This window comes from Chenopodium album, chromosome 8 (assembly GCF_948465745.1).
Source record: "Chenopodium album chromosome 8, dcCheAlbu1.1, whole genome shotgun sequence".
Taxonomy (NCBI): Eukaryota; Viridiplantae; Streptophyta; class Magnoliopsida; order Caryophyllales; family Amaranthaceae; genus Chenopodium; species Chenopodium album.
Genome location: NC_137841.1, coordinates 34,340,488 through 34,412,576, shown reverse-complemented (window position 1 = coordinate 34,412,576; position 72,089 = coordinate 34,340,488). Strand labels below are relative to the sequence as shown.

General features: G+C 39.0%; 3 protein-coding genes and 1 non-coding gene across 5 annotated transcripts; 3 read left to right on the top strand and 1 right to left on the bottom strand.

Annotated features, from left to right (window-relative positions):
• The first annotated feature begins 32,395 nt into the window (after positions 1 to 32,395).
• On the top strand, positions 32,396 to 32,501 carry LOC145556956 (small nucleolar RNA R71). The gene has a single exon (XR_014092045.1). It is a non-coding gene; the product is annotated as a small nucleolar RNA R71 (small nucleolar RNA).
• Positions 32,502 to 38,667: 6,166 nt separating this feature from the next.
• LOC145641815 (thiosulfate/3-mercaptopyruvate sulfurtransferase 1, mitochondrial-like) lies at positions 38,668 to 49,385 on the bottom strand. Of its 2 annotated transcripts, XM_081692783.1 has the most exons (12): positions 49,143 to 49,383; positions 47,290 to 47,484; positions 46,958 to 47,017; positions 46,724 to 46,786; positions 45,759 to 45,883; positions 45,463 to 45,625; positions 43,155 to 43,214; positions 41,924 to 41,982; positions 40,779 to 40,860; positions 40,550 to 40,613; positions 39,168 to 39,235; positions 38,668 to 38,968 (listed from the first exon to the last, which is right to left on the bottom strand). In XM_081692783.1, the coding sequence occupies exons 1-12, from the start codon at positions 49,245 to 49,247 to the stop codon at positions 38,870 to 38,872; spliced, it is 1,143 nt and encodes a 380-aa protein (XP_081548909.1). In that variant the 5' UTR covers positions 49,248 to 49,383; the 3' UTR covers positions 38,668 to 38,869. The 2 variants fall into 2 exon arrangements, with proteins under 2 accessions (XP_081548909.1, XP_081548910.1); XM_081692784.1 differs by lacking the exon at positions 47,290 to 47,484 and having other exon boundaries at positions 49,143 to 49,385.
• Positions 49,386 to 55,216: 5,831 nt separating this feature from the next.
• LOC145642922 (uncharacterized) lies at positions 55,217 to 57,391 on the top strand. The gene has a single exon (XM_081694077.1). It carries the CDS (start codon positions 55,217 to 55,219, stop codon positions 57,389 to 57,391), a length of 2,175 nt encoding a protein of 724 aa, XP_081550203.1.
• A 5,228-nt stretch (positions 57,392 to 62,619) lies between these two features.
• On the top strand, positions 62,620 to 64,987 carry LOC145556016 (uncharacterized). Its single transcript, XM_081617708.1, has 2 exons — positions 62,620 to 63,006; positions 64,866 to 64,987. Exons 1-2 carry the CDS (start codon positions 62,620 to 62,622, stop codon positions 64,896 to 64,898), a joined length of 420 nt encoding a protein of 139 aa, XP_081473834.1. The 3' UTR covers positions 64,899 to 64,987.
• Positions 64,988 to 72,089: the final 7,102 nt, after the last annotated feature.

The window sequence follows — 72,089 nt, the reverse complement described above, 5'->3', positions numbered from 1 at the left end:
CAAAAAGAGGTGGAGGTCTATGTCGATGATATGATCGTTAAGTCTAAAGATTGCCCAGGCCACATCATTGCACTTCGCAAGTTCTTTGAAAGACTCCGCAAGTACAACATGAGATTAAATCCAGCAAAGTGTGCATTCGGAGTCACGTCAGGAAAATTACTTGGATATGTGATCAGTTCTCGAGGGATTGAAATAGATCCCACAAAAGTAAAAGCGATCATGGCCATGCCACTGCTCAAGAATGAGAAGGAAATTTGAGGTTTCATTGGAAGGTTGCAATATATAACTAGGTTCATATCAAAACTTACGGCGATATGTGAACCTATATTTAAGAAGCTTTGGCCCTTGCGGCCTAACTTTAGTATCACTACTTTCACACACCGCACATATACATGACCAAATATACTTTCCCTTAGGAACCCTTTTGTCATGAAATCTTAACATAACACTGACGCATGCCTTGTCATACCAACATCACTCATAATCATCATTGCATATCAAAGTATAAAGTGCTTAGCCTCCGCGAGTTACCCAAATACTTTCATCATTGAGTCAGCCATTGAGATAGCGTAGGATGGATTAATCCTTGCACCTTGAGAGATAGTATAAAACAACATTTGACTAAGCTCATTCAACATGCACCATCAAAACTTCGATTCTTTTTCGTGTCTTTCTTTTTCGGGAGAAAGTCGGTACCCTCCACAAAAATGACGGAAAATTTTTGTTTTTTTGCTTTTTCGAGTCGCACAATCAACACTATGCACACACGGGTCATGAGTCACACGTGTCATTGCACTTCGAGTCGAGTCAACCTCGAGTCAATCACTGCGAGTCAAGTTTATACCTTGAGTCATGTCAAATCAATGAGTCAAGCGACGCTAAACCTTAGGTCAACCCTAAGATAATTAAAGAGATTAGCAAAGTTCTATAGTCAAAAATAAATACAGGTGGAGCAGAATAGGGAAGACCCTACTCTAGCGCCAGATGACAACATCTAGCGTATTGAAATAGATTTCAGCGCTTGGCGCTAGATCTTAGCGTCTGGAGGCAGAGTCAATTCTTGGCGCCAGAGATATTTCAGCAGCGACAGAGCTCGAAGCCTCTCAGAAGGATGTTTTCGACCTCATACAACAATTTCGAGTTCCTTGGTGCGCCAGTTAGCCCCTATGAGTAATTTGACATGATTAAGTAGTCAGTTTGATTACAATCGCAAAAACTGATCGACCTGATGAAAGATCGTCTCACTTAGCTTAAAGCGCCTAAGAATTTGCTCATCACGGAGACACCGACATACTGGTTTTAGCGAAAGCAAAGTTCAAGCGAGCTTTAGAGATCGGCAAGCGTTGGTCTTCGGAAATTTTTCTTCGGAATATTATCGCAACAAACATTCAAACATCGAAGCTCTTTTGTTCAGAGACGCGTGGACATGTATTTCAAGCTCTTTTGTTCAGAGACGCGTAGACACGTATTTGAAGCTCTTTTGTTCAGAGACAAGTGGACATATCATTCAAAGCTATTTTTTTCAGAGACGCGTGGACATATCATTCAAGCTCTTTTGTTCAGAGACGTGTGGACATTTCTTTCAAGCTCTTTTGTTCAGAGACGCGTGGACATTTCTTTCAAGCTCTTTTAATCAGAGACGCGTGGACATTTCTTTTAAGCTCTTTTGCTCCAGAGACGCGTGGGCATATTAATCAAGATCTTTTGTTCAGAGACGCGTGGACATATCATCAAAGCTCTTTGCTCCAGAGACGCGTGGACATATTAATCCAAGCTCTTTCGCTCAGAGACGCGTGGGCATCCTATTTTCAAGCTCTTTTGCTCTAGAGATGATCCGTGCCATTTATGGCACCTTTAGGCTATGTTTTCTTTATATTTCTATGCTCCTTTGTAGTCTTTTATGTCGTGTTTTTAGAGAATAATGCTCGATTCGCATGTTTTAATGTTAGTTTAGAGAAATGCATGCTTTTAATGGCTTTCTTATCATTTTATTCATTTCTCGGCTATTTCTCTTGCTTCTCCGTTTCTTTGTCTTGTTTTGTAGGTACGTCGCGGGCTATATGCATGGGAATTGAAAATAGCACCCACTATAATCAATATGCACTTTTCGGAATTGAATTTGAGTTTGAAACAAAGGAAAACGAAGGATTGCAAAGTATCAAATAGGACCTTTGTGCATTGTTTTAGTCATATCTCAAGTTCTACAGATCGGATTAGGGTGATTCAAGTTGGGTTGGAAATTAGACTTGAAGAGCTTTCCAATGATAGGTTGCACGCCTTCATACGATTCTTAGATCGGAAGTTACAGCCTTCTGAAGTTGGCCCTTAAAAACTGCCGCGGGCGCGGGGTTGCTGCAGCTCCAAAACTGCCGTATTTGGGCTGTAAGAACCCGCGGTTGTCCCGAGGGCTCCCCGAGGGCGCGGGCCTTGGCCCCGCGGACGCGGGCTTGGGCCGCGGGCGCGGCTATCGGGGTGTCCGTTCCCCTCCGCGGGCGCGGCCGATTTCTCCGCGGGCGCGGGTTTCTGGGTCTTTTACGATTTTAAGCTTCTTTTCTCCTTTTGTTTATATAGTTTTTGGTTTCCTTTATTCTTCATTCATGTAATTCTTTTATTTTAGAATAGTTTTATCTCTCTTAGGTTGAGAGCTTCTCTCTCTAGATTAGGAGTAGTTTTAGAGAGAGAAAGTGAGGAATTTCAATGGTGATTAAGAGATTGAAGATGCAAGTGTGACAATTGTGTTGGAGATCTTCTTAATTATCAATGAGCATTTCTAAACTCTATCTCATTCAATTGCTTTGTTTAATTTGATGTTTGTTTGGTTTGATGTTGATATTTGATGTTTGATTAGAGTAATTGTTCTTGATATTTTGTTGATTCTTGTTCTCTATAGTTGATAGTTGATTTGATGATGTTGTTTGAGTAGTTGTTGGCTAGGAATTGGGTGAAACTTGTATGATTGATTAATTGTGATTAATTTTTGAATTGTGTTGATTAATTGTTGAGATTAAAGTGATTAGTGAAGGTTTGCATGTGTGTAATTCAATTTGGCCTTGAGAATTATGCTAGATTGCATTGTAATTGCTAATGACATGAACAATTGATTTAGGAATTGCAATTATCGATTGGTTTTGATTGTGATTCTCTTAGTTTGTTATTCATAGTTAACCCTAGCTTAACAATTAGGAGATAGCTCTTTGATTCCTATTGATTGCTCTTATCACTTAGTCCTCACAACCTTTGATTGGCATGCTCTTCCCAAGTTGTTGCAATTGACATGATTACTTGTTGATCCCCGTTCCTAGTGTTTTATTTCCTTGGTTACTTGTTTTGTTAGTTGTTAGTATTCTCTCTTACCTTCGTCTTCGACCTAGCTTAGGCGCATAATTGAAAGTGCTTGAACATTACCGTTCCTTTGGGTTCGACCCTTGACTTGCCTCTATACTCGTATTTAGGTTTGTTAAGTGTTTATAAATTTAGTTTGACCGAGGGAAGATTAGATAACGACCTAGTTTTCCCCTCGTCAAAATGGCGCCGTTGCCGGGGAACGGTGTCTTTGTTTGAGTGTTTTTGATTGCTTGAGTCTAGGTCTTTTGTGTATATTTTTACTTTTATTTGATTTTTATTTGTTTTGTGAAAAAAAAATGGCATGTGTATCATTTCCTCAATATAGCAATGAGCCTTTTTGTGAATATTTCATTAGACTTGAGGAATTTTTGGACTATAATTGTTGTAATATTTGGGAGGCTTGTGAGATTTGTTATTTTGTTTTGAATGAGCAAACTAGGGATGAAGTTGAATGTATGCATAATGGTGAATTTAGAGCATTGTCAATTGATGATGTTTTGGATTTTTATGTTTGGTTTGCTAGGGATATTTATGATAGGGGTAATCATGAGTCTAATATTGATATGCGATGTCTTGATTCTTCTAATATTAGCATGAATTCCCATGATTTGTCACATGATCCCTTAAGTGAACCTAGAACACATGATTTCAACTTTATTTCTCCTTTTGTTCATGATAATGAAGTGCAAGCTCAAGTTGATGCTAATGGTGTGTTTCAATATTCTTCATTATTTACCATGCCTTCTTGTGATGTGCTTCATTCCCTTAATGATGAATCTCATGTTATAAATTGTGCCCCCACTCCCCAATGTGATGTATATGCTCATGATCTTAATGTTGATTCTTCCAATATTGGTTGTACTTCTTCTTCTCTTGTTGAGCCTCAACCTTCTACATCTTTTGAATCTCTTGTTGATACATTTGAGTCTCAAATTAGGCGCATTGAGCTTGATAATGAGTTTGGGCCTAGTAAGGAGATGATTCTTAATTCTATGAGAGGTCAATTAGAGATAATGAAAAAGAATGAGGAGCGTATTGAGGAGGAAAAGAGAAGAGGAGAAGAGTTAGAAAGCCAATTGTCATCCTTGATGCTTGTTTGTGATAAATCCCAATTTAATGTGTGTGTTGAGGATGATGATGATGATTTTGAGCAACCAAGAGAGTGTGAGGATCCCATTGGTGAGCATTTGAGTGATGGTGAAGGAGTTGAGAATGAAGAGAGTGTTGATATTGAAATTTCTAACCCTCTTTCCCATCTTGATGAGTCTCATGTGCATGTTTGTGACTCTTCTATCCATGAGTATTTCGACTCGATTGAGGTTATGACCAATGCATTCTTTGAGAGTCAAAAGAAAACCCATAGCCTTTTAAATGAGTTCATTGAGGATGCTTCATGGGAGAGAGATGAGTTTGAAATGAATTTGCATCCATTCATGCATGGTTTTGAGACCTAGGGCTTTAAAGTTGTTGAGGGAGTTGTTGTTCATAGTTGTTATGGAGGGGATTATGTTGTTCCTCTTGGAGGCTGGATGTTTGATGAAGATGGATATCATGAGTTGTTTAGGGTATTTTTACCCTAGACACGTGGACCAATGAGAGGTCACCACGTGTCGAGCTCAGGATGGCCCATGTGGCTCAACATCCTCTTGACACTTGGCGCCCTCAGATATGCCTCTGAAATGGCGGCCTTCAAGGGCCCAAATCCCTAGGAGCGCCGTAAAACGGCGCAGCTGACAGGGTAAAGTCGTATCCCCTAATCAAAAATAATTCCTAAGTCCTCTAACTAAAGTAGATAGGGAAGTAGGGTCGATCTCCACAGGGAAACAAGTCTTTTTACTCATAATTAATTATTATAATCTAAATTATCTAATTAACCAATATTTATAATTGAGTATGAAACTAAACTACAAACAATAGGAATATGGCGAATACAATATATAAAAGGATCTAGGGCATAGGTTCACTAATAAATAATACTCCAGGGTAAAACATAGTAATCAATCATTGACATTGCATAAATAACGTGATTAACAGGCTCTCGCGATTTATTAATCAACATAGATCTAACAGGCTGTCGCAATTTACTAGATCTAAGTTCTTATTGAAAATAGCCTTTAATATCAAATTAACATCTGCTCGATTCATCAATTTAATATTGCTATACTTTTACAAGCCGCAATTGTAAAACATTAAAACAATCCAATAAGAAATTATCATGCAATACTAATAATCAATAATATTCAATCATCAATGCATCAATTAACCAAATTGTAAAGGGCTCTCGCTACGTATTACAATCACACAATTAATTTACCGGTATTAAATCTCATCTCTCGAATCTCGACTTAACCATTTATAAATTAACCTGCCTATTGAAACTAGACCTAAACATCAATTCTCATCTCTCGAATCTTGAATCAATATTGTCTAACTCATGCATAAAAGATAGGCCTAATCTAGTCACAGAGCATTAAATCAATCAATAGGAAATTAATCTAGCATTGATAATTAACAACAATAAATTACCCCTTCATATTATTTATTAGATCCCCATAAACCCTAGAAATTAAACTACTCACACATATTAAAAACTAAACAAATCAAAGAAATAAAATAAGACATGATTAAAGGAATAAAATAAACAACTAAGATTAAGGGAAGAGAAATCGTTACCAAAATAAATCTGGAATTAAAGGAAGAATTAATAACAAAGGTTTAAGAGAAAAGAAATCTAAGAGAATAATTAAGAGAGTAAATAAAAGTGAAAAAGAGAAGAAGAAGAGACGAAGAAGAGATCCTAAAAACGTATTACGGAGGAGTATTTATACTCCGTACAAAATCCTAAACTAAAACAAATTAAAACTACGTTAATCGTCTACTAAGAAAACACGCGCCCGATCGGGCGAGGCACCGCCCGATCAGGCGCGCCTTTTTTTGTCTCTAATAGAAATCTCGCGCCCGGCCGGGCGCGTCACCGGGCGCCAGCCTTTGCTTCTCCCGCCCGGCCGGGCGCGCCTCCGGGCGCCAGCCTCTTTGGCCGGGCGGCTCATTTGGGCCACTATTTGGACTTCGATTGGGCTCCAATTCTTCGGGCCAATCTGGGTTTCCTCTTTGGGTCTTGAATACTCGGTCCAAATGCCCCGGTATCACCTATACCGAGCCCTTAATCACCGGTTCGATGGCTCTAACCGGCCCTGGGCTATTGAATCTGGTCGTGCTTCTCCAATGCTCGTGATTGCTCCAAAATATCTCGGGAAAATACTCCAAAAGTGTAAATCCCTGCAAAAGTCAACCAAATCTACGAAAACACTAGAAAACACCAATTAGTAATAAAAGTGGCTCTAAAGAGACAAAAACACTACTAATTATGACCAAGGGACGGGGGTAAAATACTATATAAAATAGACACATCAGCAGCCCACTAAAATCTAGGTCAAATGACCTAGATAGGGGCACATTCTCCAACGACCCTATAAATAGGGAGATATTTCCCCATTTTGGGGATACATTCAATCATTTATTACACCTTTATTCTCTTACATCAGAGAAAGACCTGAGCTTGGAATCTAAGCAGATACCCACCTAAATTTCGGTTCTCTTTATTCCGTTTCAAGTTACTAACTTGACCGTCGGAGGCGGAGCTCCAACCACCCGGAGTCTTCGTTATTTTGAATGTACAGCTCAGCCGGATCAGACTTCGTGACGTAACTCTCCCAAGGGACAAAAAGACCCAAAACATTTGGCGCCGTCTGTGGGTTTGATAATGGCCCTCAGTTTGAGACCCCCCAGCTCAAGATTTGGTTGGGAGATCAGGGTATCTCACATTGTTTTGCATCAGTCGGCCGACCCCAAGCAAACGGCCAAGTTGAAGCCTTCAACAAACTCATCTCAGACGGCATAAAAAAGAAAATTGAAAGAGCCGGTGGTTTATGGGCAGAGGAATTAATTCATGTCCTGTGGGCCATCCGGACTACTGCTAAAGGGGCAACCGGAGAAACCCCATTTCTTATGGTATACGGTGCTAAAGCCGTCTTGCCCATTGAGCATTATGAGCCGACTCTCAGAGTTATGCTCTATGATGAAGAGGCAAATTGGGAGGCCATGCGGCTGGCATTGGACTCCCTCCCGGAATGCAGGGGCAACGCTGCCCTGCGCCATGAGATATATCGTCTGAGAATGACCAGAGCTTATAACAAGAGAGTGCACAAGCGTCCCCTGAAAATGGACGACTTTGTGTTACGTAAAATGGTGGCAACCGGTAGGGCCAATGAGGCTGGGAAGCTAACCCCTAATTGGGAAGGCCCCTACCGGATTTATGAAGTAGTCAGGAACGGCACCTACCGTCTGGAAACTCCGGACGGTCGTCGCCTGCCTAGAACTTGGAATGTAGACAATCTAAAAAAGTACTACTTCTGAGAATGTATAATTTTTGTAAACAGTAAGTCAATTAATGAAAATTCAGGTTTTTTTGCAGAATTATTTTTGCTATTTTTATTGTTCGTCCGCCGGGGTAATACCCAGACGGACCCTGTGTTTAACTTACTAAATTTGATACTTAGTTTGGTTGAACATTATAACTGCATGTCCGCCTGGGTAAAACCCAGACGGACTCTTTATTTATTTAAATTACGTTTGATAGTGTAATTTAATAATTGTTGGACCGCCTGGGTAATACTCAGACAGACTATTCGTTCAATAAGCTAAGTTTGATATTTAGTGTAAATCCAATGTTGTAATTATGCTCGGCCAAAGATCTGGTTAAAAACTAAGCACAAAAACGCTTAGTGGCTATACAATCGGTCTCAAACAAGACCGAAGGCCAATACGGCCGGATGGTTGCTTACTTTATAAAACCGCCTGTCCCAATATGGACAAAGGCATCCGGTGACACCCCTCCAGGTACAATCGTCGCAGAGAACAGACTATTCGTCGGTTCTAGGTACAAATGCAGATGGCAAAAATTGAACGACCAAATTGGTCAACTCATAGTTGTCTGACCAGAATAATCTATGAAGAACAATTAAGTAACCAAGTACCGGATGCCCTAAGGCATCAGTCGGTCATCGGTTGAAATTCTTACTTGGGTTATTTATTCCAAAGTTGCACTCACTTCCCCTATTGGGGCAAAAGATTGTGTAATGGCTACGCGTTAAACCCAGACGGAATATAACCGCCTGGGTAAGAAGCTCAAAGCACCCGCTTTTATGGCCGGCTGTGCACTTGGTTTGCGGCAATCACCATTGTGATTGATTGGCCTAAAAACAATTCATACTTCTCCTAGTATAAAGTGTTTTCAAGCCAATCAATCAGCTTGAAATAAAACCAACCACACAGCCGCCCAGGGGCAAGAGCACCCGGATTGCAAATTGCCGCATGCTTTTTTAAGTTAGGCAAAATATTAAAGAATTGCAAACAGATGCAAAATTCAAAATTGAAAAACTCAAAACACAAGCATATATAAACACCGACTGAGTCGGAATACTTCATTAATATTCAAAATGGCACAAAGGCCAGAATAAGTGTTAACCGGACACATCCGGTGAGGAAAGAAAGAGATAAAATGTTAACCCAACTCCTTAGTTGGTAAAGATACAACAATACACGGCATACAAGTCGGTAAAGAAACAGAATGGCATATTGCCGCAGAAAGTGGGGAGGCCCGCCTAAGGCTGAGGTGGAGTCTTCTCCGGCTGAGTCTGGCTGGCTTGGCCTTCGTGATGATCATCCGCCGGCTCCTCATCATCAGAGACTTCATATCCCTGCTCAGCAGCCCAGTCTTTGAAGCGAGGCAGTGGGGCATCACCCAGTTGTTGGGCATCATACACCGCAGTGGCGTAATCATACCTCAGCTTATAGACCTCAAAGTCTATTTCTGGGTAAAGGAGGCCCTAGGTGATCTTCAGCCGGGCCAAGTTGTCCCGTTCATTCTCGTCAGTCAGCCGGGTCTGCTCCTGGGCCAGCTCATCTGAATGCTTGTTGCGCAGATTCATGAGCTCGACCTTCAGGCGGTCATTGTCTATCCGGAGTTGGGCATTTTCCTTGTCAGCATCTTCCAATGCCTTGAGATCTGATTTGGCATCTTTCAGCTTCTTGTCAAGGTCCTCAGCCCGGCTGTTAGCTTCATCGTTTGCAGCCGTCAAACTCCGGATCAGCTCCTCCTGTTTCAACTCTACTGCTTTAATCTTTAAATTACACATATAATCAGAATGTTCAGCAAAGTTGAGGTTTTCTAGGGCCCTCCGTTTGGCGTCATTTACCTCTTCTTGCTTCCGCCTAAAGGGGCCCCGGAGACTGTCCACTCTCACCATAGCCTGAGACAATAACAGCCGGTTTGTGAGTTACTTAGCCAAATTAAAGATAAAAGATATCAAGGTAAAGGGATTTTTACCTCAGACAGAGAACCCATTATCCGGTCGAAGTCCACGACCTGCAGATCAGGTATAGAGTTCTTCTCAGACCGGGTGAGGGTTCTCACCATCCGCTTTGAGAAGCTTGCTAGATCCGGCTGGTCAGAAGTCAGATCTGCATCAAAAATAGTGCTTTGTGATATAGAAGCAGCGTAGTCGGCATTCATCCGTTGCCGGCTGCTGACTGACCCCTTTGAAGGATCAACCTTGGTCTTGACTCTCATAAAATCAAGTGGCCAAGGTATTTCAGTTCGTTCCTTACCTTGAGCTCCCGGATGGGTCTCCGGCTTACTCTCCTCCCCAGTGGTTGCCGCACCGCCTGCAACCTCAGGTGGCTCGCCACCCTTCGATGCCGTAGAGACATCCGGCGCTTTCTGCTGTTTTGAGCTTTCGCTTAGTTTTTTCAGAACAGCAGGGGATTTTCCCCCAGTCGTTGGACGACCGGATTGGGCAGATGTTTGTTTCTGGGGGGGGGGGGGGATCCTTCCTGGCGGCTTTCGCAGCCGGAGTCTTTTCCAGATCATCCCTTTGCCTTTTGAGCATCTTGGAGAATGATCGTGGAATTCTCTTGACGGACTCCTGAGAGAGAAGCAAAATGTAAGTATACCCAACCGGTATATAAAAAAAATGCAAACACATTAAGTCAGGCGATCTTACCCCGCCTTTCTTCGAGTCCTTAGCCTCGACGGCTGCCTTTGTGGAGAGTGCCGCCTCCTTGCGCAGCAGCGTCGCAGACTTAGCCGGAGTTTTATCCTGGTCAACCATCCTCAAGGCTTCGTCTGCCAAAGCAAGAATTTAAAGTTAGAGAAAATTAAGGCAAGTACGCAATTAAAATAAAATAACAATCATTCCGGATGAAGAGAATTCTACCCCTTGGAAACATGGTACTTAGCCCGCAGGCGGACAAGAAGCACTCATCCTTGAAGAAGTCCGGATGGGGGATCCAGTTCTTGGGTACAATAATATGAGTCCCATCCCCCATGGGCTCAGTTGTTGTTTCAAAGAATCCCGGCTCCATGATTTGCTCCCGGGCCTTAGTAGATAGTGCCGGGAGAGGGCATTTACGTCCAAGGAGAGCCGGTTCAGTATTATACCGGCGCAGTGTCCGGTTGTGTCTTAGGGTGGGGGAGGAAATCAAATAAAACTTGTCCTTCCACCCGGACTATTTGGACACTTTGTCTAAAATCATTAAGTATTGGGGCAAGGTAGTCAGCGTATACCATGCTCCATGGCCGCCTGGAGCCTTGCTCAAATAGTGCATGTGAGCGAAGGCAGAGAAACTGGGGTTCAAATTCTGAAACTCGCAGGCGGCGATGTAACTTAATATATTCACCCGCGAGTTAGGGGTGAGCTTCCAAACCCCCAGATCATACCCCTTGAGGATTTTCCTAATCCCGGGGTGGAGGGGGAACCGGAGGCCGGCTTCGATAACCGCCTCGTAGCAGATGAAGTAATCATCTGCATGGTCAATGTCGTCACTCCAGGCCATTACAGCATCAGCTGGAGGGACAATAACCTCCCAACCCCTTCCAAAGGGATGTGTCTCTTTAAAGGCCCTGAACCCGCTATTAAGAAGGGCAATGTTACTCGGCAGCATCCGGGTCTTCTTGGGGTTGGGATTGTCAGCAACCTTGGGCGGCTGCTGATAGTCAGCCGCAAAATCACCCTGGTCGGAGCCGGAAGATTCGGCTCTTGATCCTTGGCCGGCCTCAGCACCGCCGGCTTCATTAGAGGAGGCGGCTCCCTCGCCGTCTACCTCTCTTATTACAGAGCTCCCGGAGGTAGAGGGAGCCTCTTCGTCAGATCCGCTCTCCTCCCAATCCCTCTGTTCCCCTTCCGGGAAAACCTCATCGGCTGGCACTCTCATAGTGCGCCGGCTTTTAGACCGCCTGGCCGTCTGTTTCGTTCTGGCCATTGTGTCCTGCACAGACACAGAGAGGGAGGAATTCGGAGATGATCATATTGGTTCCGACAGTCCAGAAGAGGCACCCCCTGTTTAGACTCAGCCGTTCCGGGGGATCGGCTTAGTGTCCTAGGCAGTGCCAAGTGGGTGGATTGGGAACTCATTTATATTCTCTTAAAAAAGCCGGGTATACAGGCGGAAAAAATGGTATACAAATTGAAAGGGAGAAAAGCTAAAATGGTACAGGCGGTTACCTTGCTTTTACTCTGGAAATCTGAAAACCGCTACAGCCGGTGAACCGGGTGATGTACTGCTAGCACTCGGAAACTTTAAACTTGCTGTGATGCAGGCGGGAGCAGAGAAATCTCTCTCTAGAATCTCTCTTTTTCTCTCTCTAAAAAGTCAATGTGAACGTAAGGTGTGAAAAGGAGGGGGGTAACTTTCTATTTATAGAAAGTAAAAGTGGGGGAAATATTTTGATTTGAAATTCAAAATTTTACCCGTTACTGTTCACCTATGAAAGGAGGACACGTGTCACAGGCCCCACGTGATATGCACGTGCGACCTGTGAGGGGAAAATGTTTAGGGTATTTTTACCCTAGACACGTGGACCAATGAGAGGTCGCCACGTGTCGAGCTCAGGATGGCCCATGTGGCTCAACATCCTCTTAACACTTGGCGCCCTCAGATATGCCTCTGAAATGGCGGCCTTCAAGGGCCCTAATCCCTAGGAGCGCCGTAAAACGGCGCTGCTCACTAAAATCTAGGTCAAATAACCTAGATAGGGGCACATTCTCCAACGACCCTATAAATAGGGAGATATTTCCCCATTTTGGGGACACATTCAATCATTTATTACACCTTTATTCTCTTACATCAGAGAAAGACCTGAGCTTGGAATCCGAGTAGATACCCACCTAAATTTCCGTTCTCTTTATTCCGTTTCAAGTTACTAACTTGACCGTCGGAGGCGGAGCTCCAACCACCCGGAGTCTTCGTTATTTTGCAGGTACAGCTCAGCCGGATCAGACTTCGTGACGTAACTCTCCCAAGGGACAAAAACACCCAAAACATGAGTGTTCTTCTTTTGAGGACTCTATGATTGATTTCCATGCTCTTATTGGTGATTTGAGGCATGGTGGTGAGAAAAAGTTCATTTGTGAGACTATAGCCCCTTTTCTCTTTTCTCATACCCCTTCTTCAAGAAGATTCAACCATATCCCTTACACTCCTATTTCCCTCCCTTCTTTTGTCAATGAGCCTATTGGGGATCCTCTTGTCTATGATGATTTGAATGAAGCTCATTCGTCCCAAATTGAGGAAAAGGGTGATGTTCCCACCCAAAAATATTTTGAGGAGAGTTTGCCTTCTTTTTCTTCTTGTTCTTCTTTTCCTTTTTCTTCATATTTTGTTGAATTTTCTTTTGATTCTTCCTCTTCCTTTTCTTGGCATCTCTCTCCTCATTTGCGTGCACTATCCTTGTTGCACGTACTCTTCGCGTCATTTGCCTACCTTCTCTCCTATGAAATGTGTAGTAGTGCATTTGACAAGCTCTTGCGCGCGTTGAATTATTATTTTCTAGAGCGGTCAAGCTTGGACCTTAAGCAAGCCTTTCTCGGGAAGTAACCCGTGTTTTATTGCTTTCATTTTCTTTTCTTTTTAGAATAGATTTTCTCTCATGGAAATTTTTGTGTGCCTTTTGCTAGGTACATGAGTTGATATACTTCAGTGCTTCGATTTGGATCAAGAATCGAGGAAGTTCGACTCCTATTTTTGCTAGCATATGGAAACAAGGTTTAATTCTTGAGAAATTAGCTTTGAAAGGTTAAATTGGGTCATTTGCGGGTATTTACACCCACCTAATATCCGGTAATATCCTTCCTTGCTCTTTCTCTAGTGGATGATGACTTGTTGGACATATGTTGGTTTGTTGGATTGATCTCCTTGTTTTCCCCTCCCATGGATTATATGATTTATGTTTGAGTGTAATGTCTCATTCAAGCTTGGGGGAGGGTATTCTATCATGTTTGGTGGGATGTTGATTCATGTATGCTATGCACCTTTGTATATGCTTTTCCATGTTCTTATATTTTGAAAAACTCCAAAAAGATTTTTGTTTCTATCAAGGCAAATTTGCAATGTGTTTTGTTTTGTTCTTGCTTTGGACATAATAACATTTGGACTTGTATAATTGAATGCTTTTCTTCCTAAATGGTAGTGGTGTGCATGGTTTGAGATACGTTTGATTGATTCTAGGATAAAGCATGCTAAGGTAGTTGTCTAGAACTAGGGGGATCATGAAGCCGGATTCTACTTGTTTGTGGCATGTTGGTAGTTGCTCCCTATCTTCGATTTGACAACCTTAGTGAGTTTTTGCTACAACCATGTGAGATTTATATTTGTTCAATCTTTCATCATATTCTTCCATGAGTGGCATGGGGTCCTTGACTTTGCAAGCCTAATCTATAAAGCTTGATGTATGATTCTTAAACCCGAGACCGAGCTATCTAGGGAGGACAAAGGCACCTTTTTCGGGGTGGTATTTTTCATTTTTAGGTTAGTTTGATTCATATTTGTTTTTGGGTTTCCATTTGCCTTCTTGCAACCATTTGAGCCTTATACCTTCTTTTCAAGCCACATCTTTAGTTCTTTGGCCTTTTGTTTCATTTTCTTTCTATTCTTGGTTTTTTGTGAAGCAAATTGATCACGTATGATGGAGTTTGTGGTGGATAAGTTGGAAATTTGGTTTTTATGAGTGCTAGTTTGTGATTAATTCTTCTTTGTGGAGAATGGCAAGTGTTTGAGTAAAAGCCGTCCTTAATCATAAAAGGCATGGACTAATAAATTGCATTATAGAAAAAGTCGTCCGAATTTAGCAAAAGGCGAGGACGTTGCAAGTTTAAGTAAAAAAAAAAAGAAAAAAAATTTGAAAAAAGTGAAAATTCAAAAATATTTTGATGTATTCTTTTCTCCTTCTAAGCATTGAGGACAAGGCTTCATTTAAGCTTGGGGGAGAAGCGTTTACGCTTTTTGTATATATTTCTTGTGAGTATAGCTTCAAATAAGCTTGGGGGTGTTGCTTTTGCTTGGTGATTTCTTGATCGTGTTGTTAAGGATTGATCACCCTTTTGCTTCACTTTTTAGGAAAACCTCCAAATTTTAAATTTTAGCCTACCTTCACCCTTTATGCCTTATGTTACAACCTTGGGGAAAGACCTTTCGACCTAGAAAGTTGAGTCACTATTCGGGGGAGGGAATCATGGGTCATTGCCTAAGGAAAGGGGATGCGAAGTCAAGATGTCGAGTAGACCAAAAATTTGATCTTTTTCTGGTTCCTTCGCGGAATCTATGAGATGCTCACTATGGGGAGATATGAGATTAGTAGGGGGAACGCGGTAAGACCGTTTGGGATGAAAGTGGAGTGTGATAACTAGTTCCTATGCTTAGCATTTTTATGTTTCAATCAACCTTAGGTATCTTATAGCGTGCACTCCCTTACTTGTTTAGAAAGATTTGCATTCATTGTGCTTGTACATTTGCAAAAGTCCTTTCATGAACATTTGTTTGCTTTTCTTGTATTTTGTTTTCTTTTTTATGCTTTGCCTTGTTTGTATTATTATGAGAGTTATGGGTAAACTCTTAGGATACCCTTAAGAGAGCATCACTCGTCCTCTAGGGCGATCTAGGGGTTTAAATGGCTTGTCTTTAGTTGCTAAAATTGACCGTGATTCCTACGAAAGTGAGTTAGTGTATATTCCCATCTTCTTTAGTTTTCTCGTTTCTTTCTTTGCTTGAATAATGTCATCATTTTTCCCTTGGGTTGGATTTTGTTTTGCTCGAGGACGAGCAAAAGTTTAGCTTGGGGGAATTTGATCCGTGCCATTTATGGCACCTTTAGGCTATGTTTTCTTTATATTTCTATGCTCCTTTGTAGTCGTTTATGTCGTGTTTTTAGAGAATAATGCTCGATTCGCGTGTTGTTGTGTTAGTTTAGAGAAATGCATGCTTTTAATGGCTTTCTTATCATTTTTTTCATTTCTCGGCTATTTCTCTTGCTTCTCCGTTTCTTTTTCTTGTTTTTTAGGTATGTCGCGGGCTATATGCATGGGAATTGAAAATAGCATCCACTAGGATCAATATGCACTTTTCGGAATTGAATTTGAGTTTGAAACAAAGGAAAACAAAGGATTGCAAAGTATCAAATAGGACCTTTGTGCATTGTTTTAGTCATATCTCAAGTTCTACAGATCGGATTAGGGTGATTAAAGTTGGGTTAAAAACTAGACTTGAAGAGCTTTCCAATAATAGGTCGCACGCCTTCATACGATTCTTAGATCGGAAGTTACAGCCTTCTGAAGTTGGCCCTTGAAAACTGCCGCGGGCGCGGGGTTGCTGCAGCTCCAAAACTGCCGTATTTGGGCAGTAAGCACCCGCGGTTGTCCCGAGGGCTCCCCGAGGGCGCGGGCTTGGCCCCGCGGGCGCGGGCTTGGGCCGCGGGCGCGGCTATCGGGGTGTCCGTTCCCCTCCGCGGGCGCGGCCGATTTCTCCGCGGGCGCGAGTTTCTGGGTCTTTTACGATTTTAAGCTTCTTTTCTCCTTTTGTTTATATAGTTTTTGTTTTCCTTTATTCTTCATTCATGTAATTCTTTAGTTTTAGAATAGTTTTCTCTCTCTTAGGTTGAGAGCTTCTTTCTCTAGATTAGGCTAGATTAGGAGTAGTTTTATATAGAAAAAGTGAGGAACTTCAATGGTGATTGAGAGATTGAAGATGCAAGTGTGACAATTGTGTTGGAGATCTTCTTAATTATCAATGAGCATTTCTAAACTCTATCTCATTCAATTGCTTTGTTTAATTTGATGTTTGTTTGGTTTGATTTTGATATTTGATGTTTGATTAGAGTAATTGTTCTTGATATTTTGTTGATTCTTGTTCTCTATAGTTGATAGTTGATTTGATGATGTTGTTTGAGTAGTTGTTGGCTAGGAATTGGGTGAAACTTGTATGATTGATTAATTGTGATTAATTTTGGAATTGTGTTGATTAATTGTTGAGATTAAAGTGATTAGTGAAGGTTTGCATGTGTGTAATTCAATTTGGCCTTGAGAATTATGCTAGATTGCATTGTAATTGCTAATGACATGAACAATTGATTTAGGAATTGCAATTATTGATTGGTTTTGATTGTGATTCTCTTAGTTTGTTATTCATAGTTAACCCTAGCTTAACAATTAGGAGATAGCTCTTTGATTCCTATTGATTGCTCTTATCACTTAGTCCTCACAACCTTTGATTGGCATGCTCTTCCCAAGTTGTTGCAATTGACATGATTACTTGTTGATCCCCGTTCCTAGTGTTTTATTTCCTTGGTTACTTGTTTTGTTAGTTGTTAGTATTCTCTCTTACCTTCGTCTTCGACCTAGCTTAGGCGCATAATTGAAAGGGCTTGAACATTACCGTTCCTTTGGGTTCGACCCTTGACTTGCCTCTATACTCGTATTTAGCTTTGTTAAGTGTTTATAAATTTAGTTTGATCGAGGGAAGATTAGATAACGACCTAGTTTTCCCCTCGACAAAATGGCGCCGTTGCCGCGGGCGCGGGTGTTGCCCAGATAGCCCGCGGAGGGTTCCGTACCCATTTCTTCGCGGCCGCGGATTCATCGGGAGAGGGCGCGGGATTTGCCGGTTTCTTCTTTACTTATAAATAGAATTGTAATTCCTTTTTGAACCGAACTTTTTGATAATTTTTCATTAGCTTAGTTTTAGAGAGAGAATTTAGAGAGAAGTTAGAGAGAAGTTCTTGGTTTTGGATTTGTAACTCAACATTTGATCAATCAAGTTTGGATTTCTTCATTTTCAATCATCAATATTAGTGAGAATTTCTTCCTTCTTTCATCTCTTACTTACTTGCTATTTGATTTATGCTTGTTGCTTGTTTTTCTTTGGATTTGAATTTGATATTGTTGAATATTTTGATTTCTCTTAAATTTTGATATAGAATGATGATCAATGCAATTTCTAGTTATTTGTTCTTGAATTTCACCATGATTAGTGAGTAGATTAGTTGCTAGGGAAAGGGGGAAGCATGTTTGATTAATGAAATTGCTAGTTGATGCTCTTTGATTGATTGATTTGTTGCAATTAAATTGGTTGACATAGTTTTGCATGTGATTGATTAGACTAGGAGTGATCAACCTATAAGATTAATCTAGACTGCATTGCAACTCTTAATGACATGAACAATTGATTTGAAAGTTGCTCTAATTGATTGGGTTTGCTTGTGATTCTTCTTGATTTGCCTTTCATAGTGACTCCTAGATTGGCCTATAGGAGATAGCATTTGAACTCTCTTGATTGCTACCATTGTTTGTCCATTGTAATACTTGAATTAATTGATTGAGCTCTAAAATAGCATTATCATTGAACTTGCATGTGGAACCCATATCCCTAGTGTTTAGACCTTTGATTTACTTGATTAGACTTGTTTTAGTTTACCATAGTGCCAACCATAATCTCAACTCCATCTTCGAGGTAGCTTGAATTAGACTCTAGTTTTCATCATTGCATTCCCTAGGGATCGACCCTTAACTTGCCCTATATTCGTATAAGGTTGGTTAGGTGTTTACAAATTTAGTTTGACTTGGGGGAAGGGTAGAATACGACGTACATTTTCCTCTTGTCAAGAGACGCGTGAACATTTCCTTCAAGCTCTTTTTCTCAGAGACGCGTTGGCATCCTATTATGAAGCTCTTTGTTCAGAGACACGTGGACATATTAAAAAAAAAAAAAACTCTTTGTTCAGAGGCGCGTGAACATATCCAAAAAAAGGGAAGCTCTTTGTTCAGAGACGAGTGAACATCGAAACAACAAGATGGCGTTCCCTATATTGTGGAAAGTTTTCAAAAAGCAATTGAAGGTAATTTCAAGCGAAGTTGTCTGCGATAGTGTTCCCTTAGATGTGGAATATTATCAAAGCGGAAGAGGATCGTTTCAAGCGAAGCAATCTTCTATATTGGAGGCAGTTACAAGCGTAGCAGTTTTCAAGCGGGATGGCATTCACTAGGCAGGAGGTCATCAAAACAACAGTAAAGCAGCAGCAAATTGGTTACCCTTCAGAGACGTGTGCTTGACGGTGCAAGATACGCGTTTCTTAACTCTTTTATCTGTTTAACTAACGCTAGTTTTGCAGGTATCGGTGTTACAAGAGTGGTTTAGGATCGCAGAACATTCTGAATCATTCTCCGTCCCTATCGATACTTTGACTTTTGTTTTTGAAACTCGCGTTTCTCCAAACTCAGTCAAAGTGGGGGCTTCTGTAGACACTCATTTGTGTCTCCCCAAAACCAAACCCAATGATGAGTACCTTTCGCATCGAATCATAATCGAATGAAGTGAAAGTGTGGAAAGTCTAGTGTTGCGGATAGTTTTAATTTCTTTTCTCTTCTCTCTGTTTTTGAAAACTTATTTTAAGAAAACAGCCAATCCAGTTTGGTTGGTCCATGATATGGGTCCAATAGTAGTGTAGTTGGATGGGGCTTGACAAGATCTTTCCAACGATATATTATAAGCCCAATTCCGATGAATATTGAGGAAGTTATGGCCAATTTACTAAACTGGGCCCGTTTTGAGCCTTATATGCGGCCCAATGACCTAGGGGAGGGCCTAATATAGATTTATCATTCCTAATGCAATTAGGAATGGTTTTAGTCTTCTAGATTCTTCTAGAAGGTTCTTTTCATTCATAATTCAATTAGCATTGATAAATTGACTTTTGTTTACTTTTTCAGAGTTTTAATTAAAATCAAAGAACATTTTTGAGGAAGATACGATTTTATCCTCCTGCACGGCAATTTCTATCTGATTTTAAGAAAACGCGTAAATTTCTGAATCAGCGCCAAACGCCAGTTGTAGCGCCTGGCGCCTAGCGCTAATGTTGGCGTCTGGCGCCAATAGCCAGCGTTAGCGCCAACATTGTTTTATGTGCGTGTAGGGAATAATTTCAAGCCTTTAAAAATCCACTAGCTTGAACCCCACTGTGATCATACACTAAAGTACGGTGGCGTCCAAAAGGGAAGAAGATAGAGCAAAAGAGTCGCCAACAAGTTTTTAAGGAACTTGTAAACCATCACGAGGTGAAGGTTACACCCCTTAACGATCCAAGAGATCGTCAACTCCATAAGGTCATGAACCAAAATAGGGTTCGGGGATGATGGTACAAATCCAACCTAAAAGAGATTGAACCTGCCCTAATAATAGGCCTCTACTTTATTCTGCTCGTATTCATGTGCGCTTTCTGATTAACATGCAATCAATAGGTTAACCCTAAACCTGTTTAATCTATGTTGGTTGAATATTAATGCACAAATAAACTATTATTGGCGATCACTTGAATTTATAATCACATTAACCCTAACAAGATTATCAATTATCTTATTAAGCGTGATTGCAAATACCAATTCCCTTTAAACATACAATAAAAGGTGATCAAGAAATAACAATATAAAATATATCAAGCAACATAAATAAATAAACAACATCATTAATAATAATATTAATCATAATAATCATGTTAAAGCATAACAAGATCCTAGGCATGATACTAAAAAGATTAATAAAAAAAACCCTAGCATGTCACTAAACAATAAAAATCAAATCTTTAGCCCTAACATGATACTAACAATCATATGTATTAGGAAGAATATAGGAAGCATCGTACTTTTAATCATACTTAATATTAAAGATACCCTAGACATGATACTAGGAATCAAAATAACAATCTAAGCATGATTTCTACATCATAATATCAATTAATCAATTAAAGCACTTACTTGGATGCCTCGTACCTCTTTCTAATTACAAAATACACACGTTAGTAACTTCAAGGAAAATAATAATCAAAGCAATCAAATTAAATAATCGAAATAGAGATTTGGGACCAAACCCTCAGAAATTAAAACCTTTCACGTCTAGGGCGAAGGCAACTTCGAATATGGCTAGGTGTTTCTAGATCTTGTGAATGCGGAATTTTGTATTAAAAAGCAAGAAAGAATTAAAAAGAAAGAAAAGAATGCCAATGAATGAATATTATTGAAAATTGATGAATGAATGAATGATTGATTTGATTGAAGATGAAGAGAATGAATTAACAGAATTGATGAATGATTGATGCTTCTTGATGAATGATGAAGATAGTTGGTGAATGCTAATTAAAACTAATTGTTGATGAGAATTCATGAATGAAGAGAGTTGATGATTGAAAACGGAGTTTTTGATACGATATTTATAGAGAAAATCATCCAAAAAAGATAATTTAACAAAACAGAGTCTGAAGATCGAAAAACAACCTTGGCGCCAGCCCTGGCTAGTTGGCGCCAGCACCAGTGGCTAGCGCCTGGCGCCAATCCTGGTTCCAGGCGCCAAGGCCTGGGGTTGGACGCCAAACTGATTTTTAACGCGTTTTCGAAAATCTGATAAATTTCCCGTACTGGAAGTTAAAATAATATAATTTCAGTCGAAAATGCTATTTGATCTTGATTAAAACTCTGAAGAGTCCTAATTGAATTAGGAATGAAAAGAACCTTCTAGAATGTTCTAGAAGACTAAAACCATTCCTAATTACATTAGGAATGATAAATTATATTAGGCCCTCCCCTAGATCATTAGGCCGTACTTAAAACTCAAACCGGGCCCAGTTTAGTAAATTGGCCATAACTTCCTCAATATTCATCGGAATTGGGCTTATAATATATCGTTGGAAAGGCCTTTGCAAGCCCCATCCAACTACACCACTATTGGACCCATATCATGGACCAACCAAACTGGATTGGTTATTTTCTTAAAATAAAGTTTTTAAAAACAGGGAGAAGAGAAAAGAAATAAAACTTTCCGCAACTCTAGACCTTTCCACACTTTCGTTTCATTCGATTATGATTCGACGTGAAAGGCACTCATCACCGGGTTTGGTTTTGGGGAGACACAAATGGGTGTCTACAGAAGCCCCCACTTTGACTGAGTTTGGAGAACGCAAGTTTCGAAAACAAAAGTCAAAGTATCGATAGGGACGAAGAATGACTCAGAACGTTCTGCGATCCTAAATCACTCTTATAACGCCGATACCTGCGAAACTAGCATTAGTTAAACAGATAAAAGAGTTAAGAAACGCGTATCTTGCACCGTCGAGCACACGTCTCTAAAAGTAACCGATTGCTGCTGCACTGTTGTTTTGATGACCTCCTGCAAGCCAGAGAATGCCATCCCGCTTGAAAACCACTACGCCTTGTAACTGCTTCCAAATTAGAAGATTTCTTCGCCTGAAACTATCCTCCCCGCTATGATAACATTCCACGTCCAAGGGAACATCATCGAAAATTACTTCTCTCGAAACAATTCTCATCCGCATTGATAATATTCCACGTCCAAGGGAATACTATCGAAAATTATTTCTCTTGAAATAATTCTCATCCGCATTATGATCATCTTCCATGCCTAAGGGAATATGATTGAAGACAACGTCGCCCGAAATTACCTTCAGTTGTTTGTGACAACTTTCCGCAATCTAGGGAACGCCACCTTGCTGTTTCGATGTTCACTCGTCTCTGAACAAAGAGCTTCTTTTTGATATGATCTTCTGAATTATGTGTCCACGCCTCTCTGAACGAAGAGCTTGATAATAGGATGCCCACGCGTCTCTGAGCAAAAGAGCTTGTAGGAAATAGGAAATGTCCACGCGTCTCTAAACAAAAGAGCTTGAAAAGGAAATGTCCACGCGTCTCTGAACAAAAGAGCTTGAATGAAATGTCCACGCGTCTCTGAACGAAGAGCTTGAAAATAGGAAATGTCCACGCGTCTCTGAACAATAGAGCTTCAGTACTTGAACGTTTGTTGCGGTAATGCCTTGAAGAAAAAATTTCCGAAGACCAACGTTTGTCGATCTCTAAAGCTCGCCTGAACTTTATTCCGCTAAAACCAGTATGTCGGTGTTTCCGTAATGAACCATATCTTAGGCGCTTTAAGCTAAGCGAGACGATCTTTCATCAGGACGATCACTTATTGCAATTGTAATCAAACTGACTACTTAATCATGTCAAATTGCTTATAGGGGCTAACTGGCGTACCAAGGAACCCAAAATTGCTGTATGAAGTCGAAATCACCTTTCTGAGAGGCTTCGAGCTCTGTCGTTGCTGAAATATCTCTGGCGCAAAGAATTGATTCTATCGCCGAACGCTGTGATAGGGTCTTCCCTGTTCTGCTGCACCTGTATTTATTTTTACTATAGAACTTTTCCAATCTCTTTAATTATCTTAGGGTTGACCTAAGGCTTAACATTGTTTGACTCATCGACTTGACACGACTCAAGGCATAAACTTGACTCGCTGTGATTGACTCGAGGTTGACTCGACTCAAAGTGAAATGACACGTGTGTTAGACTCAAATCAAAGTGATATGACATGACATGACTCAATGTGTACATGACTCGTGTGTGCATTGTAATGTGATCGTGCGACTCGAAAATGCAAAGCAAAAATAAAAAATTTCCGTCATTTTTGTGGAGGGTACCGACTTTCTCCCGAAAAAGAAAGACGCGAAAAAGAATCGAAAGTTTGAAGATGCATGTTGAATGAGCTTAGTCAAATGTCATTTGATTTCGTCTCTCAAGGTGCAAGGATTAATCTATCCTAGGCTATCTCAATGGTTGACTCCATGATGAAAGCATTTGGGTGACTTAGGCACGGAGGCTAAGCACTTCATACTTCGTGATGCAATGACAATTGTGATTGATAAGTGATTTTGATATGATAAGACATGCTTCAGCGTTGTGTTAAGATTTCATGACAAAGGGTTCCTAAGGGAAGTATATTTGGTCATGTATCTGTGCAGTGTGTGAAAGTGACACTAAAGCTAGGCCGCAAGAGCTAAGTGTGTGGGAAAATATTATTGTTAGAAGAGCCAAATAATGGTGACTCTTAGGCTAGGTAAGCTAATGATGTAGGGATCAAGCCCCCAAGTCTAGCTCTAAGTTAAAAGGGATGAGCATAGTAAATCCCTTGATATGATCATGGTGGAAGTGTGTGAATGTGAATATGAATGCATGTTTATTACGGCCGCACCTCGATGTGAGGTTGCCTACGTATCCGTTTGGAATCAGGCCGAACGTAGCTCTAGCCGACCTCGCACAAGTGTGTATACCTCATAAAGGTCTTTTAAGGGTTGTAACATGGTTAGGCTAAAGGCTGAAGAAGAAGGGGATAAAGGCTCAAGACCCTAGATAAGCCCCTAAGGTGTGCAACCTCGCTTTTGAATCTTTGTATTTTCATGCTTGAATTTCTATTCTTTTTTAGCTCTTTTTGCTTTAGCATTTATTTTATTTTTATAAGTGTGGGCAATCCCGATCATGCGGTCTATCACTCACTTGGCATTCATGTTTCTCAGGCACGGTACCGAGCACTCGATAAGAGACGCAATCTGAGACGTGTTCTTATCGAAGATACTTCTATGTCAAAGACATTGGAACACTTACCCTTTTGTACACTTGTTTTCGTTTTTTATTATTGCTTATTTTTTGCTATTGCTTTCTTTTGAATTTGCTCAAGCTTTCTTTAGAATTGCATAAGTTTCACGCCATCCCATCCCAAGGTTAGGTAGATGTAGGTTGAAAAAAGAAGGGTCTATCGTTAGACGAGGCTCAAAGTGGTTTATGAAGAAAGGATTGTATAATTGAAGGGAGAAAGGAGATATGATGTGGCTACAAGGGGTGCCTCAAATCATTGGTATACCTTGTGTTTAATTCGACATTTTTTTTTTTTTTTGATGCAATGCAATGTGATGATCATGTGCAAGGAAATAAATGCTCATTTTATTAAAAAGGGAAAAAGGAAAAATCTACAAAATTAATCTAAGGAAAGGAAAAAGTGCCTATGCTAGACTTATTGGGGAAAGGAAAAAAAAATGAAAAAGAAATAGCAAAAAAGAGGCCATGAAATCTTGTCGTTGCAGCTCGCCTCTTGTCTTGTGTCATTCGCTTCATCATCACCCAGTCTTCTCGCTAGCTAGAGGCAATGGGACCTTGTTTGCTTCTATGAGGTCTTGAATGAGATTTTGAAACCTGTAGCATTCATCAGTAGTATGACCGTTTCCTCGATGGTACTTGCAATAGGAATTTGAGTTCCATCTCGAAGATCGATTTTCTGGTGTTGGATCCTCGGTAGGGCCAATAGGTTTGATTAATCCTCGATCATAGAGACGATCGAAAGCAGCATCGTAGGTCATTCCAATGGGTGTGAACTCTCGCCTGGGTTTCCTTTTAGATCCTTGATTATCTATGGCTAAGACACCATTATGGTCAAAGGTACTAACATTATTACTAGAGTGGGCGTTTTCGGAAGAAGAAGGATTGTCGCTCTTCTTTCCTTTCCAGCCACTGTGGTTGCTATTGTTAGTAGCTTTTTGCTTTGCGAGGTCATCTTCGATCTCGATACCTATGTCATAGACGGCCTTGAAAGTATTCAAGTTGTGTTGATATTTTAAGTGCTTTGAATACTTTTCTTGGAGATTCTTGATAAACATCCTCACAGATTCTTTTTCAGTGGGGACCTCAATCATCTTGGCGGAAGTTTCCCTCCATTTATTAAAGAAAGAAGTAAAGCCTTCATTCTCTTTTTGTCTTAGCATCTCAAGTTGTCTATGGTCGGTTTCAACTTGGATATTGCACTTGTACCTATCAACGAAAGCGTTCACTATCAATTCCCAGGTAGAGGTTTTCTCCTTGTCAAGGGAGAAGAACCATTGTTGGCAAACGGTTTCAAGAGATAGTGGGAACAGAGAGGGGAAAACCTTCTTATCGATACCCTTACTGCTCATTATAGTTTCAAAAGCTCTTAGATAGAAGTAAGGGTTATCTGTTGCCTTGAATTTAGGGATGTCAGCGGTGTTGAACTTATGCGGAAGAAGTTCCTTTTCCAGCTAGACCCCTTGTGAACTCATGCCCTGAAATTTGTAGTCACTAGATAGCTTGCTCAAGCTTTCTTGCATGAGGTTCATTTGTTGTTGCTTCACGGGATCATCAACCTTGAGGGTGAGTAGCTTCAGTGTTTCAGTCATGGTAACCAATTGGTTCCTAAGCTCATTGACTTCTTCTTGAGTTGTCATTATCTTCTTAGCCTTCCTCTTTTGATGAATCGGTTTATCGAAAAGCGAGACTTGAATAAAGAGGTTGTCCTTAATTAATCGCCCTTCTCTCCTTGACCAAGTACTGTGGAAAAGGAATTTGGGGGTACTGATTGTTAATTATTTGACTCAAACTCTATTCGATATGCAATGGAAGGAGGAAGTGAAGAAAGATGGAATAGAATGTGAAGAAGAATGATGGAGGGATATGAAGAATTAGGAATAGAATGTACCCCCCAACTCAAATGACGGAAAAGACCGACTCATGCATGAACCTAAGACATGGCCATGGTGATATGTACTCAAAGTGTGTGCTAAGACTAGTGAGTGTAGGTGACATGTTAAGACTCGTGTCATGACCATGTGGCTAGACTATGTGATCAAGACTCGATTAATGACTTGACAAGGTGTTATTGACAGCGAAAATTAACCGAATTAATTAGCAAACTGGTTAATTAGACCCTAAGTGATGACTAGACCAATAATCCGAACTGTCGGCCAAGCGACAGGACTGGCGTCACAATATGGTGGTTGGCGCCAGACAATTTAGTAAATGTCTGGCGCTACACACTACAATGTGGCGCTACAGCTCAGACTTTGGCGCCAATATTGGAGCTTCGGTCTGGGACTGTTTTCGATATTATTAGTCAACTGGGGTATGCCTAAAGTCGTACTAGGTCGATTCCGATTAAAAAAAAACTTTATTGACTCAAATTAATTACTTAATTAATTAATGGGCAAAAGTTCTTTAAGTCATTAATTTTAGTCTCAACACAAATCAACAAACGGTTAAGAGAAACATAGAATATATATGCACAACAAATAATGCACAATTAGTCAAGTAGGCACAATATGATGCAATGAGTTTGCAACCTAACCATGGCTCTAGTTCTCTAAAGTTCAGGATATGGTTTAGTCAAATAGGGTCCATGGTTAATTGTCCAGATGCACCGCGTAGAAGCCTAACCGTGAAGGGTTAACGCGTGTGGATAGGACACCGCGAGTTTTTAGAAAAAAGTCACTTCCATGGTTTGGTGAATTCAACCTCTCAGATGTACCCTTTGTTGCCAGGAGCGTTCAATCGGGTAGATAGAGCATGAATTCCCAGAGGATTATGTCCATATGTAGAACACATATGGGTTTCAGAAAAGTGGGAAAAAATTCAATCAGGAAGTAGGATCGAGCAAACAATACGAAAAACCGGTCGAAATTAGAACGCATATTTCTGGCTCGGTATTGGGGGAAATTGGCGCCAGCAAACAGAGACTGGCGCCAACTTTTAACTGTAGCGCCTGGCGCCAATACTGGCGTCTGGCGCTACGGCTAAAAGTTTGGCGCCAAGCTCTGGCCCCTGACGCTACTTCCCACATGCCTCAGCAGCTTTCTGTGCTCAATAAAATCATCCAGTTTCGCGCGGTGTTATTTCAGTCCTAGTTGTGAAAGACATTTCTCAAATTTCCTACGTGTAAAATCCTTATGTTTTTGACTCATTACGGATGGTCTTTCCAATGAGAACCTTTTTATGCATATGACACAATGTTAATCAAAATTACGCACATGAAATACTTAGAACTTTTCGAGTCTCGTCCACTCATTCTAAATCATTGCCGAAACAAATTCAGGTATTAAAATAGAAATCCTCCCCAGCGGAGTCGCCAAAAACTGTAGGGAATAGTTTCAAGCCTTTAAAAATCCACTAGCTTGAACCCCACTGTGATCATACACTAAAGTACGGTGGCGTTCAAAAGGGAAGAAGATAGAGCAAAAGAGTCGTCAACAAGTTTTTAAGGAACTTGTAAACCATCACGAGGTGAAGGTTACACCCCTTAACGATCCAAGAGATCGTCAACTCCATAAGGTCATGAACCAAAATAGGGTTCGGGGATGATGGTACAAATCCAACCTAAAAGAGATTGAACCTGCCCTAATAATAGGCCTCTACTTTATTCTGCTCGTATTCATGTGCGCTTTCTGATTAACATGCAATCAATAGGTTAACCCTAAACCTGTTTAATCTATGTTGGTTGAATATTAATGCACAAATAAACTATTATTGGTGATCACTTGAATTTATAATCACATTAACCCTAACAAGATTATCAATTATCTTATTAAGCGTGATTGCAAATACCAATTCCCTTTAAACATGCAATAAAAGGTGATTAAGCAATAACAATATAAAATATATCAAGCAACATAAATAAATAAACAACATCATTAATAATAATATTAATCATAATAATCATGTTAAAGCATAGCAAGATCCTAGGCATGATACTAACAAGATTAATAACAAAACCCTAGCATGTCACTAAACAATAAAAATCAAATCTTTAGCCCGAACATGATACTAACAATCATATGTATTAGGAAGAATATAGGAAGCATCGTACTTTTAATCATACTTAATATTAAAGATACCCTAGACATGATACTAGGAATCAAAATAACAATCTAAGCATGATTTCTACATCATAATATCAATTAATCAATTAAAGCACTTACTTGGATGCCTCGTACCTCTTTCTAATTATAAAATACACACGTTAGTAACTTCAAGGAAAATAATAATCAAAGCAATCAAATTAAATAATCGAAATAGAGATTTGGGACCAAACCCTCAGAAATTAAAACCTTTCACGTCTAGGGCGAAGGCAACTTCGAATATGGCTAGGTGTTTCTAGATCTTGTGAATGCGGAATTTTGTATTAAAAAGCAAGAAAGAATTAAAAAGAAAGAAAAGAATGCCAATGAATGAATATTATTGAAAATTGATGAATGAATGAATGATTGATTTGATTGAAGATGAAGAGAATGAATTAACAGAATTGATGAATGATTGATGCTTCTTGATGAATGATGAAGATAGTTGGTGAATGCTAATTAAAACTAATTGTTGATGAGAATTCATGAATGAAGAGAGTTGATGATTGAAAACGGAGTTTTTGATACGATATTTATAGAGAAAATCATCCAAAAAAGATAATTTAACAAAACAGAGTCTGAAGATCGAAAAACAACCTTGGCGCCAGCCCTGGCTAGTTGGCGCCAGCACCAGTGGCTAGCGCCTGGCGCCAATCCTGGTTCCAGGCGCCAAGGCCTGGGGTTGGACGCCAAACTGATTTTTAACGCGTTTTCGAAAATCTGATAAATTTCCCGTACTGGAAGTTAAAATAATATAATTTCAGTCGAAAATGCTATTTGATCTTGATTAAAACTCTGAAGAGTCCTAATTGAATTAGGAATGAAAAGAACCTTCTAGAATGTTCTAGAAGACTAAAACCATTCCTAATTACATTAGGAATGATAAATTATATTAGGCCCTCCCCTAGATCATTAGGCCGTACTTAAAACTCAAATCGGGCCCAATTTAGTAAATTGGCCATAACTTCCTCAATATTCATCGGAATTGGGCTTATAATATATCGTTGGAAAGGCCTTTGCAAGCCCCAACCAACTACACCACTATTGGATCCATATCATGGACCAACCAAACTGGATTGGCTGTTTTCTTAAAATAAAGTTTTCAAAAACAGGGAGAAGAGAAAAGAAATAAAACTTTCCGCAACGCTAGACCTTTTCACACTTTCGTTTCATTCGATTATGATTCGACGTGAAAGGCACTCATCACCGGGTTTGGTTTTGGGGAGACACAAATGGGTGTCTACAGTGCGCCAGAACTCTGTTTTGATATTTTATCTTTTTGGCTGATTTTTTCTATAAATAACGTGCTAAAAACTTCGTTCTGGATAACCAATTTTCATTCATAAACAATCATCAATTCTCTCTCATTCTCTTCAATAATCATATACCAACTCTCATCAAGATTTTCTTGATTACTCTTTCTCTCTCTTTTCTAAACTAGCTTTCTCTCAAATATCAAAATTCCGCATTCATTAGATCTAGAAACACCTAGCCATATTCAAAGTTGCCTTCGCCCTAGACGTGAAAGGTTTAATTTCTGAGGGTTTGGTCCCAAATCTCTCTTTCCATTATTTAATTTAATTGTTGTTTATTATTTTCCTTGAAGTTACTAACGTGTGTATTTTGTTATTAGAAAGAGGTACGAGGCATCAAAGTAAGTACTTTAATGGTTTTTATTGATGTTATGATATAGAGTTCAAGCTTAGATTGTTATTTTAATTCCTAGTATCATGTCTAGGGTAACGTTAATATTAAGTATGATTGTTACGATGCCTTTTATGTTCTTCCTAATATTTATGATTGTTAGTATCATATTAGGGTTAAAACTTTGATTTTTATTGTTAGTGACATGCTAGGGTTTGTTATTAATCTTGTTAGTATCATGCCTAGGATCTTGCTATTATTATGCTTTAACATGATTTATGATTATTAATTATGATTATGATTATTTTTATGAATCATGATTATGGTTATGAATATTATTATTATTATTATTTTATGATTATTATTATTATGATGATGATTATTATTATGTTGCTTGATGATTATATTGTTATTGCTTGATCACACCTTTTATGCATGTTTAAAGGGAATTGGTACTTGTAATCACACTTAATAAGATAATTAATAATCTTATTTAGGGTTAATTTGATTATAATTCAAGTGATCGCCAATAAAAGATTTATTTGTGCATTAATATTCAACCAACATAGATAACAGGTTTAGGGTAAACCTATTGATTGCATGTTAGTCAGAAAGCGCACATGAATACGATCAGAATAAAGTAGAGGCCTATTATTAGGGCAGGTTCAATCTCTTTTAGGTTAGATTTTTACCTTCATCCCCGAATCCTATTTGGTTCAAGACCTTATGGAGTTGAAGATCTCTTGGATCGTTAAGGGGTGTAACCTTCACCTCGTGAACGGTTTACAAGTTCCTAAAAAACTTGTTGGCGACTCTTTTGCTCTATCTTCTTTCCCTTTGGACGCCACCGTACTTTAGTGTATGATCACAGTGGGGTTCAAGATAGGGGATTAACGCTTGAAATATTCCCTAGATATATCGAATATGGCATAAGGCTATCACTAGCACCTAGGTCACATAAGGAATTCTCGATTTGCATTTTGTAAATGGCACAAGGGATGAAAAAGTTTTCGGGGTCTTTTAGCTTAGGTGGCATCTTGTTCATTATAATTTCACTACAATTCTCGGTCAAGTTAACCGTCTCTACAACATCACAAGTCCTCCTGCCGCTCAAAATGTCTTTGAGGAATTTTTCATAGTTGGGCATTTGGGTGACAACTTCGGTAAATTGTAGAGAATGGTGAAGTTGCTTAATCATGTCAATAAATCTTCTAAAATTTTTATCTAACTTGTGTCTCATGAATTTTTGTGGGATAAGGAAGCTTGGATTTCACAATTTCTTTCTCCACTCTCACCTCACCAGGTTTCTCAATCTCAACCTCACTCAATCATGCACCATCTCTCTCATCTTCTACCAAAACCTCAAGAACCTTACCACTCCTTGTAACAATAGCATTGAACGGTCTCTTGGGATTTAGGCCTTGGGAAGGTAAAGAAGAAGGGCTAGCTTGGTCTTTCAAAGCATTAGCAAGTTGAGAAATTTGGTTTTCAAGCATCTTATTATGAGTCATCATTTCATTAAATTTCTTGTCACTTACGGCCATGTAAGTGTTCAACAACTTCCAAATTAGTCCTAGAAGAAGAAGAAGAAGAAGAAGAAGAAGAAGAAGAAGAAGAAGAAGAGGATTGAACATAGGAATTATCATTTTGGGTCTTTGGAGCAAATCCGGGTGAGGGACCCCTTTGAGAATTATTTTGAAGATTTCCCCTATTTTGATTGTTCCAATTACCTCTACCTTTATTATGGTTACCAACCTTTATTATGGTTACCATAACCTTGGTTATGATTACCATCATTTTGATTTTGATTTTGGCCACTGTAACCTTGGTTGTTATAGTTACCTCGGGAATTTCGGTTCACATGGTTCCTATTACCACCACCTTGGTTGTAGCTGTCAAAATTTCCATGGTTGTTGTAATTTCTATTCCATTGGCCTCTTTGATTCTCAAACCTAGAATCATTATTGTTCGACACATAGTTCACATGCTCATTCACATTTCCATCTTGATCATCACAAACATCCATACATGCATGAGGACAATTAGAAGCATCATGATCATACGATCCACAAACATCACAAAACAAGCACCCACTAGGCATGTTACTAGAAGAGGGAGAGGGTTGAGGATTAGAAGACATACCTCTCTCCTTAGATTGGGAGGGAAGACATGAGACTTGGGAGGTAGCACTTTCCAACTTTGACTTGATAGCGGACAATTCCTTCCCCAAGTTTTTCATTTGTGAGGAGATATTGTTGATTGCATTTAGATGATCAACCGAGTACACCGAAGAGCTACTCTTGCTAGTTGACTCTTGCTTTCTCTCTCTCTCTATCTCTCTCTCTCTCTCCATCTTGCTAATCTCTATAGTATATCACTACGTCTTCAATTATGTATACCACTTCCTCTTCCGTTTTATTCATGATGGGACCTCCGGCTCCTCCATCTAAACATGACTTCCCTTGAGGACTAAGGCCTCCAAAGAATATTTGAATAATTTGGTTAGTAGGAATTCCGTGGTAAGGACATTCTCTTTGATACTATTTGTATCTCTCCCATGCTTCATAGAGGCTCTCACTTGGATTTTGTTTGAAACCTTGAATCAAAGCTCTAGCCTCCGCTGTTTTCTTTTTTGGATAGAAATGGGATAGAAATTCCTTGGTCACTTCGTCCCATGTCCTTAGAGAATTCGGCTTGACCTTCTTGTCTAGCAATTCCAAGGCACGCCCTATGAGGGAAAAGGGAAAGATCTTAAGGCTGATGAATTCTTGGGAATTTCCTATCACCTTGATAGTATTGCAATATTTTCGAACTCGTTGAGATGATTTAGTGGGCTTTCATGCTTGGCCCCACTAAATTGTCGCCTCTTTATCAAAGTGATCATTGGCGGATGAATTCTCAAATCAAGGGTTCATGTCATTGAAAATTGCAATGCAATCTAGATTAATCTTATTGGTTAATCACTCCTAGTCTAATTAATCACATGAACAACTATGTCAACCAATTGGATTGCAACAATTCAATCAATTAAGGATCATCAACTAGCAAAAATCATCAATTAAGCATGCTTCCCCTTCTCCCTAGCAACTAATCAACTCATTAATTAAGGTGAAATTGAGAAACAAAACAAATCCAATCACAATCGTATTCATTTCAAGTTTAATCAAGAAGAAATTCAATCACTCAAAAAATTCTAAAGCAAAGAATGAAATTCAAATCAAAAATTCAGGAATTAAAGGAAATTGCAATAAAAGTAAATTCAAAGGAAAAAAAATCTCACAAGTTTTCATTAAATTGAAGAAGAAATTCCAAGATCAAGTTGAAATCAAAGATAAAATTCAAATACAATCAAGTAATCTTAACCTTCTCTCTCTACTTTCTCTCTCTACTATTTCTGGAAAATAAGCATCAAGTACAAAATAAGTCGTCATCTTACAAAAAAAGAAAGTCAAAAGCTATAAATAGAAAATCGAGCGAAGGGGGTCGGGGCACATGGTGCGTGCGCACCACCCAAGCCGCGCGTGCACACAACTGGGTCTGCACGCACACACCACGTGTATCACGCGCATACCCCTTCTTGGTGCTCGTGGCCTTGCCTCCTTTGCTTGCTCGATCAATCTCCGCACTCCCGAGCATCCCTGTCATTGGTGCACTCGAGGCGATGCTCGTGAGAAGGGAAGCTCCTTTATCTTCCAAGCTCTTGAACACTTCAAGCCAATGCATTGCTTCCAAGGTCCTTGTGCTTGCGGAGCTAGCTTGAATTGCATGTTTGGATTCTCAAACTTAGCTCCATAAACCTCTTTGAATGCGCTCGAGCTTCCTCCTTGGTGATCAATCCTCAGGAAACTCAACGCACCTACAAAACAAGTCAAAGAAACAAAGAAGCGAGAGAAATAGTCGAGAAATTAATAAAATGACAAGAAAACTATTAAAAGTATGCATTTCTCTAAACTTACACACAAACACGCAAAACAAGCATTATTATATAAAAACACGACATAAAGGACTAAAAACGAGTATAAAAATATAAAGAAAACCTAGCCTAAGAGTGCCATAAATGACACTCATCACGCAGTATAACAGAATAACCCCTAATCAGTGACGAATGCCGTCTTTTCTTGATCTTTTTTCCACAGGGGAATCTGGTGGAAGCCTGAGTAGGCATCCATAAAACTCATCAGGGCATGTCCGGCTGTAGAGTCGACCAGATTGTTGATATTTGGGAGTGGATAACTATCCTTCGGACATGCTCTGTTCAAGTTAATATTGTCAACGCACATGCGCCATGTACCATTCGGCTTCTTTACCATCACAACATTCGCAACCCAATCAGGGAAGTTACAGGGCCAAATGAACCTGGCGTCTAACAACTGTTTTACTTCGGCGGCTGTTGCTTCTTTTCTCGCCATGGTTTCTTTTCTTTTGTCGAATAGGCTTTTGTTTAGGGTCCACGGCGAGGTTGTGGACAGCAAGATCCGAGCTGATGCCCGACATCTCCTCCGCTTCAAAGGCAAAGATGTCTTTGAATTCTTTCAGCAGATGGTGCAAGCTTGCACCAAACTTAGCAAAAGCAGCCATCCCCACCTTAACAGTTCGCTCTGGACGAATATCGTCCAGAGGAATATCAATGTGCTCTCCAATTGGCTAGGGACGAAGATCATCTGACCGTTCCCCGGTCAGTGATTGCTATTGCTTTTCTTTCTTGACCACCACCAGCTGATCAGTTTTTCTTTTCTTGGCGGCTGGTGGAGTTGGATGGTCATCCTTGATTTAATCAAGGTCTATTGGCTCTTTTCCCTGACCGGGTGCAGCTGTCGCGGGCTTGACGTCAGAGAGGGTACACTCTCGAGCCGTCTTATGGTCCCCGTTTAGGGAGCCAACAGTTCCATTGTTGCTCTCAGACTTGACCATCATGAGGGAAGGGATGATGACGGCCTTGCACTCGTTAAGAATTGGTCGGCCAAGAATGAGATTGTAGGCGGTCAGCTCTTTGACCACCAAAAATTCGATGGTCATGTGCCGACCGCTTCCTTTCTCTCCCAGGCAAACAGGCAGATCTATCCATCCAACTAGGTGCAAAAATCCTCCCCCAAACCCAACAAGGGGATGGAAGACATCCATCATGCTATCCAACCTGTATTTGAGGTTGGATAGACATTTGCGGCTGATGATGTCTAAGGAGATTCCTGTGTCAATCAATATGCGGCCAACCTTTTGGTTTACCACTATACATTCTATTACCACATGGCCATTATGCATGCGGTCGACAAACTTTGCCTCTGCCCTTTTCGGTGATGATGACTTCGGGGAAGGCAAATGTGCTAGCCGCCTGTCCCTCTTCAACAGAGTGGACCATCTTTCTAAGATGGTCCTTGGTGCCCCACATGGTCGGGCCACCACCGGCGAATCCGCCTGATATTGTGTAGACCTGCTCCTTATCGGTTTTGGAACTACCAGTAGGTTGGGGAGTCTTTTTGCTAGACTGCCCCGGATTTGCCTTGGAATTCACTTTAGACTTCATATAGGATTTCAGCGCCCCTTTGTCGGCCAGACGATTAAGCGTCCGCTTGAGGCTAAAGCAGACGTTGTTGTCATGGCCGACATCCTCATGGTCATGGCAGTGCTCGTTTTTGTTCCAATTTTCAGCGGAACCTTTCAATGGACTCGACTTTTCTAGAGTCAACTGAGCCTTTATCTCCATGAGGATGGAGTAGCTGTCCTTGTTGAACTTGTACCTTGGAATGTACGATTTCCACTCTTTTTTCTTCTTCTAGGCTAACTGATCGGAGTTATCAACTGCCCAGATCTCTTTTTTCTTTTTGCTCTCTTCTGGTTTTAGTGGCATCTAAGCAGGACGACTCTCCTTCTACCAATCAGACTTTTTGGAGTCCGACTGCTTATTTGAGAAGCAGAGTTTAGTCGCTTGTATATAGGTTACCGCCTCCATCAAGGCTCCTTGGAGGGTAAAGATTTTCTTGTGGACGAGTTCGAACTTGAAGGTCGATCCATCCTTCAGACCCATGAAAAGTATGTATAAGCAACCTCCTCAGACAGTCCTTAGATCTGGATTCCCACCAGATTGAACCACCTGACGTAGGAGTGCAGCCCTTCTCTATCCCCCTGCTGCACATTGCCTAGATCAAGGCTTGTTTTCTTTTAAGGGGGTGTTCATAGAGAAGTTGGAAGCAAACAAGAACGCAAGCGTCTTGAAGCCATTGATACAACCAGCCGGAAGATTGCCGAACCACTGTTGAGCTATGCCCTTCAGGGTAGCTGGAAAGCAACGACACCATGCGGCATCATCCAACCCTGGAAGTACATGAGGTGGGTGTATGCCAAATGGTGGTCTTCTGGGTTAGCGGTACCATCATAGGTCCCAACAAACACATTTTTAACCATGGCCGGCTGTTCGGCCTCAGCTACTTCCCTGGAGAACGCAGAGGGTTGTTCCCCAAGATATTGTAGCCGAAGCTTCCATTCCATAGGCTGGTAATTATATGCCGCATGTCCTTCTAAGAAGGTATGCTGAATGTAAGGCAAAGCAGGCGGCCTATATAATGGTTGGGCCATATATTGCACCGAGTTGATTACATAGGATCCCGACTTGACGAGTGGGCCGCTTGACAGGGTCCCATGCACAGATTGGGAATTCCTCACCGAGGTATTCTTAAAGCTATCATGATAAGTCGACGTGGATGCGACTCTGGCAGCTGTTGGTTCTTTTGCTCAATGTACAGTCGAGCATCAGAGAATGTCTTTTTGCTACCATCCGGTTGTACATGCCGGATGACCTTTCATGTTGTCATTTCAAGGAAATGGAGTCTCGAGAGGTCGATTTGGGGTCGAGCCTTCTCCTTTGAAGCAGGATGAGGAGTCAGCTAACGGTCCCTGACCGACTTATGCTATCCTGCCTGGCTGGTTTTTGGCCGACTGTTCCTTCCTAGGAGCAGCCGCCGCTTGGTGATTAAGTCTTTGATTTCACCCTAGAAGCTGCTCATGAATTTCATGAGCTCATCTCGGGTGACTGGGGTTGATCCCATCGCCTGGGATGGGTCAACCGGCTGCCTTGAGAGCTTGCTCGTCTGTCTAGGGGGCCTGCTTGTACCTACCTGGTCAGCATTGCGCTCTCGCCTGTATTTATGACGGATGCGCTTAGAGATGAAGGACCCATCGTTGGCCACATAGGTTTCGATGTCTCCATTGTCACCAGAGTCATGGTCCGTTTGGACCTCTACATTTGCCAGAGACCGGTTGGTCTCTAGAGGCGGTACAGGTAGATCTTCTAAAGCCATCTTTGAGTTACTCTCCCCATAGACGGCGCCAAATGTTTCGGGTGTTTTTATGTCCCTTAGGAGAGTTACGACTCGAAGACTGGATCCGACAAGGGCGCCTGCACCTGCAAAACATACGGAGCTCCGAAAGGTCGGAGGTCCGCCTCCAAAGATTAAGTTAGTACGGATTTGGAGAAAAACGTGCGGAAAATAAGTATCTTCTCGGATTCCGAGATCAGGTGTTCTCTGTTTTCAAGAGCAATAAATGTCCTAATGATTAAGACGTAAAGTTCAAGGTTGTAAATTTTCCCAATTAGTGGGGGAATCTCCCTATTTATAGGGTCCTAGAAAAATGTGCCCTGTCCTAGGATTTGATGACCTAGGAATTAGTGCAGCGCCATTTTGCGGCTCACCTTGGGATTTGGGCCTTGAAGGCCGTCATTCTCAGGGGGCATATCTGAGTGACACATGTCGTCATCTGGGGAGTCCATTTGGACACCTCTTAGAGCGACATGTGTCACCCTCCCAAAGTTGCAAGTAACAAGAACCGGAGGTAGTAGGGTAACAGTAATATACGGTCAAAGTTTGACCCAAAAAATGACAATGGAGCAAAAATAAAGAGACGGAGGGAGAATATATAGGCCTTGTTTGGGAGAAAGCTGAAAGCTGAAGCTGATTTTGACTAGCTGATTTTGACTAGCTGATTTTATTAACTGATTTGACTAACTAATTGCATTAACTGATTATATAAAAGTGTTTGGTAAATAGCTGATAGCTTAAAGGTGATTGAGTATGTGAAATGACCAATAAGCTAATTGTGGGGTAGGTAGTTTAGATAGGATTTTAAATTAAATGAGGTTATAAGTGTCATTTCACAATAATTAATGAATAAGCTAATTGAAAAAGCTCCTAAAATGAGCTTTTTCAAAAAGAGCTTATTTAGTGGAATAAGCTCTTTCAATAAGCTTACTACCAAACACTTGTATTAGCTTGTTTGACTAGTTAATCAGCTAAAATTAGTCAAATAAGCTAATATACCGCCAATAAGCTTACTACCAAACATGGCCATAAACAAAAACCCTCCAACAAGGGAAGAAAAAAGGGGAAGAATCAACCCTTGTGAAAAATTGTGATAATAAGCTTATAACATACTTCGTATGAGCATGACAGTAAATAAATAAATAAATAAATAAAAGTAAAAAAAATTCTATTTAATATTAAGATCGTGTTTGATGTCAACGTTTTACTAAATGTAGAATTACATCAAAGGATTATAAAAATTGTAGGATCATATTAATATTCTGACCCATCAATATTCAACTCGTCATGCTAGTCATATTCAGGTTATAAGTCATATTCCGGTTATTTTCAATCATTAGATCTCTTCTCTTTACCTTCAAAAAATAATTTCAATTCGTTAAAAATTAGTAATTGTATTGGGGAAATATTAAAAATGATTTCAATTCAATATAAATATATAAAAACAAGCCTTCTTGCCTCAACCCAAAAAAAAAGTTCTTATCAATCAGATTGTTGAAAAGATTTTTAAATAATAACCCAACTCTCAAGACTAACCAAACTTAAATTATGCATTATGTCATTTAGGTTACAAAAAGTAATTCTGTACTACGAACCAAGGGGAAATGGGTGGAAAGTTCATCAATTAGACTATTGATCAAGTCTTCAAATACACTTCTGAGAGTTATCCAAACACTCAAGCCGCTGCCTCAACAGGGGTGTCAGAATTCCCACCCCACTCCGTCCACGAGCCATCATAAACAGCTACATCAGTTTTCCCAAGTCGATGCAAACCCTGAAAAAGAAAGGTGCAGTTGTTAGCCAGCACTGCATTTCTGAATTTATTACCACATCTTCGCTGTTTTAGACTGAATTTGTCTACTATATTTTACAGAAAAATAATGCTACTCAAAGAAATAGCCGGACAAGCCACAAGTCCACAACTATTCTCTTGCATCATTATGATATATGCATCGAAGGGAAAGAGAAATCACCAATGCAAGAACACAGGCAGTTACGCCTGTACCACAAGATGTCACAATGGGCTGATCCAGAGAAATCCCTGTACATGTAAGAATAGATAAAAGATTAAAACCATGACAAAATTACAGGTAGGTAAGGCAGCACGAATTGATTTTGACAAAGAAGTTCTTGTTCAACATAACTACCCACAACCTAGGCAAACTATGTAATTTCTGGCCATATACATGCATAATGGATAGTGTGACCAAAAGCATGACTTTTTAAATGAACATGTAGATTCAGAAAGGAATCGGGGACACAAAAAAGGTCAAGAAAGTAACAGCATGACACAAGACCAAGCCTTAAAATTTAAAATCCTAACAGATAGAAGAGCAAAGCTTGCAAATTTTTCAGAGCATAAACAAAAAATTCCACCAAAAAGATAAACAGAATAGACAACAAATATTAGAATACAGATCAAAAGAGCAACCTATCCATTTACAAATCCAAAAGCAAATGCAATTTTACTATTTTAGACAGCACCAAAATCTCACCCAATGCAGATAAAATAAGATCTTTAAGAACAGCGAGTGCATAAGAGATAATGCAATTGCAAGGTTTCAATTATTTATTTTTTAAAAACATCTCAACTTAAAGGTCAATTACATTTTGATTCTTGACAGCTCTTGTCACTATGCAATGGAAAAATGATAGCCAGATCAACAGAATATATGGACAAAAAGGCCTCAAGGGTCAAAGGAAAGAGCCACACGATTCTACTACTCATTAATTAGCTCCTCCCTAAGTAACAAATCTGCATTTTGACAACCAAGATGGCATCTAGAGAGTAAACCAGAAATTAGATGATGCTCCTCTTCACAAATGAGGGGACAATCATACTGTTCCAAATAGAATTTCATTTACTAAACCACTCCCCATACATCTAAACTCTGAACCATGAGGTTCTGCCTAATAAGAAAATTATGTATGCCGAAAAGACGATATAAGATTAAAAACGATCACCACACTTGGTGCATATGTAGGCGATGTCTTGAAAGATCAAAGTGTATCCTATCATTACATAACACACACGCACGCACGCACACGTACAGGCACGCACATACACAGATTACACACACACAACACTGTAATGCAACAACACCTGCATAAGTTAATAACAAGATTTTGACTTTTTGGGCAAAGGATAGTGCTGAGTCATCCTGAGAACCACACTAATAAAGATAACCTATTCAAATGAATAACGGAGTATACAATTGAGGTTATTCTGGTACCAAAAGGTTACTGAAAGCCCAAAACATAGTATCTCAAAGCAATATTAGGAGATTTATGGCATCAAGAAAAGCTTTTGTCACAAGATTTAGATATAGACTGAGAAAGACAAGATAATCACAACCTTCTTGTTCAAAATTTTCCTTCAGCTGATCACCAGATAATAGAGTTCCTGATGAATCTAACATCTGCAGAACATCAAGAAGCTTACTTTATTATCAACCATACAGAACATTTGATAGACATGATGCTCTTGTTAGCCAAATGGATGATCTTCTTTATTCAACTGTAGCACTGGTAAATACAACCAATACTTTTATTTTTACAAATTACTTGTATATACAAATTTGCACCTTGGGAAAAGGAACACAGTTGCTTCCTGGCACATGACCGCTTCTGATTCCCTTTCGTGGCTCAGGAACAGTTCCGTCAAACCTGGAGAGACATAAATATTATTATCAACTCTATGCTCAGAAAGAAGGATTTCTTGTTTAATTAAGGACATCACTTCCTATCAGGATGTCAATATAAAGTAAATAATGTAAAATGTTTAATTAGTTACTAGCTGAATTGAATATTCAGAACATAGTTATGTAACCCTACCAGAAAACATCACAGCATATACCAAATCCCTTATCATTTTCTCTCAAATTTTTACAATTATAATATTGTGTTACCCAGGGCATACATAGGCATCATTCTCCTAGTGAATGTTGTTTAGCTATACCTGCATGTTATACTTTCTATATTTTCATGCAAATTATTTTGAACTGTAGGTGTTTGAATAAAGATGAGATGTTCTTTTTATAAAACCCTGTTTTTTCACAAGAAGTTATCTCCTGATGCATGATTAAAATTGAAAGGTACACAAATAAAGAGCCCCAATATTTGTACGGAATTTTTTTTTTAAAAAAAGGAACAAGAAAGAGACGCATACCAAAAGGTGGTAGCTAGAGCTCTAGCAGGTCTGTGGTCAAAGGTGCTGTTTCATTAACTATTGCCACAAGAAAGAAAGAACAAGTGACGGGCCAACAACAATGAGACAAGTGTGACCCCACTATGCATCCCAACTTTCAAGGAACATTAGATTACATAACTAATGGCAGACACTTTGAGGCTTGTTGATTGTTGTTGCATACATGTTAAAGCTTCATTGCTTCAGTTAACCAGCAATCACTGAAGACTTTAACTTGGATATTCATTATGTATTCACGGCGACATTTTGAACCCTGCTCCTGGCAGAAATTGTGCATCATGGTTGTTGACTTATTGTTTGTTTATTAGTAAAGAGGATCAAAATAACTTCCAATTGTTTTTTTTTTTTTTTCTCACCATGGCAATATTTTAAAGAACAATACAGACTTCTGTTTTAAATGACCATTACATACTTCAAATTTTAAGGGTGCAAGTTGATATCAAACAAAAGAGTTATTTACAACAAACTTCCAATCATATGAGCCAATAAAAAATATAAAAATTATTGACAAATATACAATACCTCGCCTTTGATCGAGCATCGATAAACTGATATGTCTTTTCCTCAATATTATTTCTCACCTGAGAAAAGAAACTATCAGCAATCAAATGAAATAAAAAATGAACAAGAAACAAATGGTACCCAATATAACACAAGACTTAATTCAATGACAGAGCTTGTTATACAACCTTGTATTTTGCTAGTTCAAGGTTGCATTGTCTTTATAGCATTATAAGCATGATAGATAAGGAATGTTACTAACCAAACCAGCACACATTATGATAGTCTTCTTTTACTGGCTAGGAGGGGTTCACTACTATCCAATTTATCTGGTGACATAAGATAGATTTCAGGAGTTCTTACTTATTACTCTGTAGCCACAACATATGTAGACGATGTAGTACATTGCCTAGTACTTTTTATTTCCTCTTTTCCAGTTATATACAAGAATCAAGATGCGCTGAGAATAGTGATGCCTTCCTACATCATGGGAATAGATAGCATGCTAGGGGAGTGTAGGACTTCTACAGTGGATGAGAAACAGGAAGGGGTTCAATATACAACATCTAAAGTTCAAAAACATCACTTCAATCTGTCATAATGATGTTACAACGATGAAGTCACTTTCTTTTCGATGGAATGACTTCTCAGTGCTTAACACAGTAATACATGGTATGCGAAACTACGGAAGCAACATAGGTTACTTGCATAATTTTTCCCCTCTCTCTTTAAATAAGGATTAAATGAACCGTCTTCTTTAAGAAACTGATCAAGTCCATAAAAACTTTTCAGCAAGGGTGAATTATAAACTTATTTGAATCTATTTTTAATAGATTATTTATAAAAAAATAGATTTCATGGATCAACATACAAACAGTGCTTCATGTTTTCCCAATTCCTTTAAAGCTTATATATCTATTAAATAATTTGAGAAAGCCCCTACCACCTCTGCCCATAAGAGAGCCAACAATTTTATTTTACCCCACAATACAGCACATGGGACAGCAACACCATTAAATATAAGACTATTCTACTCAAACCACATAACCTGCAATTCTTGCCATAACTGCATTTTTGCCTAAGCAGCTTCTTCTTTCACAACCATACCCCACAGAATACATCTGTAAGTCCGTAACAACTCTACGTTACAAGACTTACAACCATCTGCACAAAAGAAATCCAGCACTGCAGAATTCTACAGACCTATCACCAAAGAAAATTAGCAAAAACATTTGTATGCTAGTGAGATCACCTGGTCAAGTGTCCACACAAGATGAGGCTGATAGTTGGTCTGAAAGGTGATTGGCCCAACCTGGGAAAGCAAATGCAATGAGGTTTAATATTCATTGAAGGTTCTTAAAAAGCAATATATTAAAGCATGAAAGAGATTAGAGAGAAACATCAATCAATCAATCAATCAATCAATCAAAGCCTTAATCCCAAAAGTGGGGTCGGCTAACATGAACCAAATTTGATTATTCCGTGTAGTCATCAACATAAATCTTTCTCCTCCATCCCTTACGATCCAAAACTTCATCCTCACGTAAATCCATGCACTTCCTATCCTTCCTCACTCCTTCCAACCAAGTCATCTTTGGTCTCCCTCTTCCTCGTTTAATCCCTCCATGGTCCCACTCTTCCACTCTTCGCACCGGTGCACCCTCGGGTCTCCGTCTTACATGTCCAAACCAACGCAGACGATTTTCCCTTAATTTATCTACAATGCCCGCCACACCTACTTTCTTGCGAATAACCTCATTTCTGATTCTATCTCTTAAAGTGTTTCCACACATCCACCTTAACATGCGCATTTCCGTAACCTCCATCTTTTTAATATGCTCTTTCTTAGAAGCCCAACATTCTGTACCATAGAGCAACACTGGTCTTATGGCAGTCCTGTAGAATTTTCCCTTCAACTTTAAGGGAATGCTGCGGTCGCATAGCACTCCCGTGGCCGCTCTCCATTTAAGCCACCCTGACTTAATCCTGTGGGTCACGTCTTGATCAATGTCACCATTCTTCTGGATGATCGACCCTAGGTACTTAAAACATTCACTCATGGTCAAATCCTTTCCATCCAAACTCACCACTTCATTGCTTGTCCCCCTCTGAGTGCCAAAACGACATACCAAATATTCAGTCTTACTCCGACTTAGCTTAAACCCTCTAGATTCCAACCTTTGCCTCCATTGCTCCAACTTGACATTAACCCCATCCTTAGTCTCATCCACCAAAACGATATCATCTGCGAACAGCATACACCATGGAACCTCATCTTGAATTGGTCTAGTTAATTCGTCTAGAACCGTTGCAAAAAGAAAAGGGCTTAATGCAGACCCTTGATGCAATCCGATTGTAATAGGGAAATCTTTTGTCAACCCTCCGCATGTCCTCACATTTGTTGACACATCCCGATACATATCCTTAACTAGGTCTACATACCTTCGTGGGATACCTTTCTTCAACATTGCCCACCAAAGTATCTCTCTTGGCACCTTGTCATATGCCTTCTCTAAATCAATAAAGACCATATGAAGATCTTTCTTCTTTACCCTATAAAACTCCATCATTTGTCTTATCAAATGGATTGCCTCCATAGTAGATCTCCCAGGCATAAAACCAAATTGGTTATCTGAAATGCTTGTGCATGCCCTCAACCTTTGTTCAATCACCCTTTCCCACAACTTCATAGTATGGCTCATAAGCTTAATTCCTCGATAGTTAGAACAATCTTGAGCGTCTCCTTTGTTTTTATAAACCGGGACCAAGGTGCTCTTCCTCCAATCTTGTGGGATCCTTGTAGCCGTCCATATCTTGTTGAAAAGGTTTGTTAACCAATCAATACCAATCTTACCCAAACACCTCCACACCTCTATCGGTACCCCATCAGGGCCAACCGCCTTCTTAGGTTTCATCTTCCTCAGTGCAATCTCCACCTCTACTCTCCTAATCCTTCGCACATACTCCATGTTGATTTCTTCATCACTCATAGAGGTATCTCCTATCACAACTCCATTACTTCCATTAAATAATTCATCGAAGTACCCCTTCCACCTGTCCTTGATGCCCTCCTCTTGCACTAGGACCATTTGGTTCTTATCTTTGACACACTTCACCATGCCAATATCCTTCCTTGCCTCTTGTCTTCTCTTTGCCATCTTATAAATGATCCTTTCTCTCTCCGCCAGTGGGTTTCCCGCTGCCAGTCCCAAGCCTGGATAAAGGAGGAGGGTTACGGTAGGCCAGTGACAGCCAGTATAAAACTTCGTCACATCCCATGACATGAGCCAAACAGATATTAGAGAGAAACATGTTATAGCAAAAATGGATGGACCGATTGAAACATGCAGTGACCTTCAAACACTTAGTTTACATAATACAATATGCCACAGAATCAAAGATTTATTTTGTTGAGTATCATTTTGTCTGAAGTGCATTATTCATAGTTAGAAAACCCTTTTCTGGTTGTCTAATTCCTCCTTACATTATCTTTATGGAACTGTATCAATAACTGGGATTATGGAGAAGGTGGGAACTAATAAAAAGCAAATAACAAGTACCTGTTGTCCATGATATACTTTTTCAATGGCGTCACTGGCAGCACTAGCTTTTAAGATAGCATTACCAGAAGCACTGGATTCAACATCATATCCTAAAGCACGCCATCTGGGCAGACCTCCATCCAAGACCCAAATTCTTTCATGCCCAAATACTCTGAACATCCTTTAAATTCAAGTAAACATAATTCATTATTTCCATAACTAAGGGGTAAATCCCAAAATAAATAAAAAAAATTTTTTTAAAAAAAAAAAAAAAAAAAAAAAAAAGGATTTCCCACACAAACTCCAGTCCTCACCACCAAACACGAGCTGCACTAAATATGCCCTTTCCATCGTAGACTACAACTCCATCTTTATTCTCTATGCCAAGGGCTGAAACAGCAGCGGCAAAAGCTTCTTCAGAAGGCAACATGTGTGGTAGCTGAAACAATACAAAAACATAATCAAAATTCAAGACTTTCTCATTTCAAACACAACTTTACAACCTCAATTTAGCCATAATTTATAGGGAGCGACGACCCGGGAGCGGATTCCCCACCGGTAGGGGGACAAGAGACGGCCATCTCAAGGCCGTTTTCCTCATGCTTTGCATAATTCCAAATAAAACAGCCCCTCAGCTTTTGCGCCTGTGTACATGTTGTGCTTAACCGGAGTAGCCAGTTGCTCAGTCTTTTTCCTTAGCTTAAGATGAGTTCATAGGCACAGTACAGGTTTTGGGGAAAACACGAAAGCGATCACTATACTAGAGGAGGGCAAGACATGACCGCGACTTAAGATTCAAGTACCGTGAAAAAGACTAAAAGAATAACGAACTCATACTAATGCTAGGACTTGTCATAAGAAAATTCGGAAATGAACAGAAAAGTCATAAAGCTAAGGTCTTCTCCTGTCGTCAATCTTATTAGTTGTTGTCTCCACTAGCTGTAGAGCGAAGCAAGGCATTCCAGCTAAAAGCAGCAGCAACTAGAGCATAGTTACAATCTCAGTTTTCAATTATCCAAGGAATATTAAAAAAATATCCTCTATCATAGAAAATTTGGCAATAGGAAAGGAAGCCTAAAACACTAGCTATATGCCAAAGGTTTAACCATACAAAGATTATTTACTTGATTAATTTTGTTTCCATAATCTTCTGTCGGTCATAGGCCATATTAACAAGACAAACATTATACATGTTTTTTCCAACAATTCAGCCTGCTATGTAAACAAAGGCAGCTAGCAGATACTGAGATAAATTTTAACTAGTAAAATAAGAACTTACATGTGTAGTTTGATCTGCAATGCCATCCACATCAAAGAAAAGGGCACCAGGAATATGTGCAACCTGTGCATAAGAGAAATTGGTTCACTTGAGAACATAGACAATACGTTAAGGAGTTATGTACCTAGACAATACCTTAAGGAGTTATGTACCTTGATAAAGTAGGCAATATACTAACGACAACATATATAAAACTTAGCAAGCTAATAATTTTACAATTAATATAAAATCAACCTGATACTCCTGAATTGGGTTCCTTTGCTCATCGGGCATGTACCAAGATGCATCCACCACCTAAAAATGAAAAGGGGGCATAATATATACTGTAATTTACAAAATGCAAGTTAAACTAACAATTCAAATAACTTTGTATCTTTTTTATACCATTATTAAGATAAGTAGTAGCTGTACCATAACAATCAGTATCGGCTAATTATGTCATATATTATGTCAAATCTCTAATCAATGAAGATTGTTTACTCTAAGTTATATAGAATTTTCAACATAAGGGTTTGAATTCCTAGCTTCGCCCCTGAAGCTAAGTACATAAAATCTGAAGCAAGTACCTTTATGTCAGGTTGCCTGAGATTAGCATGAAGCCATTCAACTGAAACCACAGGTTCACTTGTAGACATGGCCTGTGTAGAATAAGATTTTGCTCCAGAGTTCATCGATGATACTACACACGAAAACCAACGAGTTCGCGGTACTGAATTATAGCAACCTACTAGCCCGTTGGACCTTAGACCAAAAGCCCTTGTCTACAAATTATGCAAATTATTAATCAAGCTACATTCATTGATGATAAACTTAAATACAAAATCCAAAATTTAGCATTCGAATCAACGAATTCCGAGCATAGCCCACCAAAATTCTACCCAATTGAATATAAAATTCATTGATGATGTGAATCAAGAGGGTAATTCTTTTGAAGAGCCAATTACATTGATTTTGCATCCAGTAAGGTTCGAACTTGAAGGGAAAAAAGGATGGGTCACTTATTTGATTATCAAAGAATAGTTTTTCTAGAATTTTGCTTCTAAGTTTTTACCTTTCACTTGAGAGGGTTTTTCTTAATTAGTTTCTTACTTGGAGACCAAGCTAAGCGAAGTTTCCTACTTCTAATAGGTTTATGCTTGGAGCCCAAGGATTATGCTTTATTGTAGCCTATAAATAGAGGTTGGTAGTGGCCTTTCTTCCACACACAACCGGAAAATTCAATACAAGTTTTATAGCTTTGTTTTGCTTAATTGCTTACAAATCTTTCAATAGCTGGTTCCTACAACGTATAGTCGTTTTGTAGGAAAGAACATGATATATAAAAGTAATGAACATATAGTTATAGTTAAAAGAACATACTATTAAAATGTAATGAACATATACCTAAAGTAAAAATAACATACTATTAAAATGTAATGAACATATACCTAGAGTGAAAAGAACATAGTTGCACCAAAAAAATAAATAAAAAGAACATATGTTTATGTTCATTGATCAGTCAATGTAATGTACTTTATTTGCAACATAATGATCATTGCTTAATGTGAAATGTTTATTAAATTTTGTCTTCAAATTAGGGTGGTTATATATAGATAAAGTTTATTACATAATATTATCATGTTCTTTATTAATACTGCAGATGTTCTTTAGATATGAAAAAAATATATAAAATTGAATGTTCGTTACAAAACAACTATATGTTGTATGCTCTTTACAAAATAGTTACATGTTCTTTTTGCATTTTTTGGCTGTACCAGCATGGTACAGCCGCCTGCACCTTAAAATTTTCACAAATCTTTTGCTAGTTTTCAATTCAAGGAGTTGTTTTGATTATTAGAACGTTCAATACATAGTTCTAGGAGTGGTCTAAGTCTTGTTCATCAAAATACTTAGTTCTGGGAGTAGTCTAAGTCCTGTTCATCAAAACACTTAGTTTAGTTCTAAGAGTAGTCTAAGTAATTTGAGTAGTCTTGAATTCGTTCCAGGAGTGGTCGAATTACAAGTCATATCCGGTTCGTTGTTCTTCAAATTGTTCGAATTTCCTATCAAGCTCGGATATTGTTTCGAATTCTGATATTTAGATTCTTTATTAGTTTTTGTCAAAAATAAATTCTTTATTAGTTTAAAGGATTTAAATCCACATCAATAGAATTTAAGCACATAAAAAAATAAAAAATAAAAAAATCTACCCAATTGAATATGAAATTCATAGAAATTAAGCACCAAAAAAAAATCTACCCAATTGAATATGAAATTCATAGAAATTAAGCACCAAAAAAAAATCTACCCAATTGAATATGAAATTCATCTTAAACACCAAGAAAACGGAATTGAAAGTGACAAATCAATAATTATTGAAAACCGAACAAAAAAAAAAAAAAAAAATCGGCATATTAAATAAAGAAAAGTAGAAGCTTACATGGAAGAATTGAGGTGAATATTGAGGTTTAAGGAAAAGAGAGAGGGAAGAAGAATGAAGATGACGAGTGTTAAAGACAATTTTGGAGAAGAGGGCAGACGCCATGAATATGAATGTAGTGGTGCAACAAGTATTGAGAGAGCATAAAGAAGTAGCGGCAGATTGATAACACTTTGACGGAGCAGCGAGAGTCGAAACTCGAGAGGGGCTGAAATCTGATTGATTAACGTTTAACGATTTGTTAGGTTCAATTATAGACAACTAATATCGTATCATATAAATAATTATTCTAAATAATATACCGAGTATTTTAAAAATAGAAAAATTGATCCAATGATCCCCACCTTTGATAGGTCCGCTCTTAAGAATCTCACCTCTAGATTATTACTACATAAAACCCGTGACGATGCACGGTTTGCTTGAATTTTTTAAAATAATTTTTTTATATATATATTTATGTGTTAAAATTTGTTATTGTAGGGAATATCAAGCATCCCACTTGAGCACTGTTATGGGTAAAAATCTGTAAGTATAAAGTCAACAATAGTCAAGTAAAGTCAACGTCGAAGACTCCTCTTGACGAAGGCAGGGATGTGACGAAGCATCTTCAGCAGCGACGGAAGACGAAGTCAAGCAACGACCTCTTATTTTCCTGGAAAAGATAGACATAAATAACCGAGTCCAAGCTCAGCCTATCCCTCGTTGGGAATCAAAACAGAAAAAATATTTTATGCAACTGCAGACCGAAAATCATGGGAACAACCCTATCTCCTTGCAACGGCTAGAATCTAACCTAGCAATCATCTATATAAATGGGAAAACATCGACGAACAAAGGACACATGAAGCTTAGCAATACTCTTACTAAAAACCTACCTTGTAAACTGTCATTCTTGATATTTTTCTTCATAGTGAAAGTTTGATAGATCCTCATTCTACCCGCGGTTTTTACCTTCATTGGGTTTTTCGCGTCACCAATCCCTCGTCTCATTTAATTGCTTTTGTTCTATTTCATCTTTGATTTTATTTAGTTGATCTGTAGCCTAGATTTTGATACTCAGTCCCACTTAACATAAATTAGGATGAACAATTTGGCGCCCACCGTGAGGCTACAACTAGATAAAATCCCTATCCACCTTCCAAAATGTCTCCCAACGAAATGATCCCACAACAGCTAAAAGAAGCCTATGAAAAAGCTCAAGCCGATCTTGAAGCAGCCAGGGAATCTAACGAGTGTCTCAGCAAGGAAAAGGAAGCGTCGGAGTCCAATGCAGCCAATCTCCGTCAACCGTTAGAGTCAGCTCAGAGCAATCGTTGTCGCCGGCCGAGGCAATTATGTCTGATCCCAAGGATGTCGTCATTGGATGTCATCGAGTCGCCGCACGACACCGACACCAAGTCCAACAACGGGGAGATGAATATGGACCCTCCGATCAGGAACAATGGGCAAGGAAACCTCCGAACTCTAAGGACTGATCAGGACAACCCGCAGCCAAATCAAACCGAGATCCTGCTCTAGAGGATGGTCGCCTTAGAGAAGCAGAACTCTAAGGTATTGTCGATGATGAAGAGAATGCCAGGTGTCTCGATCCCCGTCCAAAGAGAAGCTCCAGATTGATTTGCGGCAAACCCGTTCTGTGATGAGCTGTCCATGGCCCGGATTCCCAAAAGATTGTCGCTCCCGATGTTTACGTCGCTTTATGATGGGACGACCTGTCCATAGCAGCATGTTAAGTACTACAAGGAGCGGATATGGCAAGCCTCAATCCCGTTTGAGTGTTGGGAAGCATGCATGTGCAAATCGTTCGGCGCGACGCTGACTGGTCCCGCTCTTAAATGGCTCGGAAAACTCGAACCATGTAGTATCTCTAGTTTCGCTATGTTAGTTAACAAGTTTTATTCCCACTTTGAAAGTAGCAGGCAGTTCGACAAGCAAACAAGCGATCTGTATCGGATCGTCTAGGGGCCCAAGGAGACTATCAGGAACTATTGGTCCCGCTTCAACAAGGAGAAGGTCTCAATCAAGAATGTCAACAACAGAACTGCCATCGAAGCCTTCCTCTACGGACTGCATACAGATTCAGATTTGTACAAGGACATGGTCAAATACCCCTGTTCGACGTTTGAAGAAGTCGGGACGAGAGTCGTGGCCCAGATGCGTTTCGACGAGGACATCACCAATCGCAGCTCCTACCCAAGTGTCAGAGGCTCGTCCGACTGCAAAGCCCCGAGCAAACAAAGGAGGTCGTGGTGACATCAGCCCTATGAGGCATCAGGTAGATCACTCTCATTTAATGTTGTGCTGGTAGAACAAATCCTTGACGCCCCGCAATACCCCGAGATATCAGAGTATGGGTTCGACGTGAACATCGTAGCTGTGGTGAAAGAATTGGAGCCCTTGGGGAACAAAGTGCGCTGGCCGATGAAGAGCAACAAGCCAGAGTCGGAAAAAGACATGAGCAAATGGTGCGAGTTCCATAGCGACCATGGCCATAAGACAGAGGGTTGCTATGCCCTGCGACGAGAAGTAGCCGTCCAGCTGAAGAGGGGAAATCTCAAGCACCTGTTAGGGAAGAAGAAGAGCAGCGATGCCGGTCATCCCAGAGTAGAGACGACAAATGGGCCTCCAAAACCGCCCGCACCTATAGTAGTAGTTAATGTTATTACTGGTGGTTTTGATATTTGTGGACTAACTTATTCTGTAGCAAAGAGGATTGCAAAGTCGTCGGTAGAAAATGCAGATGCTCCGGACGAACTAAGAGATCCCCTGGAGAAAAAATTAGAATCAATGGCCATTACTTTTGACGACGACGACGTCAATAACATCAATCGGGAACATGAAGATTCTCTATTGATCTCTCTGTTAGTTGAGAATTGTCTGCTTCGAAGGGTGCTGGTCCACGGAGGTAGCTCCGCAAACGTCCTGTTCAGAAGAGCTATGGAAGATATAGGGCTGAAAGATAGGGACGTCACCAGGAGGTCAACGACTCTAGTCGTTTCAGTGGTGAAAGCATGTCAACTCTCGGAGAGATAACCCTACCGACCTATGTCGGAGGCCTCAACCCCCAAACCAAATTCAACATCGTCGACTGCCTGTCAGCCTATAATGCCATATTAGGCCGACCTTGGATCCACTGACTAAAAGCCAACCCTTCTACCTACCATCAATCAATTAAATTTCCTACCCCATGGGGAATCTAAGAAATTAAAGGAGAACCCCGTGAAGCCAAACACTGTTACAAAACAACCCTTAAGCCTACCATGAGAACCGCATATCAATTACAGTAAGGCCCGACACCAGACAATCCCAACGACCTCGAGATCGACGAAATACCATTAGACCCAGAAAACCCTGTCCAAACAATCTGTGTCGGAGCCAATCTAGCACCTGGACTCAAAAGTGCCATCCTAGCCTTTCTTCGAGAGAACAAAGACTGTTTCGCGTGGTCAGATGAAGACATAATTGGTATAGATCCAAGCATCATTTCTCACAAGCTGAACGTTGATCCAAATCACAAGCCCATAAAGCATAAGCGTTGAAAGTTTGCTCCAGAGCAAAATAAAATCATCAACGACGAAGTGCAGCAGCTGATCGAAATCGGAAAGATAAGAGAAGTCAAATACCTAGATTGGCTCGCCAATGTTGTCGTCGTCAGCAAGAAAACGGCAAGTGGAGGGTGTGCATCGACTCACCGATCTTAATAAAGCATGCTCGAAAGATCCGTTTCCATTGCCGCATATCGACGCCATGGTAGATGCGACGGCCGATCACGAACCCCTAACATTTATGGACGCCTATTCCGGATACAATCAAATCCTAATGCATCCCGACGACCAAGACACTACTACATTTTTTATCAAATGCCACGGCCTAATAAAGGCTAATGCAATGGTATTTTAATTGCCGTTGCAATAGAGTAGGCTAATGCGTATTAATGTTGTGAGAAGTAGAGCTATTACCACGGCTCTAATGAACCGTTGCATCAGCCTAGATATTTCAACAAAAAGGAAAGCTATTGCAACAGTTTGTGATTATAGTAATGGAAATAGTATAGGAGGCGCGCTGAAAATTTCATCTTCCCTCTACTTTTTTGCCCAAATATTTTGAACCCTTATTTTCTCTCTACTGTACTATCCGTATACTTTCCCCATTTTTCTGATTTCTCCATTTTTCTCTTCGAATTCTCCATTTCCCCCAATCCTCCATTTCCCCCAATTCTATTAAGCTATTTTAATTAGCAATTCCAAAAACTTTAAATTCTCAATTTTCCCCAAATCTCCGATTTTAAGGCCATAAAATACTCAAAAATTACTTACAATTTCTTGAAAATTCTGAGAGGAAAACTTAGTGAAGTAGAGGAAGGCGGAACTCAAGAGGTGGTGTAATTCAAGTGACGTTTGGTTGCTCAAGAGGCGGCGTAATTCAAGTGGAGAAGTTCCATTTTCGTCTTGCATGTCCTTGTTGCTGATATCTCGACTTTGAGTTCAAGGTATACAACGATTCTTCATTTCAGAAATTTGATTCTTCATTTCAGAAATTTCTTAATTGAAATTTTTGTTGTTGCGTTTTGATAAAATAAATTTTAAATTTTTATTGCTGTCTTTGGGAATTTGTATTTGAGTTTGAATTTCAGGTTTATTTTTTCTCAAATTTTACTGTGAAAATGCTATACATTTTTGGGGTATGTTTGGTTGAATTTGTTGTTGTTTTTGCTCTAATTATATGGGGAAAAATTGTTGTGATTTTCTGGTGTATATTGTGCTCGAAATTTGGGGTGTGCTGCTTGATTTTGATAAATTAAATTTTAAATTTTTAATTCACATATTACTGTCTTTGGGAATTTGTATTTGAGGCCATGGAATATGGAATGTTCTTTATCTTTGAGTTTGAATTTCAGGTTTATTTTTTCTAAAATTTTACTGTGAAAATGCTATACATTTTTGGGTTATGTTTGGTTGAATTTGTAGTTGTTTTTGCTCGAATTATATGGGGAAAAAATGCTGTGATTTTCTGGTGTATGTTGTGCTCGAAATTTGGGGTGTGCTGCTTGATTTTGATAAATTAAATATTAAATTTTTAATTCACAAATAGATGCAATTCTATGTAAGCAAGAATAGAGTTAACTAATTTAAGAGTTCAGAAAAATTACCCATGTTTTCCATTAGTTTGGGCATCACGAAAACAACTAACAACATGAAGCCAACCATAAGACCAATTGTGTGAGATTCACTGTTGATCCACTGTTGGATAGAATGATACTCTGTGATAAAAAAGACTAGTTCATGGCTTACCTCATAGAGTCATAATAGTATTCCTCTCTTAAGGGCTCCAAAGCCATCTCTGACAACCCTCTTCTGGTTTCCGTCAATGCAGCCTGGACTTTTTCAGGGTTTCCAGCACTAACATCAACACGAACCTACACAAACAACATGAAAAAAATTACTTCATCTATGATCAATAATGACTAATAACTTTCAACATTTGATAAATAGGATGCCATGTAGCTACTCCTATATCCAATTCTTATAGCATAAATTATCTTGAAACAACCATTGACTCGATTTATGTACTTCAATTCTACTTTCTGATCTGAACTGAGTCCTTTGTATTAGTTTATATATGTTTCTGATCTTGAAAATATTATGGGCTTAATATCCTACATTTTATGCATTTTTAGTTTACTTCATCTATGATCTGAATTAGATATTCTGATTTCAAAATAAAGCCACTTATTTTTTATTATTGAGGATACAAATCTGTCTAATATATATTGCTGAATAATGAAAGGTATCAATTTCTTTTGGACTTTTGAATTGATCATGTACATGAAGGATTCTTAGGTACTTTGTTTGTTGCTGTTTTGATAATGAAAGGTTTTTGTCAGTTGCTGGTTAAGGTTTCTGTCAGTTTCTGATAATGAAAGGTTTCTGTCAGTTTCTGATGATGAAAGGTTTCTGTCAGTTTCTAATAATGAAAGGTTTCTGTCAGTGACTCTCTTAACTCTTAGTAAATTGGTTAAATGTTTTTATTGTAAAAATTAAGTAAAATAACCCTCTTTATTCTTACCATAAGGTATGGATAGTGGAACTAAAGAGTGGTGGATGTTTGCCAAATGGAGTGATGAATATGAACGGGGAGTAGATGAATATGTACAAAAGGCTTTTGCTTCTAAGTCTCAAGGAAATCAAATTTGTTGTCCTTGTGAAAGTTGTCATTATCGTTTTTGGCGTCATGAAGGTGTTGTGAGAGATCACCTTATTTGTAATGGTTTTGTTCCACGAACGGATAAGTTATCAGAGTTAGGGATCCACTTTGAAAGGGAACAAACTGTTTTGGATAACGAAGAAGGGTCAACCCCAAATGATTTTAATGATGACATAGTAGAATTGTTGCATGATGCACGTGATGCTTTTAGAAATGGGCCAAATGACGAGGCAAAAAAGTTTTTCAAGTTAGTTGAAGAGGGCCAGGAAGAATTGTTCCCTGGTTGTAAAAATCATTCAAAACTTTCCTTCATGATCCATCTTTTTATTTTGAAGTGTGATCATAAGCTAACTAATGTTGCTTTTGGAGATATATTGGAGCTTATAAGGGAGGTGTTACCTGAAGCGAAACTGCCAGCTTCTTTTAATGAAGCAAAAAGTGTTCTGAAAGTGTTGGGGTTGGATTACACTAAGATTGATGCGTGCCCAAATGATTGCATGATATATTGGGAAGAGCATGAAAATGCAACAAGCTGCCATGTTTGTGAGACGCCAAGATGGAAATCAAATGACACAGAGAATGACATACAAAATGAAAATGGAAAAACCTATAGGATTCCTCAAAAGATTCTTAGGTACTTTCCAATCAAGAAAAGGCTTCAACGACTATTTTTGTGTCAAGAGACGGCAAAATACATGACTTGGCATGCTGATGGGCGTGAAAATGATCATCTCTTACATCATCCTGTTGATGGTCAAGCTTGGAAGGAATTTGATTCTTTATACCCAAAGTTTGCTGATGACCCACGCAATGTGAGGCTTGGGTTAGCCACAGATGGATTTAGCCCATTCAATTCAATGAGCATTGTCCATAGTACATGGCCAGTTATGTTGATTAATTATAACTTGCCTCCTTGGATGATTATGAAGCCTGAGTTTTTTATGCTAGCCTTACTAATTCCCGGGCCGTCTTCCCCTGGCAATGACATTGACATATATTTGCAGCCACTTATCAAGGACTTGAAGGATTTTTGGGAGTTTGGGTTGGAAACTTATGATGCTTCGACTAATCAAAGGTTTGACATGCATGTAGCATTGATGACTACCGTGAGTGATTTTCCGGGTTATGCAATGTTATCTGGGTGGAGCACAAAAGGATACTTGGCATGCCCTGAATGTCATTATGAAACAGATTCCGAGTGGTTGCCTTGTAGTGGTAAGACTGTGTATAGGGCAAATCGTAGATTTTTGGATCCATCTCACCCTTGGCGTCATGATAAGAGGAATTTTGATGGAAAACTTGAGGAAAGATGTCAACCTATTCCATTGAATGGAATTGATATTGAGAATATGTTGCGTGATTTTCCAAATGCATTTGGAAAGAAGCAAAAGAAACCAAGGCGTGATGTGGATGATCCGAATCCGTGGAGAAAGATACCCATATTTTTTGAGTTACCATATTGGAAGCATTGCTCTAATCGCCATAATCTTGATGTAATGCATATTGAGAAAAATTTCTTTGATAATATCATTGGGACATTATTAGACATTTCTCCGAAGACCAAGGATAATGTGAGTGCTCGTCGAGATTTGGTAGAACTTAATTTGATGCCAGAGCTTCAACCAATTGAATTTGAAGATGGTAGTGAAGAATTTCCAAGATCTCGCTTTTGGATGTCATTGGAGCAAAAGCGTAAGTTCTGCCAGGTTATAAAAAATGCTAAGCTTCCTCAAGGTTATGCTTCCAACCTTAGTCGTTGTGTGCAAGTTGGAGAAAGGGAAATAGCAGGCTACAAAAGTCATGATGCTCATTTTATGATGAATTATCTTCTTCCAATTGCTGTGAAGACAACATTACCCAAAGATGTTGCTAGTCCTTTGATAAGACTTTCTGCTTTTTTCAAAGGTATATGGAGTAAAACTATTGATCCCCGAGATCTTGAAAAATTGCAATCTGAGATAGTTGAAACTCTATGCCTACTTGAGAGGATTTTTCCACCTGCTTTTTTTTTATATAATGGAACATTTACCCATACATTTGGTTGACCAAATTAAGTTGGGTGGACCTGTGAGTTCAAGGTGTATGTATGGGATTGAGAGGAATCTTCATGAAATGAAACAAGATGTTCGAAACAAGGCTCGTCCAGAAGGCTCAATGGCAGAAGGAAACCAAGCTAAAGAATGTGTTGCTTTCATAGCTAGATTTTTGAAACGATCAAGCAAAGCCACACCTGAAGTTAATGAGTGTGGTACCTCAAAATCATTTTTCCCTAAGGTAGGACATCCTATCAAAGGAAAAGGAAGGACCTCAAAGAAAAAAAATCGTGGAAACATAATTGATCGCAATACATGGGCACAAGCACATCGTTATGTCTTGTTCAATTGTCATTGTGAGGAAGTTGAGAAATATATAAGGTAAGATTTGTAATCAAAATTTAGGTTTATTTATATTTTTTTATAAAATGTCTTTATTCTAACTCTAGTGCGTTAGTAAGAGAAATATTTTTTTTTACAGTGAGCACAAGATTTGTGTAAGTGCTAAAAGGAAAAGAAAATGGAATAGTGCTCAAGACCACAACAAGGATTTCATGGATTGGTTTAGGGAGAAAGTTGATTTGATTCTTAAAGATGGCCATGATAATATCCCGGACCATATTTTGTGGTTATCAAAAGGTCCCTCTCACGTTGCCAAAAAGTACACAGGATACTCGGTCAACGGCTATAGATTTCATACCATGAAGCGAGATGCAAACCGTGTAACTCAAAATAGTGGCGTCACTCTAACAGCCATTACACATAGCTTTGCAAGCTCCAAAGATCAAAATCCTGTTGTGGGAAATGTTAATTATTATGGTTCAATAACTGAAATCATTGAGATATCTTATCATGGTCATTTCAGTGTTGTCTTATTTAGATGTCAATGGTTTCACTCAGAGAAGGATGATGATGAGCTTATTACGGTTAATATGAATAAGACCGTTTCTAAAGAAGAACCTTTTATCTTAGCAACTCAAGCACATCATGTGTTTTATGTGGAAGATTTGAATAGAGAAGGTTGGCATTATGCTGTTCAAATCCCTCCTAGAGAGTTTTCAGATGGTATTGACATACATTATTTTAATACTTCACTAAATGTTATTTTACATACATAATTAACATACTTCCATTTTTTTTACATTGTAATTTATTTCAGTTTATTATATTTACATGGCAATTTATTTCAATTAATTATATTTACATACATAACTAACATACTTCCATTTTTTTTTCCAGATGAAACCGAGTAGACCCAAAGTTCCTACTTCCCAAAGTCAGCTAACTGAATATGAGTTGCAACGGCTTCAAAAACTGAAATTCAATGCAGAGAGAATGGAAGCCCGAGGATCAGCATCTGTAGCTAATAAGATACTGGAAGAAAAAACAAAAGCCTTAATTTGTCCAAGTGCAAGGCAAAAACGTATACCAGAAAATGAAGATGATGACTCTACGTCGGAATACGATGGTGAAAATGAGGTTGAAACTGATGACATTATGGAAGGTGACAATGTCACTTCTGGAAAAAGAAAAGCTAGTAAGCAGGTATTCACTTCTATTTTGTCATTTATACACACTGTTTTATATTGTTTTTCACGGTTTACATGCAATTAGTAATGCTATAATTGCCTTTTTTTTATAGGTTTCAAAGCAAGTAAAGAAGTCATCATTTCGCCCTAAAACTATGGCTAATGTTGTGGAAGTGAATAGCCATAAGAAGCATGCAATTGATGAAGTTCAGAACACTTACTCAATTGAGGTTGCTAGTGTTAAAGATCAACACATCCAAAAGAAGCAGCAAGTTATCTCAGAAAAGAAGGGAACAAAACGAGTGTTCTGTTCTCCTGGTTCTATGTCAGCGTACCTTGAGTTCTGGAAAAGGCAAAAAGAAAATAATGATGGGTTTGTATCAGGTACTCAATCTTTGAATAATTCTCTGACAAGAAAAGCAATGAATAATGGCGCTGCATTTAATGAGAATACCAATGGTGATGCTGATGTACTAAGTGAGAATGATGAAGTGGATGCACTAAATGAGAATGATGATGATGTTGGTAATGAATATGAGGGTGATAAAGGATTACAAAATGAAGTTCAATTTCAGTTTGGAAGTGAAGGAATGCAAGGTATTTGCAATCATTTTACGTAGTATTATTTATTTTAGCTTTTGTTAACATGCTAAAGTCTGGTGAATTGTTTTTCTCTTATTATATCTGGATTTGTTTACTAAAAAGGTATAAATTTATTTTAAGATTTATGAAATATTGGAGTACATTGTGAGTTGGATTCTGCCAGTAGCTGCCTTAATAATTAGCTGACCTGTCAGTATTTTGATCTTTGGATTCTGCCAGTAGCTGCCTTATTAATTAGCTGCCTTAGTATTTTGATCGAGTTATCTCAGAATTTTTTTTTTGTTTTGGTGTGCAAGCTGATATGTTTGTCTTCTATTTATTGAGGTTTTGTTATTGTTGTTCTTTGTTGTTGTTGTTGCCTAGGCTTTGCTGTTTGTTGGTCTGCTGCTGTTCAAGTGCTCTATTGCTTGCTTATTTTTTTTTGTGATCTAATTTAGTTATTTGCTAGCCTAGGCTGTTCACACTCAGCTGTACAAAGCATTTAGGAATCTATATATCATAAATACCTACCCAAGTCTGAAGTACGTGCTGCACAACATTACGCTGCCTCCCATCAGGAATTGGGAAAAGAAAAATTGGCTTAGATAACCCTTTATCTCTAACTGTATGAATTAGGTTAGTGCCTGTTATGTATTAATTTGAGCTACTTGTATTTTACGACAATTAATTGTAATTAAGGCTGAATGCTTGAGTATTTTTTATTAATCAACGGTTGGTTTACAAGGATAAGCATAACTTGAGGTTATGAATCTCATAGTAGCTTTAGGCTACAACTCTCTCTAGTGTTTTCTCTCAAATTTCTGGATGATCTTCCTAAAGACTACCTTTTCCTACTAATACTCAAAGCTTACAGGATACATGTGAACTTAATTAACTAAAATAGACAAACCAATAATGAACAAGGTTAGAGCTGACTGTTTTCCTTCCCTAATTCCTCTTAATTGCTTTTGTCTCATGTCAATTGTTTCTTGCTTCCTTTGCTTCTCTTGACTCTTGTTGACTTCCTTTTGCGCGTCTCGAGTATACCAAAAGTGGTGGCTGACCAGTGGTGTTGACCCCATTGAACCAATCCATAACAGTGCCTCAATCTTAAAAGACCTGTACACACCATCCCTTGGATAATTGGCAGACGAGGATCATCCCATCCATCCACTCTTTCATTATATACAAACCACAGAAGCTTAAGCCAGCTTAAAAGTGTATAGACCATACTCAATCTGCACATTATGAGCATATCCTAAACCTAACCAGCAATTACAATTAAGGTTGAAGACAACAACTAAAGCTTTAAATTATAAACTGTAAAGTGAGAGAGGAAGCTCAGATCTCATCCAATAGAATGAAGAGAAAAATTAAAGATAGAATACTTAAAACCCCAAAAGAATTGGAGATCGAATGAACAAAAGTAAAATAAAATGGGTATAATTCAACAGCAGCAAAAGAAGTCATACATATTGAAATAAAACGAAAATAATCAAGCACAAAAACAGAAAACCAAGTAATAAACACAGTCGAATATTTCTATTATCTGGACTACCAACAAACTAAAAGGCTACTGGCAAATCATTTCTACTTAGCAGTCCTATAATATCAGTTAGGAAATTACACAAATGGTCCTGATATTAGACACCCTTAAGAATTCTGCAACTTGCTACTTAGTCCTTGGCTCCTTGCAAGCACAATCAAGGAGTTGCCTTATTAATTAGCTGCCTTAGTATTTTGATCGAGTTATCTCAGAAAATTTGTTTTGTTTTGTTGTTAAAGCTGATATGTTTGTCTTCTATTTATTGAGGTTTTGTTGTTGTTGTTCTTTGTTGTTGTTGTTCTTTGTTGTTGTTGTTGCCTAGGCTTTATCACCCATCCATCCACTATTTATTGAGGTTTATCACTCATACTGATTCTTTTCTTGTCTTGCCACACAAATTCTGTCCAAGAACCTCCTGATTTAGAACCTGAAAAAGCTCCTAAAAGCAAAAGGCATCGAGGTCCAACAATGCTACCCAAGGTACACGCACGAACAAGAGAAGAGCGTGAAGTTATTGTTTTAAACTCACCGGGCCAACCAATTGGACCTACACGTGAAATTGTTTAGGAGTTCAAGCAATTCTTGGGTACTGTGGCAAGGGATTCTGAACTTGCACCATTAAATTACATTAAGTTTCCATGTCTACCCACACTTGACAAAATGTAGGAGTATGTCCAAGTATGTAGTAATATAATTCTTTAGCTTAAGTTTATTGGATTTCATTTTAAAAAAATGTTTCTTATTTTGTTACTAGACCATAAATAATTATATATTCATGATTTGTGTAGGAAAAGTATATGGTTCCTGAAGCTGGAAGAGAATGGGTGATGCAAGCTATCAATGGAAGCTGGAAAGCTCATAAATGCTTGACTAAGAAGAACTACTTCTATGCATATCCCACTGATGCTTTAAGATGGTTTCATAAGCCAGACACAATTTCAGAACCTCAATTTAGAGAGCTTTTGCAATATTGGCATTCTAAAGAGGCCGAGGTATTATGTATATGGTTTTGAAATGTGTTGTGCAATATTGACATAGTTTCATGACCTTAATAGCCTATTTGAATTTACTTTTTTATGATTTATTTACGTGGTTCAAAATTTTTAAATCTTTATTGTGTTATCACATAGGAAATCAGTAAGATCAACAAAGACAATCGCCTAATTTTAGATGACATGCACACTATGGGCCATAACTCTTACGCAATTTTACGCCATGAGTTGGTAAAATAATTCATCTCATTTTTTGACACTGTTATTATCTTTATAATCATTAATTTACAATAATTACATGTACTACATGAAGCTTTCATCCCTGTCCTTTAATTATTTGAAATCACTTCAATTTTATGTATAATGTTTCACAGAAACAACAAGATCCCGATAAGCAAGAACCTTCTCAAGCAAGGGTCTATAAGGAGTCAAGGAAGAGAACAGTGAGAAGGACATACCTTACCAACCAAGAAAAAATAGCAGAGAATATTGTGAGTTAACATGCATGTTAGATCTATGTTATATTTGTTTTGTTTTGATAAATAATAAGCACGTGGCTTTATATATATTATTTTCCTAATATAGGCTAAAATGGATGCTTTGGAGTCTTCCCAACATGAAGATGGTAGTGACTCTAAGGACCCTTACTCCGAAGTGATTCCAGAACCTAAGCGTAAAAGCCGTGTACGCCTACAAGGAAAAGGTGTGAAAAAGTCAGATTTGAAGAAAAAAGAAAAAAATTCAGATTTCATATTCCTGGCGGAATTCTTAGAAAATATGCAATCTCAATTAGTACAACAACTTGCACCAAGCGTAACAACTGCAATTTTGACTCAACTTCAGGATGCTAACCCCGGGATTAATCTTGTCATTCCTGATTTTTCGATTCCATCGGCTCCAAAGGATGCATGTAGTGCGCCACATCTTCTCGTTGACCAAAATAGGCAATCTTCTAAATCTGGGGCTACAATTAATCAGGTAACATAAATTATTTTCTGTTGCTTCTGTCTAAATTTAGTTTATGCTATTGACCTGATTCTGCCGTAGCTACTGCTGAAATATTGTTGTTGTTCATGTATTTTTCTGATGCACACTTTTGCTTTATTCCTTTACTGCTTTTGGTTGGTTTTGTCTGCCTTACTTTTGCCCCCTTTTTTCACTTATATGGTTGTACACTTTACTGCTGAAATATGGTTGTTGTTCATGTATGTTTCTGTCTAAATATTGTTGTTGTTCATGTATGTTTCTGTTTCTGTTACTGATTTTTTTTTTTTTTTTTTTTTTTTTTTTTTTTTTTTTTTTTTTTTTTACAACTAGAAAAGGAAGGTTAATCCCTAAACTTAGTTTAGTTTTCCCCTCGTTTGATTTTTACAACCAGAAAAGTTGAATGTAGGTGGTTGTTTTCTACAAGTTAGAACAGATTTGCTTGTGTATGTTGAGAATTCTGTTCTAAGCTACATAATTTCTTATACTATTCTTTAGGAGATTTGAATAACAATACCTGAAGAAGCATGGAAGGTTGAGCAGTAGGATCATCATTAACATGGCTTCTTGTTTTTCTTCCATTCACGGTAGTGACTGAAGGACTATTAGCTGTTGTTATGTCCCAAAAACTCATTTTCTTCGCCGCTGGTGCAGGAGACAAAAGCCTATGACTAGAAGTTTTTACTTATGTGTTTGCTTCCTTTGACCTTAAGCTTGATCTAGTGACTATGCTTTTCAATCCTTCATCTCTCGGCCTCACCCCTTTGGATAATTTCGCAGTTAACTCCCTAATTTTTCATCCTTTTTCTTTAGTTGCAATGCATGATCTCTCTTCAATCTTTCCATCTCTCCCTCTAATGTTTTCACCACCAACTGTAGTTCCCTTACAACTTCTTCAGATTCCTTCTTTCTGTTTGGTTCTGGTGTTGTTCGCAATGGAGTCCTTGACCTTTGCTTGTTGGATGGAGGAGTAAGAATAGACCTAACAGAAGGAGGAGTTGGTGAGGCATTAGCAGCTAAGGAGTGAGCTTGAACACTTAATAGCTTCTGTTGTTGCCTTGCTAGTTGTACTCGAAGTTCCCGGTTTTCCTTCTGTACTTCGAGTAGCAGTTTAGCCTGACCAGCATTAGATTGTACCAGCTCTTCATTCGTTTCATATCCCTGTAAATCATACAGAACCAATCAGGACATATGCTAAATTTCTCTTGCATATTCTGATTCATGATGCTCATATAGAGTATATATATCGTTTTATTAGACTATATGTACACTCTCATATCCTAGAAGGTACAAGCACTCTCTTAATTGCAAAGAAAATAGAGGCAGTAATGTTTAAACTAGTTTGATGCATTGAAGAGTAAAGGTGAGTACCTTGTTCCGAATATCCTTGGCTCTATCAGCCCAATGAAGGGTATTTTGTGTTTCACCAAAAGTAAGGTTTTTTTTTTTTTTTTTTTTTTTTTTTACAACTAGAAAAGGAAGGTTAATCCCTAAACTTAGTTCAGTTATGCAAAAACCTCAGATTTTGCTGATTTTGAGTTATGAAAGCTCATTATTAATGATAGTACCAAGAAAATTAAAACAGAGGATTTTTGCATAGTTTCTGGACAGAAATTGTCCATTTTTGAACCCAATGGTGGGTTTGTGCTCTTGATTCATTACACCACTTTCTTATAATAATATGTCAAAAGCTATAGTTGTATTATTTTTATTGTTGTGCTTTATGAATACTACAATTTTGTTGTGCTTTATGAGTTTCCTTAGTTCGGTTCTATTATACTATCTAGTTAAATTATTTAGTCACATTATTTTCTATTGTTTAGTTATATTATTTTATTCTTTTTTACATGTAGGTGCATGGTGAGCAAAATGGAGATGAAGTATAGTGACTACATGACTAGCTAGTCATCTAACAAATGGTGCAAATATTTTGGCGACTCCTATCTATTAGTTCAAGTTGTGAAGATTTGAAAAAACTGGCTTATATATATGTTGGAATTTGTATTTTGGACGATTAAATTAATTATATAACTTTAGTTTATTAGTAGGGTGTCATACCGAAAACAAGTAAGTAATATTTTATAATGTACGTATTTAGCATTATAATTATTATTGTATATAAATTTAATGAATTTTTGTTTCTCTTAGCTTGTTAGTATATTTAGATTTGTAGTGACTAATATATATAATTAGTGATTTAATTTACAACTAATTTAACTAACTCATATAATATTATTTTACTGTTCCATTAAAAAAAATAATAATAAAAAATAATAATAATAATAATAATAATAATAATAATAATAATAATAATAATAATAATAATAATAATAATAATAATAATAATAATAATGCCGTTGCAATAGATACACTCTCCATATATCGTTGTATACAACAACCGTTGCATTAGGTGCCAATTTTATCATAATTATTAGTCGGTAATCTATTGCCACGGATAATTTATGCCGTTGCATTAGGTATTGAGCTAATGCAACGGAACATAGATACCGTGGCATTAGGTGTCATATACCGTGGCATTAGACCTACTGCAACGCCAGCAGATGCCACGGTACATGGCCGTTGAAATAGGCCTAATGCCACGGATTTTGACACCTAGTGCAACAAAATTAGGGGTTGCAACAGGTCAAAAATGTAGTAGTGAGAGAAGACAACCTTCATGACCGATAAAGGTATATATTGTTATAAAGTTATGCCTTTTGGACTAAAAAATGCAGGTTCGACGTATCAAAGGCTGGTAAACAAAATGTTCAAAGACCTGCTAGGAGATACAATAGAGGTGTATATTGACGACATGTTAGTAAAGTCAAAGAAAGCAGAAGATCACGTCGACCACCTCCGACAGACCTTTGAGGTATTGCGGAAGTACGGTATGAAACTTAACCCTACTAAATGTTCATTTGGAGTATCTGCTGGAAATTTTCTGGGCTATGTAGTAACGCAAAGGGGAATTGAGGCCAGTCCCGACCTGCTCTAATAAACATTCAATCCCCCCGAAACGTTAAAGAAACCCTGAAATTGACAGGGCGAGTGGTAGCATTAAAACGCTTTATTTCTAGATCGTCGGACAAATGCCACCTTTTCTTTAATGTTTTGAGAAAAAATAAAGGCTTTGAATGGACCGACGATCATGAAAAAGCACTGCAAGATTTAAAGAAATATCTAATGACGCCACCCACCTGTCAAAACCGAAAGCTAATGAACCTTTGCAGCTTTTTATTGTCGTCAGTACTATTGCCGTCAGCGCAGTCTTGACGAGAGAAGACGACGAAGTTGAGGTAAGTAAAACCTTGCTCCCGACTGAGGTAAGATACCCGTCCTTAGAAAAATTAGCTCTTGTTTTAATTACTGTCGTTAAAAAGTTAAGGCAATATTTCGAAACCCACCACATAGTGGTGATGACTAACTGTCCACTCATGTCTGTTTTGAGAAAACCAGATCTGACAGGGAGATAAGGAAAATGGAGCATCTCGTTGAGTACAATGGACATCGAATACTAGCCCAGAAGTCACAAGCCCTAGCAGATTTTGTGGCTGACTTCAGCCCCAACTTGCAAGCCATCGCTGACAAAGAGGTAGAAGAGATCAATAGCGTCGGCAAAGAAAACAAGTGGATCCTGTTCGTTGACGGCTCGTCCAATCAACAAGGAGCTGGCCTAGGAGTGGTGCTAAAGTCGCCACAAGGGGACATGATCATAAGATCTATATCCTGTGATTTTAAAGCAACTAACAATGAAGCAAAGTACTAAGCTTTGATTGCAGGTATGATCGTTGCCAAAGATTTGGGGGCGACAGCCCTAGACGTATACAGTGACTCCTTCCTCATCGTTAGCCAAATAACAGGTGACTTCGCAGCAAAAGATTCCAAAATGACAGCATACCTCGACGTAGCCAAAGAAAAAGCCAAACACTTCGACCTATTTACTATCTCACAAATCCCAAGAGACCAAAATGCCCAAGCCGACGCATTGGCTAACCTAGCCTCTACCCTAAAAAAAACCACCTTCACAAACATCCCCCTAGTCCACTTGCAAACACCATCAGTGACCACCAAAGAAATCTTACCCGTCGACGACGTCAACAGCGACGATGACTGGACCAAACCCATCATAAATTACCTAAAAAAAGATATTCTCCCTAGTGACAAAGTAGAATCCCGAAAACTAAAATACAAAGCCTCCCGACACCATATCGTCGACGGAGTCGTATTCCATAAGTCCGCGTCAAGGTTATCCCAAAGATGTATCCAAAAGCATGAACAACAATCCATCCTTAGCCACATGCACGACGGAATATGCAGCAGTCACGTCGGAGGTAGAAGACTGGCTAAAATCGCAAAAAGACAAGGGTACTTCTAGCCGACGCTCCATGAAGACGCAATGAAATACGTAACCAAGTGCGACAACTGCCAACGGTTCGCCAACACCGTCCATAATCCGTCAGAGCCCCTCCGCCACACGCTATCTTCGTGGCCTTTCATGAGATGGGGAATAGATATCGTCGGGAAACTACCCGCAGCGCCAGGGCAAAGGGTCTATATGTTAGCACTAACTGATTTTTTTCTAAGTAGATCGAAGCAATTGCTTTGAAACAGGAGACAGATAAGGAGGTTATTGCATTCATATGGACTAACATTATTTGCAGGTTTTGAATCCCGTCAATGGTCGTCTGTAACATCGGATCACAATTTATTAGAGACAAAACTCGTTCTTTTTTTGCAAAAATTCCGCAGAGAATCACGGACGTCGACACCCAGATATCCGCAAGCCAATGGACAAGCTGAGTCCATCAAAAAAGTTGTAATGGAAGCCATCAAGAAAAGATTGAAAGCAGCTAAAGGCAAGTGGGCCGATGAACTCCCAGCAGTCTTATGGGCCAACCGAACAACGCCAAGAGAAATGACAGGACCGACGCCATTCTCCCTCGTCTATGGTTGTGAAGCTGTTTTCCCAGTAGAGGCCGACTTCCCAACGTCCCGCTTTGATTTGATGACGGAAGAGAGAAACCAAGAAGAAATGGAGAACAGCCTGGACGCAACAGAGGAACTAAGGGAAACAACATTAATCAGAATGGCAGCACAACAACAGATCGTCTCAAGAAGCTTCAACAAAAATGTCAAGGCCAAAACATTCCAACTAGGTGATTGGGTACTACGAAAAGCGTTCCAGAATACGAAGAATCCAGCCGACGGAAAGCTCGCTCCTCCATGGGAAGGTCCATATGAAATCACCCAAATCGTTAGGAACGACGCCTATCGACTAACCGACCAACAAGGTAACTCCGTTCCAAGAAGTTGGAACACAACTCATCTTAGAAAATACTACTTTTAGTAGCATGTCTAAAATGCTAGTCGACGAAAAGGTAATATCTTAGCTTTTGTGAATTAATTTCCTTCGCTTTGTTTATTTTCTTCGATTAAGTGTTCTGACTTAAGCATCGGAGGGCCGTTGGCCGTGCCAACGGCCAACGGTACTTTAACCATGTCGGTTTTGCAGAACATTGATCGACAAAGCACGTAGTTAAAGGACAAAAAGGACTTAGTTCAGCCATACAGAAGAGGCAACCGACAACAGACATAAGCTACATTGACATCCTTAAAAAAGGGCGAGGAAAGCTGCCGTTCAAATGATAATCGAAGCATGATAAAGCCCGGTGCAAAACTGACGTTAGCGTCCGACGCCAAACACCTGATTCTTGAACAACGAACTAGTCTTCAGTGTTCAGCGTCGACGCTGGAACGCAAGAAGCATTGGAAAACAACGCAACAAAAGGCCTAAAAATACTTCGATGACGCACACTGTATAGCTATAAAAAATATTTTTACTTAAGTATTTTCTCTTGTATAAGCATTACTCAAAGATTAATAAAGATTGAAGTTTCTAAAACATTTTACAAACTTTCGACATGTCATCTTTTCTTTAAATCATTTTCATATAAGTCACGATTTCGAACTAACCCTTGAGCTATGTCACCATTTCAAAAATACTGATTACGCATCAACGACACCAAGAAATACTAAAACGCAAAGGCACTTAGCATAAAGAGAAAACAAAGTAAACTGTCAAGGAACCACTTGCCCTCAACTGGAACAAAGTACAAAAGCATAAGTCATAAAACAAACTCAAGTTTGAAGTAAAAGCAAAGTTGATCAAAATACATAAAAATCCAGAACCATCACAGACGACGGTCTTCAATCATCAGCTCCGTCAACATCCAGTTCGTCGACGACTTCCTTAACAATCTCGTCAGCACGAGCATTATCAACAACACCTTCGACTGACAGCTCCTCGACACCCTCCACAGGCTGATCACCGACGGCAGAAGGCTGATCCCCGGCAATTGTAGCTTGGTCTTTGACAATATGAAGTTGAGCGTCGACAACAGCAACGGGCGAAGGAACGACGACCGACGGAGTAGGCCCCGAATCCGCAGTCGACGCCACCGCAGTATCCTCCTCTAGTTCATCAAGATTCCCGCCGTTAGCCAGAAAACGGTCGACCACCTCCTGAGGACGCCACTCCGAAGCTTTCCTATCCAAAAATTGCTTCATCAATTTAGCCCTCACCTTAATATCCAGCTTAGCATAGTCGTCTAGGGAGTCGTCCAACTCCTTTTGAACCAGCGCCAATTCCTCCTCCACCTTCGTCAAAGCTTCATCCTTAGCAGCAATAACTCCAACCTTGTCCTCCAAGTGCTTATCTTGCTCCTTCAATTGATCCTTGAATTTTTAAGTCTCATCCTCCATACTCTCCGATTGAGCCTTCAGTTGATTCTCCAAGTCGTCCACCTTCTTCGTCGCCTCGTCCAGATCCTTCTTAGTCATTTGGAAAACATTAACTGCAGTCTTGCGCTGCGCCTCACTATTCTTGGCCGCATTATCCAACCTCTTCATCTCCTTAGCCAAACCAATCACCCTCTCCCTCAGCACTAAAGAATTTTGCAGGCACTGACCAAACATATCCCGAGTTATAAACCTAAAAATTAACCCCAATAGACAAAAACTAAACTAAATAAATACTTACGTATAGATGGACTATAGCAGCTTCAAAAGCTATGTCTAGTGCAGAAGTACCAGCCAGGTGATGTGTCTATTTTATATAATATTTTACCCCCGTCCCTTGGTCATAATTAGTAGTGTTTTTGGCTCTTTATAGCCATTTTTATTACTAATTGGTGTTTTCATAGTTTTGGTTGAGTTTTGTAGGAAATTGCACTTTTGGAGCATTTTCTCGGGTTTTCATGGATCAACAACGAAGATTGGAGGAGCACGACCATCTTTGAAGCCCATGGCCGGTTAGAGTCATCAAGCTGGTGATTAAGGGCTCGATAATCGGGATACCGAGGTATTTGGACCGAATGATCAAGACCCTAAATGGATATCCGGGTTGGGCCAAAGAAATAAGCCCAATTGAAGTTCCAAGCCTCGAGGTGAAGCAAGGGCCCGATCAGGGAAGCTTAGCTCGATCGGGCGTGGCGCGCGAGAGTTGTGCTGGTGCGTGGCCAAAGGCGCGCCCGATTGGGTAAGCTGCTAGCTTGATCGGGCGCGGCTATTTAGAAGAGTACGCGGAGAAAAAGGCGCGCCCGATCGGGCGGCCTTTAGCCCGATCGGGCGCGTGTTATTTTAAGGAGTTAATTTTCGACGTTGAAGTTTGTTTTACTTTAGGATTCTTGCTTAGTATAAATACTTTTCCATTAAGCGAGTTTAATATCTTCTTTTTACTTTTTATTAATTCTTTCTAAGATTTTATCTCTCTACTTAGCTTTTAGATTAGTTTCTCTCTCTCCTATACTTTGTTCTTAACTTTATTCTTAATTCCACATTTCTTTGGTAACAATTTCTCTTCCCTTAATCTTAGTTATTTATTTTATTCCTTTGATCATGTCTTTTTTTTATTACTTTGATTTGTTTAGATTTAATTATGTGTGAGTAGTTTTATTTCTAGGGTTTACGGGGATCCATAAATAATATGAAGGGGTAATTTATTGTTGTTAATTGTCAATGCTAGATTAATTTCTTATTGATTGATTTAATGCTCTGTGACTAGATTTGTGCAGATATTTTATGCATGAGTTTGACAATATTGATTCGAGATTCGAAAGATGAGAATTGATGTTTAGGTTTAGTTTCAATAGGCAGGTTAATTTATAAATGGTTAAGTCGAGATTCGAGAGATGAGATTTAATACCGGTAAATTAACTGTGTGATTGTAATACGTAGCGAAAGCCCTTTTTAATCTGATTAATTTATGCATTGATGATTGATTATTATGTTTTACCCTGGAATATTATTTATTGGTGAACCTATGCCCTAGACCTTTTAATTCATTGTTTTCTCCTTATTCTTAATCTTCGTAGTTTAGTTCCCTTTGATTATAATATTTTGGTTACTTCATAATCTGGATTATATTAGTTAATTAGGAATAAAAAGACTTGTTTCCCTGTGGATTCGACCCTACTTCCCTATCTATTATTAGTTAGTGGTTTTAGGAATTATGTTTGATTAGGTGATTCGACTTTAGCCTGTCAAAATTTGGCGCCGTTGCCGAGGAAACGGTTTTATTTTTATTTCTGATTATTTTTGTAGTCTAGGTTATTTCTTTTTGTCTCAGAGAACGTTAGTTCTTTGAGGCAAGTCTCATTTTTGCTTTTAGTTTTTTTTGTTAATGCCCAAGTGTTCCAAATCAGGCTACATCCCATTCTATCTTGAGATCGAACGATCCTTCCATAGACAGAAGAATCTCTACAAGCAAATTCTGGCGGATTCTGGTGATAATAATAATCATCGAGATCCTCCAACTGATTCTAGCGATTCAGAGGTATCATCAGATCTAGAATCACAGATGACGGCTCCAAAGAAGCTTAGTGATTACTCACAACCAAAGCTTACAGATTTTCCACACCTTACTCCCACTCCGGCTCTTGATGGAGTACAGTTTGAGATTAAACCCTAATTTATAACGATGATAGAAAAGAAGCAATTTAGTGGAGCTAAGGGTGAAGACCCAAATCTTCATATTGCTGACTATTGTCAGTACTATAATACCATCAGGCAAGCTGGGG

Coding starts and splice junctions, on each gene's coding strand:
- LOC145641815 (XM_081692783.1), bottom strand. CDS start 49,247: ATGGCGTCTGCCCTCTTCTCCAAAATTGTCTTTAACACTCGTCATCTT. Junction 40,861..41,923: donor GATGCTCGATCAAAGGCGAG/GTATTGTATATT, acceptor ATGTCTCTCCAG/GTTTGACGGAACTGTTCCTG. Junction 39,236..40,549: donor GGAAAATTTTGAACAAGAAG/GTTGTGATTATC, acceptor TTACATGTACAG/GGATTTCTCTGGATCAGCCC.
- LOC145642922 (XM_081694077.1), top strand. CDS start 55,217: ATGGATAGTGGAACTAAAGAGTGGTGGATGTTTGCCAAATGGAGTGAT.
- LOC145556016 (XM_081617708.1), top strand. CDS start 62,620: ATGGATGCTTTGGAGTCTTCCCAACATGAAGATGGTAGTGACTCTAAG. Junction 63,007..64,865: donor CTGGGGCTACAATTAATCAG/GTAACATAAATT, acceptor TTTTACATGTAG/GTGCATGGTGAGCAAAATGG.